At 44.7% G+C, this 71,133-nt stretch overlaps 1 protein-coding gene and 2 long non-coding RNA genes across 3 annotated transcripts in view; 1 reads left to right on the plus strand and 2 right to left on the minus strand.

The window, feature by feature from the left end:
• Positions 1-16,282: 16,282 nt before the first annotated feature.
• On the plus strand, positions 16,283-43,254 carry ELOVL6 (ELOVL fatty acid elongase 6). Its single transcript, XM_014955584.1, has 4 exons — positions 16,283-16,338; positions 17,872-18,003; positions 35,170-35,321; positions 37,296-43,254. The coding sequence occupies exons 1-4, from the start codon at positions 16,283-16,285 to the stop codon at positions 37,718-37,720; spliced, it is 765 nt and encodes a 254-aa protein (XP_014811070.1). The 3' UTR covers positions 37,721-43,254.
• Positions 25,072-32,668, minus strand: LOC106895924. The gene is made up of 4 exons (XR_001413548.1): positions 32,181-32,668; positions 29,956-30,080; positions 29,254-29,374; positions 25,072-26,573 (listed from the first exon to the last, which is right to left on the minus strand). It is a non-coding gene; the product is annotated as an uncharacterized LOC106895924 (long non-coding RNA).
• Positions 43,255-65,375: 22,121 nt separating the features above from the next.
• LOC106895914 overlaps positions 65,376-71,133 on the minus strand; it is a 7,041-nt gene continuing 1,283 nt past the window's right edge. The window contains exons 2-3 of the long non-coding RNA XR_001413544.1: positions 68,724-68,845; positions 65,376-65,509 (exon numbers count right to left, since the gene is read on the minus strand). This is a non-coding gene — a long non-coding RNA (uncharacterized LOC106895914). The remainder of the gene's footprint in view (positions 65,510-68,723; positions 68,846-71,133) is intronic.

A 71,133-nucleotide genomic window follows, 5' to 3' on the forward strand; every position in this document is an offset into this window, starting at 1 on the left:
AATTTTCCATTAATGCCCCTGAGCTCCGGACAGACCTAAGCACTTCTCTGGCAGTGGGAGAGAGGTGCAATCTCTCCCAGCTTCTGTGCAGTTTCACCACGCATTTTGGCAGTATTTGGCTGCCTCACACTGTTATTTCCCAGTGGGCCCGTGCAGATAAAGAGGAAAGGATACAAATATGTTTGGTTTCTGACAGGCAGTAGAGCAGCTTCGCCTGCAGCATTTATGTTTGGCTTGGAGATGCTGAACTGTATTTCCCAACTGTAGAAATAGATGTCTTCTCGCTGGTTTATGCCCTGAGCAAGGCTTGTTCCCTCCCCTCCCTGCCCAATGAGTTGCAGTAACCTACGCTACTGCTGTTTTTTTCTTGATAAGTCTGTGGCCACAGATAGAAAATTACGTGGAAAAGCACAGACCGTGCTGCTTCTGTGTGTGAATTTACAACGGGGAGCAAACACCAGGTTGGCAGCCCCCTTGGCTTCCCTTGCACGCCCGGGTTGGTCAGCGCAGGTCTCTCTGCACCACCTCAGCCATGACCTGGGCTGACCTGACCTGGAGTGAGAGGGTGACTCAGTTAATTCCCCTTCAGCCCTTGTGACGGCCACTGCAGCCATGGCCGAGGCTGCCAAGTGCCATCAGCCCAGTGCTGTCCTCTAGGAGGTCCCTTGGGAAGGGGGTTGAGACTACCAAAGGCTTGTCAGCATCACCTGGTAAAAAATTCTAGTTACCAAGACTTCCAGCTCAGATAAATACTGTTGTCTCTAAGAGCCAGGCTCCCTTTTTCTCTCTGTTCTCCATGCACAGTGTAGGACCAAACCCTGAAATCTGTACTTTCTTTTGTGGCGATGCATAACGAATGCCACTGATCCAAACCAAGCCAAACAAAAATGTGCTCTTATTACAAGTGACATATTTACTAGAAATGGGCTAGCAAATAGTTTAGTGTTTAGTTCCCAGAAATATGCTGTTGTCAGCCAAATCAACGCACTGATGCAGCGAAGCATTTCAGCAAAATAAATTAAAAGAAAGAAGGGGAATCTGTGGATGGGCGCAGCTCAGTGAGGTTTTCCAAGTAAGGTGTTTTGAAATTTTGCTGTGAGTTGCCTTCTGAAGCAGAGCCCTTCCAACCATTTGTGTACAGGGCTGGATGGGGAGCGCTGAGCAAAGCTGGGCTTGGCGTGGGGTGGTGGTGCAGGAGCCTGGTCTTGGGTAACTGCAGCGCTTCATCCTCCTGCGGGCGAGGGAGACAAGCACATGGAGGGGAGGGAAGCACAGGCCAGTAAAAAGACTACACTTCTGCTATGAGTCAGCCCCAAAGGAATGTTAATTTTAATTTATTTGTTTTGGGTTGAGCTACTAGCGTTAATTGGCACAGCCAAAACCCCTGGGTCTGCAGAGCGCTGTGCCAGATGCTGGCTTGGTGCCTGGCCAGGGACCACTTTGGGATCCCTGCTGCCGGGGCAGCTGCAGCCACTCTGGCCCATCTCAGGGTCCCGAGTAACGATACATGTCCCAGGCCTCCTCCCAGCTCCTAGGCACCGTGTCAGAGTGGTTTAGACACCCCTGGTCTTCAGGGGCCCTGGGGCAGAGACCAGCCTTGGGATGCAGAAGGGATGCAGAAGAGGGTATAGCGGCTGGGTTGGCGGTCACTATATGGCTGTGCAGGGACAGACTTAAATCTCTCTGTGCCTTAATGCTTGCAAACTAACTTTTCCTTTCCTCCTTTCCTTCTCTGAATTGTCTTTTCCTCGCTGGTAACCCTGCAGCCCTCCTCAGCGTGCGGTTTGTAGGAAGGTGCCTGGGCAGGGGGGGACATCTTGTGCTTTGTGGTTTGTGTGCTGCCGTGCTGCGCAGGACTCTCCGGCAGAGTTTCGCTGCCTAAATCTTGCTCTACGAGTCCCAGCTCCTGGCCTGGAGGGGGTTTGTGTTGGCGCTGCATGTGCCAGAAAGCAAGGGAGAAGTTTAAGGTGCCAGGTTTGCAGGGTAGAGGTGAGACTTCTCTGCTGCCTCCCGTAGATCACACCCAACCGTACCAAGCACCATCGAGCTTTTCATCTCCTGGGTGCGTTGTGTTCCCCGTGACCACTTTCAGCACAGTCACCCTGAAGTGATGTGGTACCAAGCCCAGTTTTGTTTCGTAAGGGACCTGCAGGGTCATGCAGCCTCTCACCCCGTCTTTAATTTTTATTTATTTTTTTTTTTCCCTCTAAACTTGCCGAGCCCCATCTTTGAAGCCGGCGAAACTTTTTTGCACATAGAAAGCAGTCTCCCAGAGTCTGGATGTCCTAATGGTTGCGAGTCATCTTCCTGCCTACGCATAGTGATGGTGGCTGGCGTCTGTGGGTTTGTCCTGGTGCCAGAAAAAAAAGTGGGGAGATTATATACCTTCTTCACCTTCCCCCTTGCGTGAGAGCGAACTCAACCTGCCAGGTTTTTTTAATAGACGTGCAGCAGGGAAGAGTTGCGCAAGCCTATCTAAGGCATCAGGAGATTTTATTTTTTTTTTTAAATTTAAAGCATATGTGGTTAACACACGCTGAGGATTGAGATAGTCTTTCAGACCTTGTGAGATCAGCCACCCGCTGTGTTTGTTGTGATAGATTTGCCCCAGCCTGCGTGCTAGAGACTGTTTCTCACTGTTACTTTGTTAGTGGTTATCATTTAATATGAATGCAGAAATCCTCAATCACTTAAGATGCTCTCTTGTGCCCCCTCTCCCTCCCAAATTGAACAAGGCTGAAAAGTAAGACTGTATTTAGGCAGAGGCAGCAAAGCCTTTTCCCGGTCTTAAAAATGGAAATGGCTTGTGTAAGGCAGCTGCAGAACGTTCCTTTATTGCTGTATCGGATAACTGCAGCCACTGAACTCAGAGGCACCCATCGTTGGCAGCTTTTTTTATTTTATTAATAAAGTAGAAATTTCTTGGTCCCGAGGAGCTCCCAGACTCTTGCTTATCGACACCTTAAGTCATCCATAGGTTTCAGGAGGTCTGATAGAACCGGTTCCTTGTTTTTGAGCCTTCTAAGAAAGGTGTCAGCCTAGCACAGGCTGTGAGCGCCAGATTTAGCCAAATCATTTGAATACAGTTTTATTCAAAGTTTACAGTCTTTCCGTGAATGCAAATGTAGCAGTGCTGTTGGGTGAAGTTCCAGTTACTGGGGCCACATTCTTGCACACTTTCCTGTTTGGTGAGTGATACACGTTTTCTTTCATTATTATTTAAAAGGAGCATTTAGCGTGTTACCGGTAGCAGTATTATCAATATTACTTGGGTTTTATCGGCACTGTTGGTGCTATTTAGCAGGAGTGAGTGGGAAGTAGAAGTGGGATTTATTCTTCTTCCCATCCAAGCAAATAAGAGCATTTCTGAGACGTGAATAAAATGTGTTAGAGCGCTGTGGGAAGTTTGGTGCGTATCAGCAGAGTATTTAAATACACAGAAGAAAGAAACATAAGCTGATTTAAGTAATAAGGACTGGTACTGTTGTGACCGAAGCCTAGTTCCGTCCGTCATCTGCTCTGTAGCCACGTACCACCCTTGTTTTATTTGGGGCAAAAGCTGCCAGAGGTGGGGCAGGGTGAGTAGGGTGGAGGCCGTAGCACAGATCCAGCATGTTTCAGAAATGTGGGTGAGAAAACTCAAAGCTGTATTTACAAGAATTCAACTCCCAAAAGAACAAAATCCTGTAGCTGTAGGTTTGATACATCCTTCGAACAAGTTACCAGTGTTCTGTGGGATTGCTAAATATCTAAGGCGGGGAGATGTTGACTCTTTTTTGCTGTTACGCTTGGTAGCTGGAGGGACAAAAACATGAACCGTAGGCTGAAAGCAAATAATTTGCAATGAATCACAAAACGGAATGTGTTTTTTCTTGCTAGCCTCTGCTTGGGTGAGGGACACCGGAGCTCTGCTGGGATTGCTGGCTGGGGCAGCCAACAGGAACTCTGTGCTGGTCGGCTGCTGGGCTTCCAAGGGGGCTGAAACTGCTGAACAGAAAGGCACTTTGACCATGGACTTTGTGCCTTCTCAGTCAAAGAGAGAGGATTTGAATATTTTTTTTCATCAGAGACCTTTCTCTGCCACTCCTCCCTCTGCACGTGCAGCCACCTCAGTGAAGCGGGCTAGCGAGAAGGAGGAAGATGAAGGGCCACGTTGAAGATTAACGTGTGAGCCGGTGCACCCCCTGCACCGTCCTGGCCGTGTGGAGAGGGAAGCTCAGACCCCCAAAGCCAGCACACCAGAGGTTGTGCCCGAGACCAGTGCTCCCAGCAGGGGTACATGTTGGCCCCACCACGGCAGCACTGCCACCAGGATGCCAGCAAACACAGGGGCACAGGTCTGTGTTTGTAAGTCGTCGTTGGTACAGGTCGAGATCTCCAAAGTATTCTTGTTTTCAGTGGGCCAGCGTCCTGGTGAGACAGAGAAATTAAAATAAAGTAGGAAAACCTTGGAACAGGAAGGAGGGGGAATCACTGGCGTAGGTCCCTAAAATATGAGTAAACTTTTTCCCCTCGGCGTTTTGAGTTCAAGACTGTGGCTGCCTTTGGTAAAACATGCTGGAGCAAAATCTTGGTCCAGACACAGAATAATTGTGAAACTCTCTGATCTGCATTTATAGTGTGCTTGCACTCATGAATCTCAAAGCAGGAAAAAAAAAAAACCCAAACCAAAACCAAAGCAATAAGCATTAGCAAACTGCCGTTTGCTCCAGGGTATTGTGAAAGTGGAAAAACTTGTTGAATACACAGTGTTACAACTTCTTCTCTGGGCACTTAGGTTAGCTGGGTGGCAAATATGCAGTTGTGTTGGTCATTACGGACCTCAAAGAGATAGCATTTACCTTTCCCAAGGAGAGGGGCTTGTAAAAGCGAGCTATTGTTCTCCTGTACTGAATTGCAGGGGAACTGGAGTTCCCAGCCGGTGGAGACTGCAGCAGGTGCTGGGATCGTGCTGATTTGAGCAAGAAGGCATTGAGATGCCTGCTCTCAGGATGTGTGACAGGGTGGCCGGGTGCAGGGGCAGCTCTTTGGTTCAGCTGCTGGCATGGACTGGGTGCGTTGGAAAGCACTGCAGGGCATCCTCTGGAACAACAGTACCTTCCCCAAAGTGCAGGGAAGTGTTTCTCTGTTGCCCACCAGATCCTGCACACAGGTGCCACGGGACTCTTATGTCCCCTTTGGAAATGAAAGAAGAAACAGAGCATCCTCGGAGGAGATACCTGATGTAAACGGGTCCGTGTCATCACGACATCTGGTCTTAACGTGACAGCAGGCAGATGCAGAAGGCAGATTTATTGGTGCTCCTCCGACAGCTGCATGGAAGGAAGTGGTAAGAATAGGTGATATGAACAGAGGGTATTCTACCGTACTAGCTGTGCGATATGGAAATTAATTTAGGAGTAGCCTGGCTTTTTGCTAGAACAGACTTTTTGCCTCTTCACAGGCCAGCCATGAGTTAGCAAACCTTCCACGCAGAGAAGTTTGAGCTAAATCCACAAGTTACAGAGGTAATCAGTGGTGGAAAATCCAATTAAGAAAAAGAATAGCAAAAGGGTTATGTTTTGAGATGTAAAACAAATTTTGGTTCTGTGACCTTTAGGAAAAAAACAAAGGTCAGAACTTTATTTAATTTCTCTACCTTCATGGATGGTAAATGGTACCACTGCATGGCAGTAAGCTGGTTCTCCCTTTTGCCCCTTAACCACCATGGTCATCAAATTCTGACTTGTATTTGAATTACTTTAAAAAGTATTTATTTTTTTCCTTTGCTCCGTTTGTCTGCCTGTTCAGAAGAGCTCAATGTCAGTCGCTGGTCGCTCCTGGTAATGCTCCTTTTCTTTCTTGCTGTGTCATGTGTGCGTGTAGTCCAGATCCTTTCCTTTTGACATCTCCTGTCTTTTAACAGGCCCCTTGTGGCCGAGATTTAGCAGAGACTAGGACAGGCGATTCTCGGCGTGTATGTAACACTTTAATGTTACACTTGCTAATCCGTTAGTAACCTGGGCTCTTTATGCTGCGATGGAAAGTGAAATACTGCTAAGCAGTTTAGTATCCCATCTAATGAGGTGAGGGGGTGGCTGAGGCCAGGATGCAGTCGGCTGAGCCCTCGTGGCTAGAAGAAAAAAAGAAAGACCCAGATTCTTTAGTTGGGGGAGAGAGGGTCCTGCCAGCTCTCTCTCTCTCTCTCGGGGGATGAGGGTGCCCGTGCCAGGCGTGAAGCTGTCAGCAGAGGTGGGGAAGCCAGAACCAGCTGTCACAACCGTATTGCTGATGGGATAGAGATAAGGAACGTTAATGCCGTGTACTTTGTACTGCCTTGTGCCACTCCTGCCAGTTTATTCCTATTGTTTCAGGCTGGTTCAGGACTGCGAGCGGGATCTCTGCAGGAAATGCCTGAAAAACAGCCAGGCTGTGATATTTACTTGAGGAGTGGGTGCTGGTGGTTGTACAGGGCTTGCTACGTTCCTCCGTCCCATCTTCATTTCCACTACAGGTTTAGGAATGTCATCCTGCCTCTTAAAGTTTGTTCTCATCGGATCCTGAGAACTCTGAGAGTAATTAGAAAATTACTTCTACCGGTTTATCGCTCGCAGTATTTCTCATGATGTTTTATGTTCTCTTCCTGAGATAATTTTAGCTGGATTCAGGCCAGTTTGCCTCTTCCTTTGTCTCTGAAAGGGTTTGCTTGATAGGTGCTGCCTCGACTGATTTCAAGCAGAGCAACTCCGGATTTAACCAAGAAGCCATAGGTCATTGTCAATGACATGAGAATTGTGAGGGATTGAAAGTACTGGGAAATTTATTAGCGGATTACTCTGGGGACTGAAGCTCCCGCCGGGAATGAAAAGCATAAAACTCTTACGCGAGCAGCGGCGAGGTTTAGCTGATGAAAATGCCATTTGAGAACGGTAAGGTAGCCAGCACGGGGCTACCTGGTGGCCACATGGGGCAAGCTGCAGAGCACTGTGCTGCTAAGGAAGCAGCGACACCTCAACCCGCCTCCGAGCTGCTCCCAGCTGCTCCCCGTCACAAGTTTCCACCCCTGCTGAAACACCTTTCCATTTGCCCTGACCTGCTTCCCAGTTGATTAAGAAGGAAAACGGCTGTTGGGCAGGGCTCTTTCTTTTAGAGAGGTGGTTGAAAAGATTATGGCGAGATTGCCCCATTTTGGTTTTTTTTTCTGGACTTCACTAGTTTCCTACCAAGTCAGGAGTTCGGTCCAGATTCACTGCAGCATTTCCATTAACATCCCTCCTCACTTGATCTCTCAGCACTAGACAAAGGTCAGATGTCCTTGAAGATTTTATTAGATACATCAAGCAGTCCTTGACGTCATATATCAGAAAGTACTGTGGGACCAGTCAGAGCAGGCAGTTGTTCTCCAGATGACCTGATTTTTCTTCACTGAGGGATGCTGGAAAATATTCCTTCATTTGCTTCTCTACCAAAATGTCCTTTTTCATGAGTTCCCTTCTCTTTCACTGGGCATGTGAGCATTTACAGGGTTTGAAAGCAAGGCATTTTATTCTGCTACTCCCATTACTGCAGTGTCACTGGTACCAGTATCCTCTTCTAATCAGACCTAGGCCACAGAGTGGCATTGCTGGCTTGCTGTGATCTCTCTACGTGGTTTTAGGTTCTTTAGACGGGGAGGAGAAGGATGGTAAGTGCATAGTGTAATTTATTATGCTCCTCAGGCATCCCCTTGGTTTGATTTCTTCCAGGATAATTTACTTTTTTCCGGCACTGAAAGAGTTATGAAGTGATCCTTTTCCGTAAGGTGGTCACCCAGCCCTAGCTGTGAGGACTTACTCGTAGGTGACTTTTGGCTGCCCTGTTTCTAAGGCTGCGCTCCGCTCCGGGGGAGAATCGTGCGTGTCTTTTTTGGCTGGGGAACGTTCTCAGGAAAATCAGATCGGCTTTTGTTTGTTTGTGTTTTGCAATCCACTGGCAGTTGTAGCAACATCATTTTCTGAGGTCGTGTTGCAGAAGACTGGAAGGGAGCAATGTCTGCTGGAATATCTTTCAGGGCGTATAGGTAGAAAAACAACTCACTGCTTGCTTGCAGTCCCTGCGTTTTCCATGTTTCATTTTGAATGGCTGCTTTTTTTTTCCTCCTTAAATATTTTTTGAGATCCACGGAATCACGGAATTGTTGGAGTTGGAAAGGACCTTCTTGAGACCATCCAGTCCAACTCCCCTGCCAAAGCAGGGTTGCCCAGAGCACATCCCTCAGGATCATCCAGGTGGGTCTTGAAGATCTCCAGAGAAGGGGACTCCACACCCTCCCTGGGCAGCCTGTTCCAGGGCTCTGCCACCCTCACCCCAAAGAAGTTCTTCCTCAGATTGGAGTGGAACTTCCCATGGTCCAGCTTGTGCCCGTTGCCCCTCGTCCTGTCACTGGGAACCACTGAAAAGAGTCTGGCTCCATCCTCCCTCAACCCACCCTTCAGATCCTTGTCAGCATTGATAAGGTCTCCCCTCAGCCTTCTCTTCTCCAGGCTAAAGAGCCCCAGCTCTCTCAGCCTTTCCTCATCAGGGAGATGCTCTAAGCCCTCCATCATCTCTGTTGCCCTACGCTGGACTCTCTCCAGCAGTTCCCCGTCTCTCTGGAACTGGGGAGCCCAGAACTGGACGCAGGATTCCAGTTATGGCCTCACCGGAGCAGAGTAGGGCAGAAGAATGACCTCCCTGACATTAATGTCCAAAGACATTATTTCCAAGACTGTTTATAAAAGTGGTAGAGAGACCTGACCATGCCACTGTGGTGTGTAGGCTTTCTTTCCAGCAGAGGTAGCCTTAGTCAGGTATTCTTATTGGCGTGTTACTTGTACTGTTGTGTTGTGTCCTGTTAAATAAATAAATATCCTCAAAGCAGTGAAAGAAAGCAGCGCTTGTCTGTATAAATAACATTTGTGAGTTGCTTCAGGGATCTTCCTGGATCTGAAGGCCTTAACGTTGGTGCACTTCTTTAAGCGTAAGCTTATTAAATGTCATAACCATTGATTGATTTGATCAGATAACGCAGATGAAGTGAGTAAGGCGGTGTGGAGATGTGGTTATTTTCGTGCTGTGCCTCTATGACATATGTCTACTAGCATCTTCATTAACCGCTTTCAGGTGAGATGTGGGCACAAAGAGAATGACTTCAGCAGGGAGAGATGTAGGTTAGTAGTCCCCAAGTTCAGTTGCAGTTGTGTTTACTAGCTCCAGGTTTTGACTGTGGAGGCCGGAGGTTTAAATTTAAGTTGATGAAATTGAAAGTGAAAGTACTGTAGCTTCTCATCAGAACCGTGGTGCCCGTGACCTACATTAGCTTCCCTGCTCTCTGCTGTCTCGCCAACCGACTCCCCGAAAACCCCAGCAAAGCCTGGAGAAACCCATGGTGGGTCCATGGGTTAAAACCCCAGGTCTTTGTAGTGAGAAATAGGCATGTTGTCAGAGCCATAGGTGGATTTCGCAGAGGCTCCCAGTAGAGAAGCAGTTTCTGTGGCTACCCTGGCCTGCTGTGAAGACCATTAACAGGGAGGGGGGTGGTCATCACTTTGCCAGTAGGCTCCTGTGAGTCTTTATGGGATTTGATTAGATTCTTAGCTCTGGTGATGTAGATCTTGCGGGGGTTGCACAGAAGCGGTTGTTACTTACGATCAGTGTCAGTAACAGTGATGGGGTGATGGAGGTGTTGGCACAGTGTCACCTGGGGGGGTACCACCTGGGTACAATAGGGCTCCCCCCGGGCAATCCAGCCCCCTGGGTTGCACCTTCCACGGCTCTCTGTGCGAGGTGGAAACTCAGGGATGAATGTGGTCACTGCGAGCGCTCTGCCATCGCCTGCCATCTCTACGGGCTGGGTCCTCATTCAAAGCGTAATTTAAAAGTAGAGTAAATCTGGGGCAGAGCCAGAGATGAAGCTGTTCTGCCTTCAGTGATAACAAAATTTTGGTAAGCTGGTTTCAAAACCCAAAATTTTGGAGGTTGGGGTTTTTTTGGTTTGGTTTGGGATTTTTTTGTTGGGTTTTTTTTGTGGTTTTTTTTTTTTTTTTAAATGCATTCTGTTTGACTAGTAATTTCATGGCATTGCTTATATTTGGGATTGTAGCTTATGGGTTTTTAAGGGTTTATAGTTTCTTCCATTAAACCTCTATGAGGCTTATAAAGACCAAGGGACTTCATATACTTCAGAGCCGAGTTTGCTATCTGGAAAAGAAAAAAAAATTGTCCTTGAATTTTAATTTCATGTTCTCACCCTTACGCTGCTCTTACATTTTCTTACTAGCAAGGGGAAGCAAGAAAAATTTGCTGTTGCAGTTTTTGTCCGTAGCTGCACTCCTTTCAGTTTATGGCTGATGCTCATGTATATTCTACAAGCATGAATGTGGCAAACACATTTCAACAGAACAAATGCAACCATCAGGGAGGTGCAGGACATGAGCCACCTTCCCCCCAGCCTCCACACTGCCGTGCCCTCGTTTCTCCTCTCTGTAATTTTCGGGCTGTTGCCTGCCCTGCCACCAGCATGACCTGGGAGTGCCTTCCTGCTCCTGGATCTGATCGAATGTGATGTGGGGGGAGGCTCGGGTGGGCAACGGCCCCTTCTTCCCCGGGGAGGATGCCCATGTAGGTTGGCTGGTGGGGAGTTGGGGCTATCTCCAACCAGGCCACAGTGGGCTGTGACCTGCTGGTGCACCACAAGAAGTAGTTGCTGTACACTTCAGAGGTAGATGGCCCAGCAGCAGTCACCCTTCCCAGCCCAACCTGGGCAAAGGGGGACACAGCCTCCAGGCTGTGCCTTGGGTCAGCAGTTAGCACTCGTGGAGCAAGGAGGACATACACAAGTCCTTCTTGTCCTCCATCCTTTTTGGCCAAGTCAAGCTTGGGACGATTCCCACTGCAGTCCCTCTGGCAGCCTCCCAGGGCTGTGTTTCCTTCCTTTCCATGGGTTAAGGAGTTGGACCTATGATACAGGAGTGACATGAACTGGGTGATGGGAACAGGACCCCAGAGGAAAGGCAGCTGTGGGGAAATGGCTGGGAAGGGTCCCTGGCTGGGATTTTGTTGCCAAGGCGCTGGCTGTTCATTCTTCCCTTGCTCCCAGCAGGGAGAGGGGTGCCTGGAGAACTGCCCTGGCGCTGGGGGGGGAGCAGAGACCTGTGTATCTGGCAGTACCTGTCGTGAGGCTGAAGTGGTATTTTGAGAGGCAAGCTTTAGAAATCAAGGGATCAGATGATTGTTATGAGATAAATCCCTGTTTACGCTCCGATAGCCTGTTACGTCAAAAGACCATCATCGGTGAGTCACCTACCCGTGTGTGTGACTCCTCGCCGCTGCTCTAAATATAAATGTGAAAGGTTGGTGAGCTGTAGCAATAAATCAGACTGCATTAGCGTGTGTTATCAGACAGGTCTTCCTCTTCTGCCTGTCCTTCTCTCTCCGTTATTAAGGCTGGTACGGTCAATGGCAAACAGCTGCAGGAACCCAAACCAAAGCCAGGAGTGCAGGTTATCTTTTCATATGCAGATCTGGCATACCCACACGTTAGATCTCTTCTTGCTGTTTCTGTCAAAATTATATCTAGGAAGAGAGAGGGAGAGAAAGGTTTGCTTTGACAGTGTTACTGAGGTAGAAACACTGAGAGACTGAGAAGCGTTTTCACACCCTTTTTTTTTTATCCATACATACAGTATGTGTGATTTTTAAATAAGCACCAGAGAGAAAGTAACTTTGCCAAGGCTACCAGCCACTGCTTTAGAGCCGTGGACATGTGTGTGCTGTGTGATTTACACTGATTCAGGTTAAAGCACTTTAATTAAACTCTCAAGTGAGGTGTTTCAATTATAAACACAAGTGGTCGTTGTTTTCTATTGAAAGATGGGAGAAATGACTGAGAAAAGTCTTTCATCTTACCGAGCATCCTGGTTTTCTTTTCTTTTTCTTTTTTTTTCCAGTAAAATTTATTATTTTTAAAGTCAATAAAATGGGGATGAAGGCAGCCAGAAGAAAAACATCAGGAGCCTGAAATTGCCTGTTTGCTTGCCAGAAGCACTCTGCTCTGGCAGCTGCAGTGGTGGGTTTATTTTACCTGTTGTGCTCCCTTTACAATATATGCAGAAGTAGTAATGAATTTAAGAATGAGCTCTGCCTGTGCAAAGTAAATGCATCTTGATAAAAAAAAAAAAGTTTTAAAAAATCTATAGAATGTAAATAGGAGGGGATAATGCTGCTTCACTTTACTGGTCCTCTACAGAGTGCCCTTATGGGGCTTACTTTCTATTAGATAATAGAGGATAGTTAAAAGATGTATGATAAGGTTGTTCTTTGTGCATTTCTGTAGGAAATGGACGTTATTATTATTTCTATGGAAATATTAAATTTTACTCTATCTGTATCTGTTTCAGTTTACTCATTGGCATCAGAGAGCTCTACAATAATGACTCAGGCTGCTATTTTCAGGTGCATCTGGACTGAAACCACCTCCTTCAGAGGCACTGCAATATTCAGGGCTGTTTCACTTTGCATCAGAGACACGGGGATGTCTCGCGCTGCTCTCAACGTGAGGAGCAGGCCCAGGCTTTGCCCCCTTATTTTAGGGGGCCAAATTTTTATACTTTCAGTATTTTATAAATAATGTATATTGGGGGGAGTTGGGAGTTCTTGATCCTTAGCCATTCTGTTTACTGTTGCTTTCCTCTTTGGTTCATTTGTTGCCCCTTTCTGTGTTGGGTTTTTGTACCCGGGGATGGCTGGCTGATCTCTCCCCGTGGTCCCTTGGTGCCTGAGGGCTTTCCTGGGTGGGACTCCCTGGCGGTGAACTTCCTGGTGGGGCAGATTTCCCCTCTCTTCCTTTATCAGCCCAAATTTCTGGCTCCCTCTTCTCAGTTATACTTCTTTTCCTTTTTTTTTCCCCGCTTCCATTCCTTTGCTGTAGAAGAGGTCTAATGGATTTTAGCTCTTAAAAAGCACATCGGTGCACAAACCTTCATCCATCCTCAGCAGAACCCATCACCTCTCTTTGATTTACGTTGTGCAGAGGGACAAGCAGAATGCATGGACTGTGGTCCAGGGAATCACAGAATGATATGGAGTTGGAAGGGACCTCTGGAGATCATCTAGTCCAACCCCCTGCCAAAGCAGGTCCACCCAGAGCAGATTGTAGAGGAACTTGTCCAGGCAGGTTTGGAATGTCTCCAAAGAAGGATACTCCACCACCTCCCTGGGCAGCCTCTTCCAGGGCTCTGCCACCCTCAAAGTGAATAAGTTCCTCCTCATGTTTAGGTGGAACTTCTTCTATTCAAGTTTGTGCCCATTTCCTCTTGTCCTGTCCCTGGGCACCACTGAAAAAACACCAGCCCCATCCTCTTGACACCCTCCCTTTAAGTATTTATAAGCATCGATCAGATCCCCCCCTCAGTCTTCTCTTCTCCAGACTAAAAAGACCCAAGTCCCTCAGCAAGAGAGATGCTCAAGGCCCCTAATCTTCTTTGTAGCCCTAATAATGATAATATCGCCTGTCCCTGCTGTAGGATTTTTGCAGGAGTGTGACCAAAGCTCTATGTTCAGCATGTGTAGCCTGAGCCCATTGGTGTGCCCATGGGTGCAAGAAACATCCTTGATATGGCCACCTCTGTGCTAGCAACCTGTAAGAGATCTGCCTCATGTCTTCAGACTGTAGCCCCAAACTCTTTTCTCATAGTTTCTCATAGTAACCCCCAGCCTGAGCACAGCATCCTGTAGGTTCTCCAGAAAATTCCCCTGCCTCCCTTTTGGTGTAGAGAGCTGGCAACTTCCGACAGGGAAACATGGAGTTGTATTCAGTAGAGATAGTACTTAGTCCCTGAAGTCTGAAAATGTAGGAAGGTGGGAGACAACTGTGAGAAACAGAAATGCCAGAAAAATGTGGAGGATTTGGCAGCTCTGTCTTTAATGTCTACTGTGTTACCCTGCAGAACAGAATTGGAGACAAACATATGAATGCGCTAACGCTGAAGTTGTTGGATGCCTGTCTGCTACTGAATTGCTTTGGAGGATTTTTAATTTTTTGTGGTTTTAAGGTTAATTTTTTTTGTGTGTCATCATTCTGCTCTATTTAGTTTCTCTTCAGATAATAGCGATGAAAAGTTACAGCGCTCCAGAACAGCTCCAAAACTCTGTCTTTAAAAATGCTCATTTGATGTGAGCCTCCTTTGGCTAAAACTGTATCAGGTATCATTGAATGCTGTCAGCTTGCCATTGCTTTGTGCCACCAGCCCGGGAGCTGGGCTGTAGTCATCAACCTTTAGGAAAGTCCATCATAAAAACACTGGTAGGAGGCTGGTTAATACCAGTCTAATGCAGTTAAACAGATTATCTTAAGAGTACATACCTCTGCAACCCCTTTACAACTATATAACCTGGACCACCCAGTCCTTTTAACCGTTTTGATGCAAAGAGGTGAAAAGTCAAAGTCCTTTGGGTACAAAAAAAAGATATCAAAAGTTGTCAGCAGGTGTCAAAACAGAGAAGTTATTTCAAAATCAGCCTGATCATTATTCATTATTGTGCTTACCTCTGATAGGAGATAATACTGCTGCATCCCTCCTTGTCTGAAACTGCTTCCAGATGCTCTGCAGCTCACGTCGTGCGTGCAGTCAGATTTTCTCATGTCTACCACCGCCGAATACACGGTGGGAATACCATTTACCGTCACTGCGAATAATGCTGAACTCATTACAAAGCTGTTAAAATTGACCTAAAATTTATCTGGTTCTAATTAGACCTCAATAGACTGACTGAACTGACAAAAAATAGGTTCAGTAATAAGAAGCAAAACGATATATTGCTTGGTGTAGATATAACAGAGTGTCTTGTCTGGGAAGAAGGGAAGTCAGAGCACAGACCTGAGCTGCTAAGTCATTCGGGACTGGTCTTTTTTTCTTGGATTGGTCTTTATTCTTGGATTTGATCCAGAACTGAACTGCTTCCTGTCTGCCTGCCTTCCCACAAAGTCTCTCTAGCTACTGCCCTTAAATCCTGACCTCCTCCTGTGCCAGCCCTGGAGGCTTGTGGCCTGGCTGGCGTGGCTATAGGTGTGTGTACATCGCTCCATACCCTGCTCTGTGCATTGCTATCTGAGCACTGTAAGCCCAGACTCTTTTCTGGGATTGAAGGGGCAGAAGAATGCAGAGCATTCTCACACCCAGAGTCTACTCCTGTCCCTCAACCCATAAATCTTGTCTCGACAGTTAGGCGATTCGGTACGAGCAAGTTTGAGGTGGTTCGTCGCTACCCAAACTGGTTAACAAATCTTGACTGGCCTCCAGCCAAGCTGAACTGCAATCGTACCGTCAAATGTGGTCATTCTGCCCCTTCCCTGACTAGTCAAGACCATCAAAGTGAAAATGAATGCTTTTTTTTTCTTTATTGTGAGATGTATAAAGGCCTAGGCTTTGTGATTTGTGATAGGCTTTGTGATTTGTGATAGGCTGGGTGAGAAGGTGCTGGCTCTGTGGTCATCTTGGTGTTCCTGGGGCCAGTGCTGATGCTAAAACTCACTCGGGGACCCACAGGTCCTCCCTTCTCAGTTTAGAGCACCAGTCAGATGTTCATGCAGTTGCCCGTGGTTGGTAACACGGAGCTATAAACACGTCAGTAGGAACAGAGGAGCTTCTAAGTGGGCAGAAGATAGTGTGCTGCTGCATGCATACTGATACGCCTCTGTCCCTTTGGACTTCACTTTTACTTGGCTTTCAGACTCATATAAAACTCATTTATCTCCAGCGAAGGCTGCATGTGCTTTCTCCAGACGTGCTGCTGCAGCAGCTTTTCTTAGTTAGTTTTTGCGGATCTCACAAAAGGAAGACCCTTGTCCATGGAGGAGCTCGTGATCCATGTACCTGTTGCCTTGAGCAGGTGCATACATGAGCTGTGCTTGCTCTCCTGGGCTGCACGTATTGCTTGGCCTTCAGAACCAAGCTTTTGTGGATCTTACAAAAGGAAGACCCTTGTCCATGGAGGAGCTCGTGATCCATGTACCTGTTGCCTTGAGCAGGTGCAGACATGAGCTGTGCTTGCTCTCCTGGGCTGCACGTATTGCTTGGCCTTCAGAACCAAGCTGTTCTGCCCATATCCCTTGCCATGGGCTACCCTCAGCTGGCTAATTGTAACAGAAGAGCCTGGAGGTGGCACCTACTTGGCACCAGTAGTGACACCACGAGCGCATCCTTGATTTTATCTTGAGGTGAAGCAACAGGCTTTCATATAAACATCCCATTGAAAATCCTGTAAAAACTCTATATAAAAGACCACAATGTGGGTGAACCTCACCTCTGACAGTCTGGGCAGTGTACCGTGCCCTGGTCGCAGGTCTGTCTGATGCTGTGTCATCCCAGGGACCAGCATCAGAAGGAACATTAGATTTAAGGCCAGGCTGGATGGGCCTTTGAGCAACCTGGTCTAGTGAGCAACAAGAAGTCTGGGCAGTGTACCGTGCCCTGGTCGCAGGTCTGTCTGACTCTGTGTCATCTCAGGGACCAGCGTCAGAAGGAACATTAGATTTAAGGCCAGGCTGGATGGGCCTTTGAGCAACCTGGTCTAGTGGGAGGTGTCCCTGCCCATGGCAGGGGGGTTGGAACTAGATCATAGAATCATATGGGGGGTTGGAAGGGACCTCTGGAGATCATCTAATCCAACCTCCTGCCAAAGCAGGGCCACCCAGAGCAGGTTGCACAGGAAGTTTCCCTGGGCACCACTCAAAAAGACCAGCCCCGTCCTCCTGACACCCTCCCTTTAAGGTGATCTTTAAGGCCCCCCCTTAGATGATCTTTAAGGTCCCTTCCAACTCGAACATCTTTAAGGTCCCCCCTTGGATGATCTTTAAGGTCCCTTCCAACTCGAACCATTCTATGATCTTTTAGCTGTCTCCCACCTTTTCTGGGATATTAATGAAGTAGATACCTTTCTTGAGAGTGTTTGCCTTTCTTTTCTGGGTCCAAAAAGAACCAGCACCTTCTGGTGCAAAGCCACTGATATTTGTGAATATAATTATAGATTTTTTAGAGAAAAGTCTGTTCCTAAATATACGCCCATCCAGTGAGGCCACCATTAATGCTGTATGTCATTAAGCCTTAGTCAGTGTAATATTGTGCTGTGTGGGAAGGAATCCCAGGCTGAATCTATTTTTGCCCCGCACCGGTTGATTTACAATGAGTGATAGTAGCAGAGTTCAGGCCTTTGCCGATTATTGCTGAGCTGGACCGCTATCGGACAGTTTTAAAAATAAAACTTGCCATTCTAAGAGTATCATTGAAATTCCGTAACGGATCCCCCTGCGTGACCTTTCAGCAAATTCCCTGGCTTTCCTGAGCTCGTGCGGCAGGGCCATGCCACCCCTCCTCGTGGCTGCTTAGTGGGGGCTGTTGATCTCTCCTTGCTGGTTCTCTGCTTTTCTGGAGGCTCTTCGTGCTGTCTGGCAGCGCTCGAGATCTTTTTGAGGGTCTTCTTGGAGAAGACAATGGGAAACTAAAATTGCCAGGTAGCAGGGGAAAAGATAAATGAGCTCCAAAACGTGACAGGCTGGTTCAAGCGTCAGCCGTGTTGTGCTTGCAGAAGGGTGTTCTTTTCCTCACGCGAGTTCAGCCTTCAGAAACTGGGGGAGAACGGGACCCAAATTTGGCTGTCCTGTTTCAGAAGTTCCTCAGGGTTGGTTTTGCCAGGACCTGCAGGTTCACACACTAAGGATAACCTGAGCTGGGCTGCAGGAGCGTCTTCAAAAGAGTTTCCTTTCAAGGAAACGCACAAGCTTTTGGCAGTTATATCCAGATATATGACCCTGCTGTGTATCTCGTACCAATTTAATATTTGACAGGGTTTTTTTTTTTTTTTGGTTTTGTTTTGCAGGAAGAAATCATTCCTGTTTTCAGCTCTGTATGCTGCCTTTATATTTGGCGGTCGGCACCTAATGAACAAGCGAGCAAAATTTGAACTGAGGAAACCACTAGTGCTCTGGTCCCTGAGCCTTGCCGTCTTCAGGTAGGCATTTCTTCACACCAACTGCCTTTGACAGTAGTCCATGAAGAGGGTTTGGGGTTCTTCACATACAACAGCCTCACCCAGGAACAGCATTTCTTTGCTTCCTGATGTTGACGGTTATGTCCTGATCCACTCCCCACCATTGAAAATGGTCCCCCTTGACTTGCCAGATCATACAGCATTTGAAGAGGAGAGAAATCAATAACCCTCTTGAAGAACAGAGGGTGAAAATAAAGTGAGAACACGAGAAAAAGCACTTATCATTGCAATAAATTTAGCATGCAAGCTACAAATGGAAGTAAACACATTAAGATTTTAGCCTTGTTCTGGCTTACTAACTAGTGTTATGTTTGTATGGATGCATATATGGAATATTTTTGTCAAGACTGATCTCCATTACAATGAGGTAAACCTAAAGTCACTAAATTTAAGGCCACTGTAATTGATATCAGGATCTGGTTTCTGGTTATTCCATGGCAAAGAGCTGGTGAAGGTTGCAAAAGGGTGGCTCCACAGGAAAAGGCTATTTTTTAGTGGTGCACATCTCTCTAGCTGTGTGTTGACTCTGTGTCACTGAGTATGGGGAGAGTCAGGTTCAGATTCTTGATAGCTGCTGAAGTCAGAAGTAAAACTGACTAAACCTGAATTCCACTTTATCTGCTAATATGGCAGTTTTTAATGAGGCTGAAAATAAACAAATGAATGAACAAGTGCTTCTAAAAATAGCCCTTACAAACACACAAACTTTGGTTACAATTTACTATTAACCGTATTTAGAAGGCCTGAGGATTATCCTTCATTTCAGTGCCTGCTGGAAGTGTAAGTTACAGTTCACTCAACAGCATAGAAAACATTTGCAAACCATTATCAAACACTGGCAGCTGTATCTTTTTTCTAATATCAATATAATAATTACTGATTCTATTAGCTTACGAGTACACAAAACAAGTTTGCTTACAGAGCAGCTGTGAATGGTGTATGATTTTTCACAGGGTGGGAGTAGTTTGAGCTGAGAGTTTCTACAGAGTAAAACAAACAGGAATGGAGAAGTTTGCTTTCTTTTGTGCCTTTTCTCCTCCAAAATTGTTCTATCACATTGACAGTTTCTAAAACTCTGGCAGAAGAAAATAAATCTTATTTCTAAGTTGTTTCATCCAGCTAGGACACGCTAGCAGAAGAACTTCATGTTGGCTTGATTTTGATAGTTCATTGATGCTTTAAAAAAATATCCTAGTGCAGACAAGACTTTGAGCAGTGTGGATAACTTTGAGAGCAAGTTCTAACACTGTGGAAATCCATAATTCTCATCTGGTTGTGTTTGGCGCGGTACTTCTGGCCGTGTGTCTGACGCAGTTTTGCTCTTAGGGTCCTGTAAGCAGTTGGCATCCTTTGTTCTAGAAACGGCTGAATTTCAGCCGCTGTTGAATTGGTTCCTGGATGGTTCCTGGATGTCATTTGTGGATCAGTTTGTCAAGTGATTTGTAGCCAGAAGGATCCCAAAATGCATATTCCAATTACACTTTCTTATTGAGTGCAGCCCCTGGAAACTACCTGGCTTACATTTGTAGTTTAATTCCCAATCTGAGCGGGAGAAAGTGGGATTTCAGAACTGTCCTTTGCAGAAAGTATCTAGGATGAATTTTAAAATGACTTAGAGTCTGTGGCTGATATTCACAGTGTGGGACTTTGAAGCAATTTCACTAGTTAATTTCCTTCCAAAATCATAAGCCATGCACAGGTCAACAAATAGCAAGAATATATGCTAAGCTGTGAAAATGCTCTCCAGATGGACTTTGACATCAACAGGTTTGTTACTTGCTGATTGGAATTGCCCATCATAATCATGTGAAACAGCTAACGCATGGCCAGCATGAGCTGCTGGGTGGAATCTAAAATGTGGACTTCATGTTTTTGAAGCCTCAAGTGGCCAGGATGAACTTGCCACGGTGACCACCTCGTGCCGTGCCCCACCGTGCAGGCGCTTGAGGTGAACCTCTGCTTCTACCGAGGAAGCAGCAGCCAGAAGGGTGCAGTTGGAGAGGGGTTCATCGCTGTGGGGTTTGCCTCCTCCATCAGCTCAAAGAGGGACAAGTGTTCCCCAAGCACTGTAGAGCTCACCCTTTCCCCTGTTCATCAGGAAACGAGGTAGTGGGGTGGAGAAGAGGAGGGTGAGAAGTTTGGACAATGCATAAGCACATCAGCTGCTGGGTTTTCTAGTGAAGGCCAGTTGATTATGAAAATTGTATGGTTATGCTTAGAAAGCTTTGCTCTTCTGAGGCGCTGAGTAGTATGCAAAAGAGGGAAGAAGGGAAGGGGAAAAAAAGACCCAAAATATTTGCATTAAGAGAGAGCATGAAAGCTCTGTAGCTCCCATAGTAACACGCAAGCCCGTACAAAACCAACCCAAACACAAAACCACTTGACTTCTTGCCTGGAAAACAGAGGAAATGCAGAATATTCATTATAATTTAAGATGAAGACTTCTTACAAAAACTGCTAATTGGAACATCTATTTCCTGCTGTTTCACCACCACTGTCCCTTCTAGGGCCGTTGGTCACTCCCAGCCTTACTGACTCTCTTAGCAAACCTCACTAGACTTCCCAAGTAACTTGGATCCCTTTTTTCCTGGCTCCTTGCATAACTAGGTGATGCATTTACTTATGCTTGGCCTGAAAGAAATTTCTGCTTCCTCTGAAGGTCAGTTCAGATAGATTTAGATGCCAGTGTTCTGCCTGTAGACTTACTGTGGATCCAGGAAAAGTTTAGAACTTTAAACTTTTTTAACTTTAAAAAGGACTTCCTCTTTGGCTTGCTGGCATGCTAAAATGCTATGACTTTTACCATACCTTGTAGAAATCCCAAGTAACGTATTCATCTGCTGTGAGTGGTTGTACTGAGGAAGAAAAAAACCCTGCTTGAAGAGCCCTCAGCATTCTGCTTCAAGGTCACTGTGAAGCTTTTTTCCAGAGTCCTTGTTTATCTCCCTTCTAGCACGCCTACCATTTTACCTGCTTCAAATATCCTCAGAAATAGTAACACTTAGCAGAGGCTGGAAAGATGTGTTTTGGGCTTAAAAACAAACAAACAAACAAAAAAAAACATAAAGGAAATTGCCTGCCAGGCAATGACATGGTCCTTCTTCAGAATGTATCCCGTACGCCTCGCTCTTGCCAAGATCATTGAAATGTGGTAGCAGCTACAGTAGGAGACTTGCCACTCTTATAAATAAACAAAATGACTACACCACCCCATGGAGCTCGCTGAGCACTCAGGAGCTTGGTCAAGAATGAGGTTTGTGTCAACAGTGGCAGCCAGCAGGGTTTCTGAGGTAGAAAAGCAGCTTTATTTCCCTTTGGAAGCAGCGAACATTTTGTCTCTGGAATAAGGTTACCACATCTCAGTGAAATCTTGTGTTGGAGCAACGACAGTGAATCGTGCTTCTCACTTGGAAACCACTGTGAAAACATCATCTTCTGAAATCTTTTGACGAGAAATTAGTTTGGGATATTTTTCTTGTGTTGTTGGGTTGGTTTTGTTGTTTGTTTTTTTCCTCCCTAGCAGGTTTGTTGACTTGTTTCAAGCATTGAAGAGTTATTGTTGTCTGAAATGGTTTGGGTCTTTTGTTTTGTTTTGTGTTGTTTTGTTTTCTACACTTAGAATTAAGTGGTTTTGCCCAGCCTACTGAGGTCCTGGGGGAGCAGCTCTCTGCTGCTCTGTGTCAGTGGGAACCTGCTGTTCGGCATCTGACACAAAAGTTCATTTTTCAGTCTTGTAAGACCCCAAGGAAACTGTTGCTGAGTCACCTACACACCAACGTGACATCAGCCCTGTATTTCTGAATATTTCCTGGGGTTAAAAATCTGCAAAAACACATCAAACCTGAGTCGCCAGTTATATATTCATGCCACTTGGAACGTAAAGTTAGGGTCATTCATTGAACTTTTTACTTGGAGTATATCAAAAGTATCATGCCGGCATCTCTAGGAACCAGCAAAGCTGAGCCCAGGACTCTCACAGAAGGATACAAAGTCATTAATTCGTGTTTTCATTACATCTCAGCTTGGTTTCTGTAATTGCTTTTGTAGGCTGTGGAGTCTGTGTACGGGTAGCATCGCTATCAAGGAGCTTAAACATGTATTTGATCACCTCATCTTCACACAAGACAGCAGCATGGCACCATTTTCTCTTGCTCTCCATCCATAAGGGGCTGCCAACAGAACTCCCAGCATCAAAGCTTATAGAATAATAACAATAATAATAATAGCAGCAAAAGTTTGTCTTCCCTAGGGAAGACACGGGGAATACTGTCACACCAATACGGGGGATGAAGAAGCTAAAACATCCAACGTGATGCAGTCGTTTGTAGGCAGAGGGTAGACCTGACCACAGCTGGTGAGTGAGGGGAGGGATTTCTCTTTGTCTAGCCAGACCACGCAACCATAATGCAATTACCATGGCCTGGGGTCACTTAAATTCTAATCCAAATTCAGCTAAATTTTGTAGCGGTGGTGGAAATCAGTTGATATCAGTACAGGATTTCCCAATGTCTTTTATCCTGGGAAACAGTATGGGACTTAGCTGAAAGGTCTCTAGCTACTTGCCACAAGGCTAAATGGAGCCTCAAAAGCAAAGTATCCCAACAGGCCTTACATTTGAAAGACAAACCCGAAAAGGCTCACTGGAAGAAGGTGACTCACTTGGCTTTTATGAGACTGGCGTTAATTGATTTGTTAGTGCCAGCACAGCAGCATTTTATAGAAGGGTTTGCGCTTGTTCTGCAGAGGGCTCCTGACGAGGCAGGTGGGAATACATCTTTATGTGAGGAACTCAGTCCTGAGCTGAACTGAATGGAAAAGACTCAACACAAGTTTAAAGAGAGGATTTCAATTGCTTGGGTATGTGGCTGTGAGATATATTCTAGTTACCGTGCTTATAAGTAGGAAAATTGATCCAAAATGATTCAAATTTACGTCCCATCTCAAGACCTGCCATACACAGATACTTGCCATGGAGATAAAAACACAACTTAATTTCATATGTTGCTGAGCAACCCATCAAAATCTTAAAATACTCCGAGATTTTATAAAGGTCCTGAGAGTACATTGAAAGAGAAAATGAATTACTGAGAAGAGCAATATTTGCCAAATAACATTAAAATTGATGAGCAGCATTTAAGGTGAATTACTAGTTTTCTCTTTTATAAACTTAAAAGCAAGCGAATTCCATGTGGTACATTCCCTATATTTGTAATGCATATTCTCAGTAGGGCATTTCTTAGAATCCAAATCAGTGAAATGCTTAATCTATACCTACTTAGCAATTTATTTCTATAGGACCATGTTCATCTTTATGTACGTAGCTGATTTTCTTATATAACAGATATTGGAAACATCTTTTCAATTGCCATTATGGAGCAATAGTTGAAGGTTGGGTTAACAGTAGGAATTCAAAATGATTGGAGAGAAGACAAAAATCCCTTTGATGGGATTAGAAAAATTTCTTTCCTGTAACCTGAACTGTAATCCCAGTGGGGAAATACAGACGGTGCTGTGTAGGGTGAATTTATACACTGCAAAACAAATGCTAGCTGGCATTAAAAAGAGTGTAGAGGTGACAAAAATATATAGACTAAGAGCAAAAAAGTACCGTCGAGAAGATGTATCTTCAATATATGCCTTATATAAATAAGTAAGAGCACCCAATGACAAATATCTTTATTCCCAGAATTGTAGTTGATACCATGTGACAAAATGCTGTGTTTATCTTCTGACATGTCACCTCTTCCGGCACTTTACAGTTCTTGCTGCAGACTCTGTTGTGTCCATACAAAGAATGTAAACTCGTTTTATTGTTTTTACTTAATCAGGCCTAATTAAAAGTCAACCAGGGACTCAATGTGAGACCTGGCTGATGCTGCCTTACAGGAGGTGTGGGTAGGTTGGTAAGTTTCTATGAAGGTGGTAAGTTTCTATGAAAAAACTATTTTTCAGTGCTAAGGTGGGCCTCCCTTCTTTTAAAAACTTCATTTTTTTTTCCTCTGACTGTTTTTTGCTTGTCTTTTTTGCTGGAAAACCAAACGTCTTAGCAGAGTGAATTGAATGCAATATTTGAAAAGCAGCTATTGCGCTGGTTTTGCCCCTGTTCCCTCCCCACTCTGGGAGTCAGTGAGAGTGTTGACACGCAGTTTGTCCCCTTGAATGATACCTTTCTCCTGAGGTCACCCTGTCCCAGCCCCGGGGAGCCCTGCTCGGCATCAATGTCCTACTCAAAGCACAGCCCCCGGGAGCCAGGCTTTTCCTCTCCTTTCTGAATGGGAAACAGACTGAAAAGTGTATTTGGGGAATAAAGAACATCTGTCTGCTGGCTTAAGAAGGGAACTGTAGCAGAGAAAAAGAAGATAATTCATTCAAAAGAAATCAAACCCTCCCATCTGTCCCCCTGTGGCAGCACTTCTGCATTTTACTCCGTTCACGCGCCCAGCAAAGGGTCCTCCCCCCATTTGCAGAAAATCCTCCAGGGAACAGAAATTTCTGTGTTTTCTTCCCAGTTAAGTCCCCAACAGCTTGTGCTTGTGGCAGGAACACACTCGAGAGGTGTTAACTTGTGTGACCCGTGGAACCCCAGGGTGCCCGCGTGCAGGAGCGTGTCCACACGGGGGGCAGTGAGACGGGGTGCAGGGAAGTCCCAGGGGGGTGGGATGAGGTATGGGGGGCCACTGCGACTCTTCCTAAACAAAGGGGCACCTACGCCCTTCAGCACCTTCCCCCAGCTTGCTGAATACAGGAAAAAATAAGATTTTATTGTTTACCAACTGTGGGCGCATCCCTGAGATGTGAAGCTCTGCCCCGGGGAGGCCGGGGTGAAGAAGGGAGATGGGTGCAGGCCTGTGATTGCCATTCAATTTATGGATCTGAGCAGCTCATTACAGCTGTATTATAACTTTTATCTTCTTTAAGCCCTCTTTATTCTGTCAAATGCTAGTCTTTTCCTGGAACTTAGAATTTGCTTACTTTGTTATCTGCCTGTTTTACAGCTTTAGTGATGTCTAGTTCCATCAGCCAGCTTGATTCTCTGCTAAATCTTTTACTTTATTACTTTTTGGCTTTATTTGCTTAGGATAATTTCAAGCTCCTGATACATACATTTCAATGCTATACGTGACAGTTACTCCATGAACTTGATACATTTGATCCTGTAAGTATCATTAACTTATCCTGCAGAAATAGATACGGCATTTTTGGGGGATTATCATTTAAATCACTGCAAAATTACAGTTATTCTAAAATTTTCTTGAGATAATGTTGGATGCTGAGAATAATTTCATTAATGACACAGGAACAGGTGCAAATGCCCCTGAAGCAGTCATTAAGGATTGCTTAAGAGTTACACTGTGCTTATGAATCCTCATGGGTTACTTTAGGAATCCTTAGATGGATTCCTTAATTCTTACGAGATTTTGCACCAAACACAGGGCTTAAGTTGAAAATTGTTGGTTTGGTTTGTTTTTTTTTCTTTTTAGTAATTTAGCTCAGTCCAAACTTGCTGGGGTAAAGATCTAAAAACTAGTAAGTGTTTCTTGACAGAAAAAATATCTCACTGAGTAGACAGTCTTCACAGGGTGCCAGGGATCTTCAGCTGCAGCGGAAAGTCCAATTACTCTTTAGTGATGGAAGAGTGAGTTATTGCTCAAGAAATAACAGCTTTCATCAATAAATATTGTTCCTGAAAGTTCCTACCCTCCATGTGCCAGATAATCAGGGAGCAGCGTCAGGTAAGAGCACACTGAGGAGGACAAGCCCGGATGATAGGTAATTACTATTGATTAGCTTGTGACTGACTCTTTGGAAGCCAGGTGAGATGCAGGGATGCGTGGGTAGAGCTGAAAAACTATTTTTCATTTGTTGAAAAAAAACCAACAAACCCAGTTAAATGTTTTTCAGCAGTGCAGGGCTACAGGGGTGTCCCCGTGGGCAACTTAATGCTGTTCTCTCGTGTTCCACGGGTGATGATTGAGAGCAGCTGCCCTTCAGCCTGACCATTGCTCCTTGTTTGTCTCCACCAGAACCCAGCAGCCTCGTACGGCCGCTGAGTGCTCTGTGTGAGTGTAACCCTTCTCACCTCCACCAGTTACCAGCTCCTCTGCTGCAGAGACCCCTTGCAGAGATCCGGCGTTGATTGTTCTGCTCCTCTTCCCCGGGTGGTGCCGGTCCTTCCACGGAGCTGCGTTTTATTGATTATTTTTGTCCCCTGCTCCCCGGGATTGTCTGAATATGGCTAATCGCAGTCATCAGGAGGGCAGCTCCGGGGGATCACACTGCATTTCCTGGAGAGGGAATTCAGGCTCTCGTGAGGAGGGATGGGAGGACGGTGGCTGTGGTAGATTGATTTTTACCCACACGTATAAATAAGCCTTCCAAGGAGTAGTTGCAGCAATTGGCAGAAGTGTAGGGAGAATCAGGTGGGTTTTATTCTGCTGCGGTGTTAATGTGATTAGAATCTTCAGATGGCAGCGTCCATTGATCCGGAGCCCTGCGGAGATGTCACTGCTCAGGTAGGCTTAATGAGGTCCCTGGGGAGGGAAGGAAATAAGGTAAGCCTGGTTTTCTTTCCCCTTTTGTCAATACAAAGGACAAACCAAATGGTTTTGGGGGCCAGGTGAGTTGTGACTAGGAAATCTGCCCAGGAGAGGGAAGGGCTGAAGGGAGTGGCCCCACAATCGAGGGATTTATTGCCAGGGAGGAAAAAAAAGCCTGATGCAAGGAGCACAGTATCTGCCCTCACTTGAAAACCACAGAGCAAGCTGTCACTTTAACATACCTCATTTCCCTCCCCAAAATTTATCACATGGGAAAGTAATAACCACCCAGGCATGTATGCATATGCTTATGGGTGTATAAACCCAGACAAATGATATATTATTTCTTAGAGCCATGTATAATATTTGCACAATTTTTAAATCACTCTGAGCTGGCCTGGGTTCAGGTTTCTGGTCCCAACTGAAAACTCAAATGATTTGCATTGAAAAGTTTGCTGGAGAGACATCTGGATCAGATACGGTAGGAAGGTCTGAAAAGCAGGGCTTGTGTGTTTGGTTCAGTGGTAGGAGGGTTTTTTAGAGATGGAAGGGGAATTCTCTCAAATTTTGCTTTGGGATTTTGATAGGACTGAACCCAAACCTCCCAAATATGCATGAACTTAGGCAAAGAAAAGTCTTCTGCCAAAAAGAAAAATAAAAGCTGCAAAGATCAGCACAACTTTTGCTCACACACATGGTACTGAGACCTAGATCACCCCATTATAAAACACTTGCAGTACTGCTGGTTTTGCAGGTTTTAGCATAAGGAGCCACACTGAGAAGAACATATGTTATTCCTTATCTACCCCTTTTCTTGCCTTTTTCTTTACAATACTGTGGCTTGGACTCCACCCTGAATGGAACTCCATCACCTTCAAGGGGGGCAAGGGAGGTCTCTGTGGGTCTCCCTCAGGAGATGGGCAGGGGGAGAGGCTGAGGAGCAGCTGGGCAGCAAGATGTTAGAAGGAAGGTTTTGCTGTCAGGGCTTGTTAAATTCTTGGTGTTCTCCTGCCCTTGCAGAGATTGGTAACTTATTCAATAAGTAAGTTTTGGAGGCCTCTAATTCTATTATGCAGAGCAGTAGATTAGATAGAGAGAATATGTTACAAGCATATATAACGGGAATGGTACTTAATACAGCATGAGTAAGGCTCCTGCCCCATTCCCAACTGTATCCTAACTGTATTTCCAAGCTTTGAATCACTCCTGGAATTTTCCATCTCCCTCTAAAGTAACTATATTTGAAACATCCAGCAGACAGATGCAAACCGAGGTCTTAAATGACTGTAGATACTTTACAGACTTTCAGGCACACGAGCTGAAGAGGAGGAGTTCTGTGTTCTTTTTAAAGAATGAGACTAAGTGCCCTTAAAATACTGTTTTGTTAAGTTTTGAAAACATTCTTTGAAAGGTGTTCAGTTGCCATAGGAAAAAGGTACATCATGGGATCAAGGTGCTTCTTCTGTAGTTTTATTCTTGTTCCTACTGATTGTGAGAGAATAAATAACGGTCCCAAATAATTTTATCAATACGCTAGGCCTTGGAGGACACGGGCACACGGGGTAGTTACGGCGCTTTCGATTACTTGCTGGATTGTGATAACTGAGTACGTGGTTGTCTAAAGGCAGTTACAAAGGGGGAAAATAGGGCACCACTAGCCTCCTTCTCTGCTACTTTTACACTAAAATTGCCATAGGCAGAATAAGCACATAAAGTTACCATAGTTCATCAGCTCGAGGAAAGATTGGGTACCATGTTTTCCTATCCGTGCCCTAAGTTAGTCTTGTTAAAGGAAGATATGAGAAAATGATAGCCAGTGTGTGATTGACTTTTTAAATTTTCTTTTCCCCAGTGAAACGCAAAGAATACAGAGCAGAAAGGAGTTCAGTTTAAGTGCACAGTGATGCCGTGATACATCCCAAACATACAAAACCCAAGCATTGCAGTCCTCTGCAGGACTGGCTTTGAAATAATGAGGTTTTTTTTCTTTTTACAGTGAGAGTTTAGGTTTCTGGTTTTGTCCATGGGTGACTCACCGGTTATGTCTTCAGGCTTTTTCTTCATAACCTTGGGTTGATAGAAGAAGCCTTTTAAAATGAACTTCCTACAGAATCAGTTGCTGCTGAATGGGATAAAAGACCTGCATTTTTGTAGTTTTATCAACTGAGGGCACTAGTAGAGGAAAACAGGAGCTTTTCTAAGAATATTGGCATTGAATTTTCCACCTCACTACTGTGTTTTTTTGCACTTGCCCACGTCACAAGGAGTTAGGCGTTTAAAGCCACCCCTCACCATGGATTCTGATCTGTACCTAATTTTCTTCTGGACTTCACTGGTGCCAGTAAAGGGATCAGCAGGGAGTGTTAGTACAGTCCAGCCAGGATAGTTAGAAGAACTGCAAAAACTCCACAAGGGAGGAGAACCCAAATATTTTCTCCTATGGCAGGGTGGGCTGCTGGGGTCTGGTTCTACACAAATGGAGGGAGTGGGACAGTGGGAGGGAGACAGAAGCAGGGATGCTCTTAAAACTCACGCCGTAAGTTCGTGTTCTCTGTGGCTTGTGTCCATCTGTGTCAGGTCAAACCCACACTGGTATTTGCCTAACACATCAAGGAAAAACAGAGGGAAAGCAGGAGCCTGACTGAGTCTGTGGAAAGGCACGTATTGCTCTTACCTGGTCTTCTGGGTAGGTCAGGAAATTTTCAGCTGTTTGTGTTTCTAGGACAGCAGAACTTGGTAAACTTGCACTGTTTGTCTCTGCGCATCACTCTCTATTTTTAGGTCTTGAAAGCACGCTGCCAAAATATCAGATGTGCAGACAATGAAAATGGGATGTTAAGAGGTGCAGCAACAGCCTTCATGTCTATTAACTTTGTCTTTAAAGATATAGGTGTACCTTGGGTAATTAAGACGGAGGGTTTGGGACTTGAAGGTTTAGAGAGTAACTTTAAAAAGTGGAAGGAAAATCTATAGTAGGTCAAAGGACTCTCTGGGGAAAATTCCTCCTACTGGCAGGGGTTTACTGTTCATTCAATAATACTGTTTTCACTGATACAGGGTGAGGTCAGACCTGTTTCTGCTTACATCAAACAGAACTTGTGGGTAGGGTGTTGAACCACAGCCTGTGGTGTTGTACATCATTTCCCATCCTGGCTCAGACACAGGTTTTTTGACAGGTCACTTAAATTTCAGTTTGCCTGACCTCTCTGTCTTGGAAATGGGGCTTATGCTTAGATACTTTACAAGGCTGTCACAAGAGTAACGGCCATTAAGGACTGTGAAATATTCACCAATACAACGCTAAGGGCCGTGGAGATGCCAACAGGGCAGAAGTCTGAAGGAAGGTAGGTTTGAACCTGAAGGGACCCCAACTTACAAGCAGCTTTGTGCTTAGCAGTTCTTCACACAGGGATGTATCACCTAAAACAGTTGCTGTCCTGAATGTTGTTAAGGCATTGGTAATTCTGGGACAGCCCAGGCTGGAGGTGGTCGGTCGCTTGGCTGTTGGAAAGCAGACAAGACCAAAATTTGGTATGGCAATGGGAAGGTCTGCTCTGTGGAGAGAATGGAGATGTCCCAAAGGGATTCGACGAGGAGACAGGGTCTGCTGGGGAGGTACCTAGATCAGTTCTGGGAGGTAAAAAACAGGGAAATGATTTACAAGTGTTCTATAAGAACATTCTTTCTGAAGGATGGGGTCTTCCTCTCTCCATCACTAACCTTGGAATTGCTTGAAAACACTTCAGAAATGTTGAAGGATGGTGAAACAACAGCATATTCTTATAAAAATAACAGGCTAAGTTCATCAGCTGTGATTTGAACAGGTGACTCTCTCTAGGATTTCAAGGTAACTTGCTATTAAGAAGTCCTCTCTTATAAATGCTTGTAAAATGGCTTATAAATATTACATTTAAAGTTAAGAGAGAGCAAATATGGAGTCAGTACTATTCTTTTTCAAACTTTTTGATCACTTAGATGAATACCATGTTGCTGTGTATCCTTCACTGACCAAGAGACCATTTAATTTCGAAAATGTAACCCTCAGTTCTACAAACCTAGCAAAATATTTTTAATAAGGAGGTGCAGACTTATAAAGCTGGTTCTTCTAGTCAGTTCTTAATATATATGAATATTTCATATAGGCTGTGCTTGTGTCACATTGGCCATTTAGCATGTTGGGTGCCAGATGCTTTTCTAAGCTGCTTTTCTGCAAAATTAGAGGACATGTCATGGTGCACTGACTTTTTCACAGCTCTCATTAACTCCTTGAGATGAAAATAAGAGCTATTCATTCCATGTAGGTCACTGAACAACAGCCAAATGACATCTTTCAGTCATTGCCCACGTTTCGTTTGTACTTCATGGTCGGTTTCTGAGTGTATGGTTTCTCACTGTACAGTAAAAATACGATTTTGCAGTCAAAGATAAGCCTAAAACAACCTTATAGTTTCTCCATCTGTTTAAATACAAGATCCAGGGTTTTACAATCAAGGCAAACTAAGACAGGAGTCACATCTGACAGAAGATTTGGGTAGTCTGACAACCTTTTAGTGAAACTATATATTAAAATTGTCATAGGCTTAATTAATTCCTCCTCTCTTTTGGAGAATTTATTCCATCTGGAAAATCTAACTTTTTTTTTTTTTTTTTTTTTTGTAATATTGCCCCATCAGATGTTGCACATTGCCCAGTGAAGGTAGTACCGCTCCTCCCTTCCCCCTGCACAGCTGGCCAGATGTGGATGGATGGGACTCCTGTGAGTCACCATGCAAGCAGGTCAGGGCAGAATTAAGATTTCTTTCTTCCTCCAGCCAGGCTCCAGGCTGGGAGCTGGAGCCCAACCCATGGGAGCTCCAACTGGTTGCCCGGCCGGCTCGCTGCTGGGCTGGCCCAGTCCACCCAGGGCTGGCCAACACCTCAGAGACTGGTCTGACCATCTGGGCGCCAGTGGTTTTGGCCAGCGTTGAACAGCCTGCCATCCTGAGTCAGAGGGCTCTGCTTGAAGTCCCCACCAGCCCTGAATTTTGCACAGCACAGCTGGGTTCTTCCGCCTGCAGGTGTGATGCACGCAGGCTGGCACCCTTCTGAAAGTGAGGATACTCCATTTTTGACATGTAGCTTGTAGGTAACGTATTTTACATTCATAGAATCATAGAACAGTTAGAATTGGAAGGGACCTTAAAGATCATCGGGTTCCAACCCCCCTGCCCTGGGCAGGGACAATAAAATATCAATTGGGCATTTGCTCATCTCCCAGAAAAGTCACTGCTCACTGGAGGAGAACGTAGGACATTTTGAGGCTGAATAGATGAGAAAGCTGCATTAGCCAGTGCAGTTTGTTTCTGATCAGTCTCTTTTCTAGTTGCAAAAGGCTGTAATTGTGCAGTAATTCAGTGCTACCTTATTTGTAAAATCCCTGCAGATGATTCCCACCAGACAGACTGCTTTGGTAAGCAGTTCATTTCAATACCTCACAAAAAGCCACAGCAGCGAGCTGGGCGAGGACAAAACGGAGCAGCAGTGATTTACTGAGCAAGCAGTGTCATCGCTCTGCCGTGCGTCGTGTCTTTGCGGGGTAGAAATTGGTTTGGTTGATCTTACCTCTTAAAGAACAAACAAGATGAAGTGGCAGCGGCGCAAAAAAAGCCGTCCTGGCTCTCTGGATCCAGAGCAGGTTTGCAGATGTGCGTTGGGTCTCTCTCTGTCTCCAGCCATGCGTATGCTTGTTGGCACAGGAGTGTTTTGGCAGCACATCTCATGAACAGCTACCTGCTCCCCACGCTGAGTTTAGGTCATTGCATCAGTTACTTCCAGTTCGCCATCCTCCTTATTTATAAAGCTTTCTGTTGGGAATTATGAGAAAATGTAACTTGTATTTTTTACTGGTAAAAAAATGCAGATGATTCTGAGGCACACCATGTAGAGCAGTAGCTGGAGTCACTTGTTCTAGAGTCGAGAAACTAGAGGAAGCCACCGTGCTGAGAAATCACAGAAAACTAAGAGTGTGTGTGTGTGCATGTGTGCACTCCAAGGAGAGCTCTGCAGTAGTTGCTAAACAGAAATAAAGGAATAATTACATCATTATAATCTCAAGGACAGCAAAGTGAAACTCTGTAATCCCCACAGATTCTTTCCCTCTCTTATCAGTCCAGATTAAATCCCTGAGGGTCCGTACTCAATCACTTACAGTTAAGTCAACGCTCGTCTGCTGCACTCTTCTCATCTGAGTTTGTGTTCATGGCACAGAATTCTCTTTGGTTTTAAAACTTTAATAATAAATGATATTTTAGAAAAGCAATACAGCCTCTGCACAAGGAAAGACGTATTGCTTGCAGCTATTTGATTTCATAATTTAAAATTTCCTTTTTTTTTTTTTACCCCCATTTTAATGTCAGCACAGAGGTATTCGCTGATGGGAGAACCAGCATAACATTAGCTATTCTGCCCCATCTTCCTCCACCCTGTTTTCTCACCACCCAAAATGTAGGAGCAAGCAGCAGCCTGCCCTGGCTGGCTTGGGGAGCAGGCTGCCTCAGGAGGGGATTGGATCACATCGCTGTCAGGATGTCCTGTCGTCTTGGGAATGAGAAATGCAACTCCTGAGAAAAAAAAAAAGGGAAAAGGGCATGTGTTAAACACCAGAGAGAAGACACCAAACGAGTTGCACCTAAGGGGGAAAGGGCATGTGTTAAACGCCAGAGAGAAGACACCAAACGAGTTGCACCTTGTTTCAAAACTCCTCCAACAGGCTTTGGCACTCTCTGCTGAGCAGAGGACAGGCTTTGGCTCTCTCTGCCAAGGAGAGGACCAATCCCCGAAAGAGACAGGAGAAAAGCGTCAGAAGAGGACTCACCTGGCAGCAGAGCCGAGGAGCAAACACCACCATACATACATTTAGTGGATAGTAACAGGAGCTTCTCAAGGGCTCGCTGTTGTCCCAATTTCCTGATGGCATGGTCAAACCTCAGGCACCCAAATGGGATGGTGCGGGAGCCAGGATGTGACACCTCTCCCCGGGAGTGACATCAGTGCAAAGCCCCATCCGAGATGCCACGGCCAGAGCCCAAAGAGCACCAGGCAGGTCTCCACCCAGGGCTCCACTTGGTTACAGAGTGCATGCAGGAGGCAGGGGAGAGCAAGGTGCATTGCTCCTTAGCAGTAAGGGTATATCGATGCTGCCAGATTTGGAAATCTAACTACTTTGTGCAAAAAATATGAAAACTTAAGTCACCAGTTTTTATGCTCAGCAGGCTTACTTGAACCATCTAGGCTGACCGAGTAAGAACTGCCATAGACCTCAACTTTTGAGGCTGCCTCGACAATTATAAAATACATTTTTTAAATGTAAATACATACTTCACAAGACAAGAACTAGTAACTTCAGATTAACTGCTCCTCATTTCACACACTTTGCATAAATAGTAAGTAGCTTGCATTGCCCACGTGTCTACATACCAATTTTAGGTGGCTTGGTTTGCTTGCTGCAACGTGATAATCGTGAAAGGCAGAGCAGGAACCAGAGGATTCATGAGTAGGACAAGGTTGCAAAGAAGTTATGCAGGAGGAGGTAAGTTGTGAGGGGAGGTAAGATGGAGCTGGGTAGAGGCACAGGGACACATGATGTAGGCATGAAGTAAGACATACTCAAGCCCAAAGGAGACTGGGTCTTTCTTTGCTCCTCTTTTCTGAAAGCTGCTTGTTTCACCCAGTGTTCACCACAACTTTTGAAGGGTTGTGGAACAAGCTACAATAGTAGACAACGGGCAAGCATGTTCTTGCCATAAAACAGTGAAGCAATTCCTTCTGCAGAGCTCCTCAATGTTGAGACAAAAGCCTTTGTTCCTTACATCAGCTTTTGTTATCTGAACCTACCCCCTCTGTAATTGCATTAATTAATACCATTGCAAATCTCTTGATGTTTCTCATTTGCAGAGCACCTCGCACCTCACTTTGATGAGGTGGGGGTGAATCTGCTGTTTACGACTCGACTCAACTAGTCAGTTCCTCTGGTAGCAGTGGCCTGTTAGAAGATGGAGTTGGCATGTGCAACACACCACCAGCCCCGACTGAGACCCCCCCCCCTCAAAATCTGTGTGTCCTACCTGGGTTTGTCTGTGCTCAGAGCTCCTGCGTGGGTAAAACACACAGGGAGAGCCAGGAGAAAACTCTGAGGAAATGATGAGAGGGAATTGGTCCTGGTGATGCTGATGACAGGTCTTTATCAAGTCATTTCTTGTAGTCTCCCAGCTGTGATAATCAAAACTCTGCGTGTTGTTTTCAGCTGAAGTAGGTGGCTTCCACCGCTCCTGAAACCTGAGGGATTGTTCCTGTAGTAATGAAATAAAAAACATTGGTGTTAGAGTGTTAGAGTTCCAGACTTTAAACAGGAGATACAGCTGCAGTCCAGCTTACGAATACGAGTTTAGACTAAGTTCCTACAAGCCAGCAGAGTTGCTCCAGCTTTAAGACAGTCTCTAACTTAGTATTTCAGCACATCTATGGCTGCCTTCTCAGAATGATTTGAAGCGATGGCGCATGGATTTCAAGTGTCCACTCAACTTTCTTCATTTTTCTCTTTTTTGTTTTAAAGTATATTTGGTGCTGTTCGAACTGGTGCTTACATGCTGTACATTTTGATGACCAAAGGCCTGAAGCAGTCAGTGTGTGACCAGAGTTTTTACATTGGACCTGTCAGCAAATTCTGGGCATACGCTTTTGTGCTAAGCAAAGCACCCGAACTAGGTGAGTACCCTCCCTCCCTTCCTCTCCCTGTGCGTATTTACAAGCAGAAATGCCTGTGCAGGAAGCATGAGAAGGGGTCTCAGTGCTGGGGAGACCTCGTTTTAGTCGTAGAAAAGTGATTTAAGTCTAAGTTAGAGCAATGTGGAGCTGAATAAGACCGTTCCCAGCTCAGGAATGAACTACAGTGGTTAAACACGGGCAGGGCAGGTAAGAGCAGTCTGGTTCCTTCCCTCTTCCTTAGCTCCTGGTAGGCAAACAGGAGTAGTGAGTGTCACTCGCCCTGTGGGGACAGAAGTGCAGGGTGGGCTAGAGCAGCTGCGTCAGCAAGAAGCTTTGAGTCAGGTTCTGCCTCAATTCTGCAGCATTCGTCCTTAAATGCACACGTAGGCGTACAATTATGAATAGTAATGTGCTTCCTCTGTAAACATTGAAAGCTGTGGCTGGCTGCTTCCTCCAAATAGAAACCAGTTTCCCATAATATCCGTAGCTTTTCCAGCCCTGATTCTTATAAACTCCTGTCTCTCCAGCAATTTTTTTGGGGTAATGATACTTATGATACGCATGCCAAAGCCAAGTTAATAGCCAGCCTGCATGTGTTCTCATCCCGTGGCTTATTAGTTTAATGGGAAGGAGGAGGCAGTGATTTAGCAGCCCTCCAGCTTTCATTTCAGAAGATGCCCTCACTAAACCTCCAAGGGCTGCAGCACTCCCTGCCTTCAGATGTGCAGCAAAAATAAGCCTTTACTTTTCAGCAAAGAATGTGACTCAGCAAATTACAGGACAGCAATTCATCAGCATAAAAACTGTAAAGAGACAGACACTGGTTGCCTTGCTGTGTCAGAACCCCTTGGTTTCCCGCTGCTTAAATTGCTGCAAAACCATAGAAATTTAGTTGTTAAAACTGGAAAACGTCAGCTAGAGCTGCACAGCCACAACAAATCGAACGTATGATTACTTATTAAAATGTGAGTGCACATCTTGCTGCTAATGAAGTAAACAGCAGCATTATGGCTTATTACAGACCTTGTGCAGACAGTGCAGTTTTGGTTCCACCCATCACTAATATTAATTATTTGGATTTCCTGGGATACACGTAGCTACAAGTAAGTCCCCAGGTGCAGATCTCTGGGATCTTTTCAGAAACACCGTGTTTATAACAATGGAAAGCAAATAGCATATGTATATATCTCTCTCTAATGAAGATGCTCAGTGCAATCATGAGAAGCTGAAGGAAGAAAAAAAACAGGAAAGAGGAATAAAATTTGCTTTTCTACATTAGTAACATGAATTTGCAGAAAAGGATGTGTGTTTCAATATAAACCAAATTTCTTTCTAGAAGCATTTTTTTCTGGCAATTGCCTACCTTTCAGTGTTGTAGGTTGTGTACGCAATAGCTTTTTGCATAGTAGCTCTAAAGGCTCTGCTGAGTTTAACTAGATCCAGTTTGCAGGAAGGCATTTGAATCGGAGGAGATGGTGCTACCTCCTCTGCAGGTTTTCTGCTCCCTGTCGAGCTACGTTTCTCTTCTAGTCACACAGTCTCACAGCCAGAGATGACACACGTACATCCACTCACCTCACCTCAGACTTCCATGGGTTACCTTTGCAGCAAAGCTCTACCCAGTAAACCTGTGGAGTTTTCAGACAGGGGTTATCCCCACGGGAGAACGTGCCTACGTTGGGTTTCCAAAGATTGCACAGAGATTAGGAGCCAAGCTGGCGCTCGGATCAGACGGGCTCTCAGATCTAGAGCCAGGGTGGCTTTTCCTGCTCCAAAATAGCATACACACCAGCAGCAACAGTCGAGGGAAGACAGCACTGCAGTAATTATGGAATTGTTCAATATGTTTCTCATTTTGTATACACCAGCAGCAACAGCCGAGGGAAGAGTGATTATGGAATTGTTCAATATGTTTCTCATTTCCTCCCCTCCTTTTTTTTTCTCTTTTCTTTCCTTTTGTGTGTTTTGTTACAGGTGATACAATATTCATTATTCTTAGGAAACAGAAGCTCATCTTCTTACACTGGTACCATCACATTACTGTGTTACTGTATTCTTGGTATTCCTACAAGGACATGGTGGCTGGCGGTGGCTGGTTCATGACCATGAACTATGGGGTACACGCCGTTATGTACTCGTACTATGCCTTGCGGGCTGCTGGCTTCAGGGTCTCACGCAAGTTTGCCATGTTCATCACCTTGTCCCAGATCACTCAGATGTTGATCGGTTGCGTCATCAATTACCTGGTCTTCTCCTGGATGCACCACGGCCAGTGCCATTCCCACGTGCAGAACATCATCTGGTCCTCTCTCATGTACCTCAGCTACTTTGTGCTCTTCTGCCATTTTTTCTTTGAGGCCTATATCGGCAAAAGCAGAAAAGAAAGGAAGGATGACTAGCGGTAGGGACGAGAAGCCATAGCTCAGGGTCATCAAGAAAAACAAAATTATAAGAAAAGAAAATGGCACAAGGAAACACATATATGTATGGTGCAGCTAAAACTTGGCAGCTTAGGGAAAGTTAGCTTGGTTTAACCCAGTAAGTTTATGATCCTATCATGGTGAGGACTCACTGAATTCTACTCTATCTCAAAGGACTGCTGATGAAAGACAACTTCCTTCTTGTACCTGTCTGCTCTAGAAAAGAAAGGAGGAAAGAAAGACGAGGAAAAAGAAAATACAGAAGGGAAGAAAAGAGAGAAGAAACGAGAAAAGGAATAATGTTGAGGGAAAAAAAGTACATTAAAAAAGCAGTGCGTTTCCCCAGGGTGGAGGAGAGACTTTTATTTCCAAAAAAAAAAAAAAAGTTTCTAAATCCTTTCTAATAATTTTTCAGCATTAAAGTTGAACAAAACAAAGCAGAGAGGTGACAAAAAAAAATATCTGTCTATGATAACAGCAGGATTGAAAAATTAAAATCCTTTCCATACAAGGTTGATAACCTTTAGCCAAAATGAAACCCAAAAGGATGATTCCTGAATGGAAAGTGGCTGAACTCCACACTGCGGTCACGAGTGGAAAAGAGAAGACATTGATTTCTCTGCTGTTGTGTGCTCTGCTGGGGGAGCAGATCTGGAAGGCAGAGTCACCTCCCTCAGAAGGCAGAAAGGAGCAGTACTTTTACAAGAGTTTAATGTGAAAAGATGCACTGTTGCAATACATATCTCAGAGAGTGCATTTTCCAAGTGCTTTTTTCAGTTAAAGGCAAGGAATTTCTGCAGCAGGATAAGTCATAGAGGGTTAAATCAATCAATATTTGCTAAATTACCAGGGGCTAATAGCAGAGGGATGGTCAGGAAGGAGACAGAGATAGCTCCCCTCAAGTGATTTTTAGGAATTATCCATTAATCTCAATTTAACCCGCAGCAACGCCGAATTAAACGGGGGAAATGGGAAGGAATCCTAGTTAGCAAGAAGAGAGAGTGATGTATCTGCCCACTGTTTTCAGAACAGAGCCCTGTGGTACAGGAGGGATCCTGTGTTTCTGTGGAACACAAGGGCACCTGCCTGGGTGGGGAGAGGTGGCGGGACGGTGCGGAATTGGGTAACACTGTGCTTCTGCATCTGCCTCCGGGGCAGTGCAAAGATGTTCAAAGTGCCCTCCTCTGGTCATGTGGAGATACTACTACAAAACATACTTGGAATAGGTTTTTCTTGAGATTTGTATAGGAAAAAAATTAAATAAATAAATTAGTCTAAACAGAGTAATTTTGCTGCAACAGCATAGCTCTAAAGTCCAGAGAGAATTTTCTTTCATTAAATGTGTGTCTCTCTGCAGAATCTGTACTGTAACATCAGACTGACCACTTAAGAAGACACTCTTTCTTCTCTGAAGTCAGCTACAGATAGAAGGAGAAACGTATTTCACTCTGAACCTTAGGGAGTTAGTTGAGAACAGCCATATTCTTTCAAAGACAAGTAGATTGCATTATCTGTGATATTCCAGTCCTTACAAAGCCAAATAAAATGTGTAAAAGTTCCTAGTATTTCAAAGACGCAAGTATGTAAACTTGATGTTAAATGTGTTAATGTAGTATTCTAAATTGTATCAGTTAGGTAGTTTAACTAAACAATTAGAAGAACTAGATCAACAAAATAAGGACTGCTGTTCTGCGTAGGATATACACACACCTATAACTACACCCATATACACATTCTGTGAATTGTCAACAAGAAAAAAAAAAAAGCCCAGTGGCAGAGAATCACGTTTCCTGGCTAATGCAAAAGATTGTCATTTTCTTTCTTGCTTTAATTTGAGATTGTACAGTACAAAGGGTATTTTTTTTTTAATTATGATTTTTAGCTTTAATTGTGCTGTCATTCATGAAACAGAGCTGCTTTAGTATCCTGTTAAGAGATGACAAGGGCTTTCGGTGTCTCATTATATACAAAAGAAAAACAAATAAAGTTACATTCCATGTTATGTCAATGGTCTTACAAATGAAAAAGCCTCTTCAGGCTAAAATCATAATTATAACAAGCAGAAAATGAGTTTACATTTGTGTTATTTAAGTTATTAATGTGCTGACGTTATTTTATGGTACACAACAAATAGCAAAATGTGATATGCAGTAATGAAGCTATGATATTCATTAATAGGACTATTGTATACGTGGAAATTTTAGACAAAACCAATTAAATGTGTAAACCATTTTGTTATACAGCTTGGGAGTAGATAATTATAACGCTTGAATAAGCCTTTTTCCTCATGCTTAATTTTGCCCTGGCTAAGAAGCAGGTTAAGAAGATCAGTTAAGAGTGGAAAAGGCAAAATTAGAGTTGACTGCAATTAGATGAGAAGGGTTGGTAGAAACCCACCATCGTGCCATTCAGCCCCTCAGTCCTGTGTGTCTTAGGTCTCTCAAATAAAGCAAGAGGAGGGGGAAGAGGTCCAGTGTCTGTCCCAGTGTCCAGGAGCAGAAATCTTGGACGCTGCCAAGTCAGTGGAGGCTTTGCTCTGCTTTGAACAGAGCCAGGGTGTGCGACTACCTTTGGTCTGGGCAGAGGAGGAGGAACCGCACACGTCTCCTCCTTTGAGGCTTGCAGCTAACGACTTAAAAGCCCTATAAACTTTATCAACAAGAAGTGACACCACACCACAGCCTGAGTTCAAGGCAGGCAGAAAACAGGGGGGACTGCAAACAACCTACCGTGTTTTTCACACTGTTTTCCTTAATTGCTTAAGACCCCCCTGGTCTGTGCGTGCTGGATGGCAATGCAGGCAATGCCCACACTGACTTTGGTGCAGCAAGAATTTCACCTCCACGCTCTTACCCCCCCCTCCCAAACCTCTGCACCGTTCCCAGTGCCCATGAGGTGAGGGGCCACCTTCCTTACTGCCTGGGAAGTGGCTCCAGCGGAGAAACCTCCTCACTGAATTCTGTGGGCATCCCAGCGGGCGACGGGGCTGCAGGCAGGCATTCCTGTAGGGAAGGGGCAGCAAGATCAGGCACATAAGGGACAGTAACAAATTTAGGGTACATTCATCATCACGCTGGAAATCGGCGGCCACACTGCCGTTTGCTTCAGGAGATGACACATCACACATGCATTTACACAGGTCCTACGACCCTACCATACCGTTGAGCTTTTCCTCTGAGGTCTGACACTGTTGGTTTTTTTTCTTACATCTTATTTTCTTCCTAAAACACGCACACATGATATTTAGACATCACGTCTAACCCGCTCACACGTACTTAAACACTGAGCCAGTCAACCCTAACGTAATGACACCTCGACAATACTCCAGCTGTTTCAGCCTACAAGCCACAAGATAGAAACACAGCTAATTGGGTCCTATTTATTTCCCTTGTTTTGAGCCTTGGGGTCACTCTTTCAAATTTTTCTGCCCACTAGCAGAACCCTTTTTTTCCTAATATTTTAAATAAAGCTACAATTCTGTTGCATTCACACACATCGCGGGGAACTCAAACTTTATAAAAATTCCCAAGCGTTATGGGACCTGTGACAACCACCACAGATGCTTGAAATCCTGTTACGGGATTCACTGTTAGAGTCAGGAAAGTTACACTGGGGATAAGGTCAGTCTGCAAGGGTCAAAGTCTGTGGTTTATGTTTTGTTGCATTAATTCAATGTACTGAAATAAAACCAGAAAGGTGGTTGGTGTGGATTACGCTCAGGCAGCTGCGAGCAGAATTTGGATCTTCCTGAACACTTTAAGAAAAAAAAATATTTTCAAGTAGTTAGTGGAAGAAGTAGTAAAACTTGGGTAATTTTGGAGCCTCTTTAAATTGTGCCTGTGACGAGAAGGAAACCCCTCCTGCTTAGAGACCTTCTGTAACTCAGAGTCACAAATGATTTATGTCTGGGCTCACTGATAACACCCAACTAAGAGCGGCTGGCTCCAACACAGACCTCTCACCAGAATCTCACAGGAAACCAATACAGGCTTTTACTTGCAAGATAAAGGCCAAAGCACGCAAAAGGAATCACTCAAAAGAGCTAAGCTGGGTAGAAGGAATAAAGTGTTGAGCACAAGTTGCGGGAGAGAGACAAGGAGGGAGAAGATCTATCCCAGCTCGAGGAGGAAAATATTTCCAGGCTGAATACTCACTCCTTCCAAAGATGAGGCGAGGCAGAGCGGGAGGAGGCTGGGCTGTGTAGTGCCAGGTGCCCAGGATGGGGTGGCTGGTGGAACTGGGCTTCATGCACAAGTTTATTGTCCCCGAGTGCAAGCCCGAGTCTGTGGGTTTGTTTGGAGGACCATCCGTGGTCTAACTTCAAGGCCTGGGCAGATTTCATTTTTCTTTCCTGGAAGTAAAAACCTGGGACAACATTTTAGTTGCGAGCAATGGTACCTCAGGGATCAATATTCAGGTGGTTTTCAGTTAACAAAGAGCATAAAACACCAATTATCGTGACTGTGAAACGGCAGCCTTTGCGAGCAGTGCCAGATGTAACACATTAGTGCAGTAATATCTCTAGTAGTTGTAGTCTGTCCTGTACTTCAGAACCAGTTACACAAGTAGAACACGTCTATATACGAGTCATAAATAACAGACGTACTTAAAGTAATAAAAACTGCTTTGATCAAGGAAGAACTCAAAGCGAATTGCAGACCATGCTGCCTAAGCTCAGGACTCGGTCCAAGCGCCTGCTGAAAGTGAGATTGTTGGTGAGATGTCCCGTGGCTTCACCGAGCTTTGCTCCAGCCCAGTTGCAAGACCTAAATCCCCTCCTTGTTCACTTAGAGGTGACACGAACCACGCGGGGCATCGCTCGGGCCCTGACACGGCTCTTCGGTCACATTTTCCAGCTTGGTGTCGATGAGCCCTCTAAAAGGGGAGAATTGTTAGTGGGTTTCTACTGTTTTATTTCAATACGTTTTTCCATCCATTCCGGTTCTCTTATCAAAAGCAAACTGAAGGACAAGTCCCTGATCCTGCTGTCCCAAACGCCCCGTTGCAGGCTCTGCAGCCCCACACGGGCACAGAAACCTTCTGCTTACCGGGGTGAAGGCAGGATCAGCGCCTTGTGACAGACTTGATTTCCAGCAAAGCCAACACCACAGGGTAGGATTTGATTTCTTAAATTAAACCAACTGTACCAACACACAAATAAGATAGGATCTGCACAAGAACTCGACGGCTAAGGGGCAACCAGGGCCCTCCCCAGCACATTGTAAATGCTCAATCAAATGCTGCATGAAGTGGGGTTAGAGTGTATTTCCCAATGGGTATAAAATAATACTCCCCAGAAACAGTGACCTTCCTGAGAAGTCTCACTTCTGTCCAGTCCTGGACAGCTTCAAACAGGCCTGTCTGCTGAAAAAACACAGCTCTGATTGACTTATCTGCTTTCTCAAAAGAGCCACTACACGCTTTAGGCTTTTTGGAGCCTTAAAGCTCAAGCTAGATTTATATTCAGAAAGAAAAAAAAAAAAACAACCTTAAATATGTGTACAGTAACTAGGAGAGAATAGTATGAGAAATATCTTTATTTTACCATTTTCAAATGGCTATTTCACTACATAAAAGGAAGTTTTTATTTTTATTTTTTTGGGGTATATTGATATTCCAAATAAAATTTTAACTTTTGGTTCAAAATAAAGTCCGTCTCTGTGTTTTATTGATCTCTGACATCCATTTCCTTCTGTGTACTGCCACCGAGTCCAGCTACAAGACTCCAGTGTGGTTGCTCTGTCTTTCACTTCCCAGCAGGACTCTAGTGTATTTTTGTGCACCACATAGAAGAAACACCACATACGGTGTTTTCTTTTGTGTGTATGTGGGCACATGCATCTGTGTGATAAGACTGCATATCACACAGCTAATCGGTGCTTGAATGTCCTGTTTCTACACGCCTGTGATTTGGAAATCCTAATCTCTGCATCTCTGGTAAGAAACAAAATCCCTGTCCATCGTGATGCCTTCTCAGCGGGGGGACTGTGCGAGCGCAGCAGCGCTCACCAGCCTGTCTCACAGCTCCCGAGGGCACTGCCTGCTCCATACCACTTCTGCCCCAGCCTTTTTCTGAACCATCATCTGTCCTTCTTTCCCCAAAACATCACTTTCACCCATCCCTCTGGCTGCAGACAAGCACCCGTGCTAAGTGATGGGCAGAGCCAGCCCCAGCTCTGCGCAGCAAGAGCATTTCACAGCTTGCTCTGCTCTTAATATTTTAAACCAAAGCAGTCCATAAAGGAAAATCAAAGCTTTGTTGTCCCAAAATCGATAAGGTGACTTGCATCTGTCACAGGACTAACCAAAGACTGAGGCAGCGTAAATGTTTGGGGTGCAGCACGTCCCTGCTGAAAGCCCACCACTCTTCCCCTGGAAAGATTTCCAGCCCCACAACAGATTTCTGAGCTGGAGGCGGAGGGAGGAGGGTAAAGCAGAGCAGGAAGGCCACGATGGGCACGTGTGGGGCTGAGAGACACCCTGGTGACCTTCCTGAGCACTGGTTTGAGAACCAGCCCAAGGAACAGCCTGGAAGTGGAGGAGCAAGAAGAGGGAATCGGATATATGGACCAGGACGTGCTGCCTAACAACTTCAATATTATCACAGGGGAAGTGGAAGAGCAAATGTGGCAAAGCAGATTGAGATTTCCAGGGCAGGTGCAGCTCTGCTGTTGGGAAGAACTCTAAGAGCAACTGGGAGGGGAAGAAAAGAGGGTGCAGGCAGTATAGGATTGTTTCAGGCTTATGGCAGAAATTGCATTTCCTTGGCTCCACTACCCACCTTGTTACACTTCTGACAACCTGTGACCCGGGCTGGATTCCAGCTGCATTTGGGGTGGGAGTGGAGATGAAGCATGTAAATCCTCCTTTTGTTAAGATTCTGTGGAAAGCAAAGGGTTACAGCTTTTGAGGATGCACCACACACTCTGCCAGTCCCTTTGGCGAGGCTATGGGTAGGGAGGGTCACCCTTTATACCCCAGCAGAAATGAGGTCCCTTTTCTAGCTTTCTAATTTCCTCTGTCAAGCTGCCATGACCTGCAACGACCTTCTGCTGGAAGTCTCCAGCAGAATTGGACACCCTGACATCCCACTAAACGTGGGCTGACTTGCAACGAGCTTCTGCTGGAAGTCTCCAGCAGAATCACCCTGACATCCCACTAAACGTGGGCTGACCCTTACTCAGAAAGATGGTGTTGGGAACAAAAGAAATTGTGTCATGCTCATCCTCTGGCACTGCATGGCCAGGCAGGTATCTGTCACCATGTGGCTCTAGCAGTGCTCTGCTTGTTGCCATCCTGACACAGAATCACAGACTCACATGGGGTTGGAAGGGACCTCCAGAGATCATCTAGTCCAACCCCCCTGCTAGAGCAGGTCCATCCAGAGCAGGTTGCACAGGAACGTGTCCAGGTGGGTTTGAATGTCTCCAGAGAAGGAGACTCCACCACCTCACTGGGCAGCCTCTGCCAGGGCTCTGCCACCCTCAAAGGAAAGAAGTTCCTCCTCATGTTTAGGTGGAACTTCTTCTATTCAAGTTTGTGCCCACTTTCTCTTGTCCTGTCCCCAGGCACCACTGAAAAAAGACCGGCCCCATCCTCCCGACACCCTCCCTTTAAGTATTTCTAAGCATTGATCAGATCCCCCCTCAATCTTCTCTTCTCTAGTCTAAAATGACCCAAGTCCCTCAGTAAGAGAGATGCTCCAGGCCCCTCATCATTTTTGTAGCCCTCTGCTGTACCTTCTCTGGCAAGATGCAATGTTTTCTGGCCTGGAGCAGATGCCAGGCACAAATGCCCAAAGCCAACCCCGTGCAGGAGCCCAGCCACAGCGGACGGGAGCCACAGGGCCAGAGATGCTGGTCCCTTGCCTGCCAGTGTCCAGGAACAAGGGACAGCCTTACCTTCAGCTACGCTCCGTCCCTCCTGCCCAGCCATCACCTCAAAGACAAAGCTGAAGCCTTTCAAGAAGCTGACGGTAAGTCCATGGAAGCAAACACAGATTTCACAGTGTTGCTGGGCTTGGCCAAAAAGTTTCTTGAGGCTTTGCCACATTGCTTAATGGGAAAATGCTGAATAAACATTCTTTGGCCGTTCTCCAAGCAAACTGGTGTCCTCTGTGCTCCCTCAGAGTGATGTGCCTACAAAATCCCTTCTGGAAAAACACACAAAAATGCCCTCAGCTGCACCTGCTCTGCCACCTTCCAGCCCTTCAGAGGCATGAGGGCTTGGCAGGGATTAAACCCTTGCTGCTGCTCCATGACTAGCCCACCCCTGAAAGCTTAAAAGGAGTTTTGCACCTCCAATTGGAATGAAATTGCAGAGCATGGTGTCATCTGTTCAGATCATGCTGATTTAGGGATGTTAATGCAATTCACCATTAATAGAAATACTGCATTTCCATGCAAAATGATTAATAAAGTACCAACACTTAACAGTGTCAGCTGTAGTGTCAAATGATGCAGAAATTGTTTTACCTGCTAAAAATGAGCCATGTGGCTTCTTGTGTATTTTATATCTAACTCACCTAACCATAGAAATGGCAGTAGAGGAAGTTATAATAATGGAAACAGTAATGGAAAATATCGATTTTGGAATGTCTTAAATTGAATAATTTGTTTTTGCTTAAAGAACCTTAAAGGTCACACATAAAGGGTTTTTTGGATCCATATTTTTTCCTTCTGAATTTCACTAGAAATGCCAGGGATCCCAGGTTTGGTCAGTAAAATGCTGGCACTTACACCCAAACGGCAGCACTGGAACGGCTGAGGGCATTTAAATCCTTTTTCCCAGGTCTCCATTAAACAGATGGCTAAATACAGTTAACAAAGACTCTGCTGTTCACCTCTTCTGCTTTCTCACTGAAGCTTTTCTTTCAACATGGCTTTATCTGTATAAGATAAACTGAGCACACGTAGGCTGATGGCCATCCCGGGTGTCTGTCTGTAAGATAGGCAAGGTCACAGCTCTTTGGGGGAGTGCTGTTTGCTTGGGAACACTTCTTCTGTTGTGTAACAGAGGCTGGGCCCAGGGACATAACAGCAGTTCATGCCTGTTATCACTTTAGAGGGGTATGGATTTCATGAATGCAACCCTGTGCCGTTTCAGAGTTTAATTTGTGATTACTGATGCCTGTGGACTTTTAGGCTTGAAGGACGTTACATCGCTTCAAGCATAGCTCATATCACCATTGCTATCCATGAGCCAGCAATGTGCCCTTGTCACCAAGAGGGACAATCGAATCCTGGGCTGCACAGGGAAGAGTGTGCCAGTAGGTGGAGGGAGGTTATCCTCCCCCTCTGCTCTGCACTGGTGAGGCCACAGCTGGAATCCTGCGTCCAGTTCTGGGCTCCCCAGTTCAAGAGAGACAGGGAACTGCTGGACAGAGTCCAGCGTAGGGCAACAGAGATGATGGAGGGATTGGAGCACCTCCCTGATGAGGAAAGGCTGAGAGAGCTGGGACTCTTCAGCCTGGAGAAGAGAAGGCTGAGGGGAGACCTTATTAATGCTGACAAGGATCTAAAGGGTGGGTTGAGGGAGGATGGAGCCGGACTCTTTTCAGTGGTTCCCAGTGACAGGACGAGGGGCAACGGGCACAAACTGGAACATGGGAAGTTCCACTGAAATATGAGGAAGAACTTCTTTGGGGTGAGGGTGGCAGAGCCCTGGAAGAGGCTGCCCAGGGAGGGTGTGGAGTCCCCTTCTCTGGAGATCTTCAAGCCCCACCTGGATGCTCCCAAGTGATGTGCTCTGGGCAACCCTGCTTTGGCAGGGGAGTTGGACTGGATGGTCTCTAGAATGTCCCTTCCAACTCCAACAATTCTGTGATTCCGGTAGAACTTTCCCAAGCCTCAAGTAAACACCACTTCATTTGCCCCACATCTGGCAACCAGCAAGCTGCTAGCAAGGGCAAAAGCAGGAGATGTGCTGGGCCTAGCATCCCACCGTTGTGAGAAACACCCATCCCAGGGAGTCCCTGGCTCTGTGGGTGGGCAGCGACTTCCCCACAGAGGGGGAGGCAGGTCCTCCCAGGGAACCTGGAGAAGACATAGCCAGCTTTGGCCAGGGGGCTAACCTCAAGGTATGGTCTGGGGGCTGCTCGTGGTGGGACTTCTGCCCCTTGGCTTGCCCCATGCAGCTGGTGCTTTGGGTTGGCAAAAGAGGACCTCGACCCACCCATGCAGAGTGACTGAAGCTATAAGACACAATTAAAGAGTGTGGCTGCTAATAGTGGTACTAGGTTGAAGATAGTCTAGATGATCGTATTCTTCACATGACTTATTTAAAACAGAAAAGGAGGGTACATACAGGCAACTTGGCTTCTCAGAATCATCTGTTGGGAAAAGGACTCCAGCTTAAGGTCTTGGCTCCAGCTGAGTTACTCGGTTAACTTCCACCATACTTTCCATCACAGCAGCACTGCAGCCAGCCTTGTCATTATAAAGCCATCCAGTGTGGTACATCTTGTAGGGCAGGAGAAAAATTTGTGTGAGTTAAACACGGTTAAGTATGACTACATCCAGGGAACAAACTTCCAGAATATCTGCTCCTATGCAATACATGTCTCTTCAAGAGGCCACCTTTGAGCTCTGCTTGATCCTAGGCTTGTTTGAATTAAATCAGGCAAAACCTGTTCTTTCAAGCAAAAGAAGAATACAGAAAATGAGATGTGGCAGTTGGCCAGGGTCATTGCATACAGAGCGCAGTGTCGGTGGCTTGTATGGATTTGCCTACAGAGGCTGGGAACATCTGACGTACTCAGTGTGAGCAGATCAGATAGAACTCCCTGACAGACAACTAGCAAGGACCCACACAGCCCTGGCACCAGGTTGCTTTCTTCCCTGCGGCTGTGAGCAGCGTCAGCCTTCCTTTGCTAAATTGCCCATCGCTGCTGTCATTAAGAGGTGGGCAACACGGAGTAGCACTCAAACAACCTGGGGCTGCTCACTTCTTGCACTGCCTTGACAAAATATTGCTGGCTCCCTGCTCTGCAATCTCAAGATGTGGCCTCTGTGCATCAGTGAGCGAGGCAAAAGGCTTTGCTCCAAGCAGAAGTAGCAGTGAAGGAGGTACCTGCTGTGCTACAGCTGTGAAATGTCCTGGAGAGCAGCAGGAGTGCTGGTGGCAGGTCCTGTGCACTGTCTGTGGGACTGCTAGGGGCTCCAGGACATGTGCATGTAATGGCACACCTCAGAGAAAGAAAGCTTGGCAAAGAAATACTGCACAGGAGCCTCAGAGACAAAGACAGCTTTGTCTCTTAGTGACATACAACACCATAGGGAGGATCTAGTGAAGGAGTCACCAAGAACTGGGCATCCTTTCCTTTCCACCCCCCTCAGCAGAGCAATGCTAATGAGCCTGAGGGTCTCACTCTGGGACAAAAAAGCACCAAATCACTAAAAAAATTAAACAACTTCAGGTGTAAAAAAAAAATAAAGAACTGAGTAACATGCTCTAGCTCTAGGCAATCATAAAGAAGTTTCTGGTATTTGGGATAGGACAAACAAGTTGTGTCATTACCCAGGCAGTCTTTCCTAAGCCTGCCTTTTGATAACTGTAGATGTATGTGTGCACTTGTAGCCTGTCAGTTATGAGCCTGCTGTTAGCCACAATATATTTGTTAATAGATTATTTTTCCTTTTTTTCCTCCTGATAACACTGCGCTCAAGTGCAGTTACTGATGAGCTCTCAACACTGATGGCCACGTTTATATCTCTTTTTTTTCCTCCTGATAACACTGTGCTCAAGTGCAGTTACGGATGAGCTCTCAACACTGATGGCCACGTTTATATCAGTGTACCAAACCTAGTTATCTTCAGCCCCATAATCAGTGTACCCCCATAATTAGACAGGTTAAACGTCTCAGACTTTCTAGTTTTTACTAGAATTCCCTAGATAGGACAGACATCATCTGGGTAATTCTATGGGTCTCCAGAGGTTAAGATTTGAGAGGCAAAGGCACTGGATATATTGCAACCTCTACTGACTACTTCTCTCTCTTACTTCCAGTCCTTCCAAAAAAGGGATTTGAGAGGCAAAGGCACTGGATATATTGCAACCTGTTCATGTGCTGAGCAAAAGGGAGAGTGGGCTCTGCAATGGCCTGCAATCCTGCAGCTGGATTGCACCTGACTGACCAGTGACTGCTGCTCTTCACAAGTTCCTCCTCTCCAGAGATGGTAATTTTGGGGAACCAGGGAGTATTTGACTTCCTTCTGCCACATGGACCTGGAAACTGCAAAAGCATTTTTTTTCCCCCTTAAAACTGCTATTACAGAAAAAATACTTCACAGCTTTCACTGTGGATCCTTGGATCCTAAGCTACTAGGTGTTCAACTTTTTGGGACTGGACTTTAGGAGAAGCTTAGTTTTGCTCTTGTGCTAACTCCTCTTCCCACTCCTCTGGAACCAGGACTTAAAGGCAACATTTGACCTACTCTCTAAGCATGAACCTAGAAGATGTGCAGAAGAAATGCCTTGAAGAACCTCTCCTGGTTTATGAGACCATACTGGTATTACCAGTCTCTGCCCTGTGGTGCAAATTACCACAGATGCACGGCCCATGTGCAGGCTTCCTACTGATCTACTTCTCTTACTTCCAGTCCTTCCAAAAAAGGGATTTGAGAGGCAAAGGCACTGGATATATTGCAATCTGCATGTTCATGTGCTGAGCAAAAGGGAGAGTGGGCTCTGCAATGGCCTGCAATCCTACAGCTGGATTGCACCTGACTGACCAGTGACTGCTGCTCTTCACAAGTTCCTCCTCTCCAGAGATGGTAGTTTTGGGGAGCCAGGGAGTATTTTACTTCCTTCTGCCACATGGACCTGGAAACTGCAAAAGCTTTTTTTTTTCCCCTTAAAACTTTCTGGAATCTGCTATTACAGAAAAAATACTTCACAGCTTTCACAGCAAGCTTGGATCCTAAGCTACTAGGTGTTCAACTTTTTGGGACTGGACTTTAGGAGAAGCTTAGTTTTGCTCTTGTGCTAACTCCTCTTCCCACTCCTCTGGAACCAGGACTTAAAGGCAACATTGAAAAAAAATTATCTTTGTTTAAGACTGAAGGGAAAACAATCTCTAGTCCTGCTTGGGACAAGCTTTATACCCACGGAGGAAGCCATCAGGTAGCTGCTAGGATTTCCTTGCTGAAAGAGAGCATGACTGGGTGAGAAGTTGCAAGTGGCGTGACAGGCCTATTAAGAAAAGCCTTTACTTCAGACATTAGGTGTGTGGAAGAAGTTGGCCTCCCAGGTTCTTTTGTTTGAGATGCTTTCCAACTGAGAAATGCCATGCCCTTGCCAGCATGTTGCTGGGTCCCTGAGGAGCAAAGAGGAGCAGCAGCCGGCGGAGCAGGTCACAGTGAGGGCTGGGAAAGCAGCCCTCAGTTTCAGCAGCCAGTGCTGCTTCTTCCTAAGAAATACATTTCCTTGCTAAAAATCTTGGCTTAAAGCAGAGGGCACCGATCCTAAAATCACAGTGTGCCTGGGGTTTTGGTATCGCAGCTGGGGAGGAAAGGAAGCAGGGGCTCCAGCCAAACTCCTGAGGCAGCTATTTTGGAGGAGCTGGGAGGCCCAGCATCGCTACCACGGGGGGAAATTAATAGCTTGGGCAGGTCAGCCTGCAAGGGGAGGCCAAGCAAACCTCCTCTGCGCACAAACCTCTGGAGCAGGTAGCAAAAGGGCTTTAATTTGCCTGCTCTGATGTCATTTCATACTCACTCTCATGATACTCAGTTACAGGACAGAGGAAGCAATACTTCCTCAGGCTCTGGAAAAGGGATTGTTGTGTGTTTGCCTTTGTAGGATCTTCCAAGCCTGTAAAGGGATATTCCTGTAGAAAGTTAGCACTGATGGAAGAAAACATGCAGACACTCAGCAAAGACATGGCAAGGAAGGAGTGTTTTCTCTTACGTATTCCTTCTCTTCCTTCACACATCAGCCTATTTGAGGTTTCCTGGACAGAAGAAACAGTTTTCTGGAAAGAAAAAGAAGGAAGCACTGTGTTATAATGAACCTGTACAGTGGAGGATGTGGATGAGCTGTAACTCTGAGCAGGCTCCCACCGTGCAGCACAGAGCTCTGTGTGACCCACGAGCAAAGCCTACAGTCAGGTAACGTGCAAACACCGGGAGAGAAAATCACTGGGAGAGTCTCTGACAGCAAAAAGCTGCATAACTTCCAGAGGAAAAAATAACTATTCAACAACCCTTTCAGGCAGTCTAATAAAGGGGGAAATCTCTCCATTGGGCACGTAAATGGTGGAATGGAAGCCAATATTTTCCTTTAAAAAAAAGATATCTCACCAGCAAGACTTATTTATGAATCCTAAACTTTGGAGTAACTATTGCATCAGCACTTCTTAAACTTGTTTTCAAAGACACAAAATGAAAATCTTGATGTCATAATTAGAGGAGAGTACATAATTATAGCATTTGTGCAACCTACTCTCTAAGCATGAACCCTGTTCTAAAAAAGACATGCCACTCATTACTTACCTCGTGTTTCACTTGAAGATGGCTGTCCTCACTTAGCCTGACATCTCTGCGTTTGGAGCTCACCTAGAAGATGTGCAGAAGATGTGCAGAAGAAGAACCTCTCCTGGTTTATGAGAGACCGTACTGGTATTACCAGTCTCTGCCCTGTGGTGCAAAATTACCACAGATGCACGGCCCATGTGCAGGCTTTCTACTGACTACTTCTCTCTCTTACTTCCAGTCCTTCCAAAAAAGGGATTTGAGAGGCAAAGGCACTGGATATATTGCAACCTGTTCATGTGCTGAGCAAAAGGGAGAGTGGGCTCTGCAATGGCCTGCAATCCTGCAGCTGGATTGCACCTGACTGACCAGTGACTGCTGCTCTTCACAAGTTCCTCCTCTCCAGAGATGGTAATTTTGGGGAACCAGGGAGTATTTGACTTCCTTCTGCCACATGGACCTGGAAACTGCAAAAGCATTTTTTTTCCCCCTTAAAACTGCTATTACAGAAAAAATACTTCACAGCTTTCACTGTGGATCCTTGGATTTTTTTTTTCCCCTTAAAACTTTCTGGAATCTGCTATTACAGAAAAAATACTTCACAGCTTTCACAGCAAGCTTGGATCCTAAGCTACTAGGTGTTCAACTTTTTGGGACTGGACTTTAGGAGAAGCTTAGTTTTGCTCTTGTGCTAACTCCTCTTCCCACTTGTGGATCCTTGGATCCTAAGCTACTAGGTGTTCAACTTTTTGGGACTGGACTTTAGGAGAAGCTTAGTTTTGCTCTTGTGCTAACTCCTCTTCCCACTCCTCTGGAACCAGGACTTAAAGGCAACATTGAAAAAAAATTATCTTTGTTTAAGACTGAAGGGAAAACAAAGCAAGCTTGGATCCTAAGCTACTAGGTGTTCAACTTTTTGGGACTGGACTTTAGGAGAAGCTTAGTTTTGCTCTTGTGCTAACTCCTCTTCCCACTCCTCTGGAACCAGGACTTAAAGGCAACATTGAAAAAAAATTATCTTTGTTTAAGACTGAAGGGAAAACAATCTCTAGTCCTGCTTGGGACAAGCTTTATACCCACGGAGGAAGCCATCAGGTAGCTGCTAGGATTTCCTTGCTGAAAGAGAGCATGACTGGGTGAGAAGTTGCAAGTGGCGTGACAGGCCTATTAAGAAAAGCCTTTACTTCAGACATTAGGTGTGTGGAAGAAGTTGGCCTCCCAGGTTCTTTTGTTTGAGATGCTTTCCAACTGAGAAATGCCATGCCCTTGCCAGCATGTTGCTGGGTCCCTGAGGAGCAAAGAGGAGCAGCAGCCGGCGGAGCAGGTCACAGTGAGGGCTGGGAAAGCAGCCCTCAGTTTCAGCAGCCAGTGCTGCTTCTTCCTAAGAAATACATTTCCTTGCTAAAAATCTTGGCTTAAAGCAGAGGGCACCGATCCTAAAATCACAGTGTGCCTGGGGTTTTGGTATCGCAGCTGGGGAGGAAAGGAAGCAGGGGCTCCAGCCAAACTCCCGAGGCAGCTATTTTGGAGGAGCTGGGAGGCCCAGCATCGCTACCACGGGGGGAAATTAATAGCTTGGGCAGGTCAGCCTGCAAGGGGAGGCCAAGCAAACCTCCTCTGCGCACAAACCTCTGGAGCAGGTAGCAAAAGGGCTTTAATTTGCCTGCTCTGATGTCATTTCATACTCACTCTCATGATACTCAGTTACAGGACAGAGGAAGCAATACTTCCTCAGGCTCTGGAAAAGGGATTGTTGTGTGTTTGCCTTTGTAGGATCTTCCAAGCCTGTAAAGGGATATTCCTGTAGAAAGTTAGCACTGATGGAAGAAAACATGCAGACACTCAGCAAAGACATGGCAAGGAAGGAGTGTTTTCTCTTACGTATTCCTTCTCTTCCTTCACACATCAGCCTATTTGAGGTTTCCTGGACAGAAGAAACAGTTTTCTGGAAAGAAAAAGAAGGAAGCACTGTGTTATAATGAACCTGTACAGTGGAGGATGTGGATGAGCTGTAACTCTGAGCAGGCTCCCACCGTGCAGCACAGAGCTCTGTGTGACCCACGAGCAAAGCCTACAGTCAGGTAACGTGCAAACACCGGGAGAGAAAATCACTGGGAGAGTCTCTGACAGCAAAAAGCTGCATAACTTCCAGAGGAAAAAATAACTATTCAACAACCCTTTCAGGCAGTCTAATAAAGGGGGAAAAAAAAGACCTTCCCACTCCCCAAAATTCCTGCTTTCTAGACAAGGGAGATGAAATTGGGTGGGAGCTAGTAAGTGACTGCAAATGAGCGCGTAAAAAATACATGTGATAACAAGTGTCATGGGAAGAAAGTGAATGTCTCTGTGGCCTTCTTTAATCTTCCAGATATGTAACTCTTAAAAGGAGGACATCAGACATTTTGAGAGGGAAGGAATCTCTATTTTACCTTGCTCTGGAAAGCCAATGGATGCTGTGTGCTACAATTCTGCACTCTTCCCTTCCGTTGTCTGCTAGGCAGTGCAGAGCAGGCAGCCACGGGCTGTGAAGCACTGGGAGTGGGCAGGGCATACAGTGTATCACAGAATCATAGAATGGTTAGAGTTGGAAGGGACCTTAAAAATCATCCAGTTCCAACCCCCCTGCCCTGGGCAGGGACACCTCCCACCAGACCAGGTTGCTCCAAGCCCCATCCAGCCTGGCCTTGAACCCCTCAAGGGATGGGGCAGCCACAGCTTCTCTGGGCAACCTGTTCCAGTGTCTCACCACTCTCAGAGTAATGAATTTCCTCCTAATATCTAATCTAAATCTTCCCTCTTTCAGTTTAAAGCCATTACCCCTTGTCCTGTCACTACACTCCCTGTATACTTGTGTGTGTAAAAGCCCACAGGCTTCCTTGTTTTACTACTATCCCTTAAAATAAGGGTTAGGCAAGCAGTGATGGAGGGAATGGCTTTGAGGACCTGAAGGCTTGCCCCTTCACAAGGCAGGCAGGAGGTTGCAGGGCACAGCACCCACCTCCGTACCCAAACAGGAGCCCACAGCTAAATGCAAAAGAGATCTGAACAGTAATTTGGATGCTGCACAGGACACCAGCCTGAGCGTAGAGACCCTGCTAAAAGCAACGTGGGCCTGGAAAGTGACAGCTGCCCCTGTTTCGCTTTTGCATGAGTGAAAGCAAAATTCCTGAGTTTGCTAATCAGCCTAGCTACTTCACTGGCTAGTAAAACAGTCTCCTGAATTAAAATTTACAGCCTGCAAATTGGGAAAAAAAAAAAAAAAGTAGTGTTTCTCCTCCTGCCTTCAGACTTTTCTCAATAGAGTTCTCAGAAATTCTCCTGGAAGAAAGGTTAACTAAACTGATTTTCCTCTCTAAATCCTCGTGCAGCAGGACAAGGTGACAGGCACTAAACATGACAAATCCAGAGAAAGGGAATGGAGTAAGTGCTGGCTCGGTGCCACTTGCCCCACCGCTTCCCTAAGCACTTCTCAGCTCCAATTTTTTACCGGTATTAAATAGCTACTTCCTGCTGGATAAAAGTTAAAATTTGTTACTTCGTAGAGCAGAGCGAGTTCGCAATGGGGCAGGTGGCTTGATGGCCTGGTGGATCTGCTTTTCCTGTATAAATGACCATACTTCACATTCCTGCTGCCAGAAACATATTTTGTATATTAAAGGGAAGGACTGTGCGTGCAGAAGCTGGGAAGAAATGCTGCTCTGCTCACTCTCTCTTCAACCAGCAGCCTGGAGGTTTGGCTGGTTGGTGATTAAAGCCTTTTTTGACCAACTATGCCACCACTCAAGCAGAGTGGGGTCTGGCAGCAGCATTTCCCACACCTCTGGGAAAGCCCTGCCTGACAGCCCTGCTGTCTCACTCCTGCTTGTTCACACCTAGCAGCCCCTCGTTGCCTTCAGCTGGCAGAGCAGACAGGCTGGAGGACTGTGTATTTCTCCCAGCTGATGCCTCTCAGAGGCTGGATCACCCAGCAGGGCTCTGGTGGAAGGAAGTGTCCTTAGTGCTCCCTGCCAGCATCCTTCCATTAAAGAAAAGGGCAGTAGGACGTGGCCGTGAGTGTTGGCTGATTGTGCATAAAGGGATGGACAAAACCACTCTCCAGAGATGATCATGGTTCTGTGATTGTGTTTGGGTCAGGTCCCTCTATGACTCTTACTAAGCCTGTGCATTTCAGGGGCACATCCTTGCTCCTACCCGTTGTCCCTTTTATCGTAACTCCCTGCTCACTCCTCCTGTCACTGCCCCTGGCAAGCAGGCCAGGAGGTTGCACATACCTGGTAGATGAGTCAACCCAGTGGTTTCTCTTCTCTTCTCTTCTCATACATGAAACAACATTTCGGGTCTCAGTCATCACTTCTGCTTTTGGGTTAGTCCTCAACACCTATGAAATACAAACAAGTATGAGCCAGACCCAGGGGTTTCTCTACATTAAATGTGATGTATATGCCATTTGAGGGAGTATATAACAGAGTAAACTTGTAGTTTAGCAAGTCAGTGCAACCCAATAATAGCATTCCTGTAGCTAGGGCCAGATGCTAAGCCAAAAGAGAGAAGGCAAGGCTGGCAATTTTTTTTTGCTTTTGCTGCATAAATAATACAGGCCAGCCAGTGAGTCAGTGGGGAACCACTCACCCAATGCAAACTGGCAAAAATGACAGCATCCCCCCCGGAGAAGACTCAGATTATATTGGGGCAAAAAGGTTCCTAAACCACAGTTTCTTCCCATTCATTAGGGAATAAATGGTCCAGCCTCACTTCTCTTCTTAAAAGATTTTGCCCTTCTTGATATTCCATAGATTAGTATTACATCCTGCTGTTAATAATGTTTTGTGAAAATTTGTCCTTGAAGGAGCTACCCAGAGAGCCAGCAGCTCAATGGACCAGCCTTTAGGAAATGGTAAAGACAGAAGTGGGGCTAATCCTCTAGAAGTGTAACCCTGCTCACCCAGAGACAAGACAGATGCACCTTGACTGGAGTAAACGTGGAGAAGGGCAGCGTGAAGAGCAAACAGAAGGTCTACCTAGAACTGGGCCTTAGAGTTGAGCACGAGTTAATCTCACAGCATGGGACCAGCTACCATGAATTGCTAGCCAGTGCTCCACACCCCTTCCACATTGCACCTCTCCTGTCTTCTTCCTTTTTCCTCCTGAAGCACTGGGAAATTGCTAAGAGGGCTTCCTCGTGAAGGAGGGAGAGGGATTCCTTTTTTATTTTTTCCCTTTTTTCAAAAATAGTGAAAATAAACCAAACAACAATCATCCGTGTGTTTGAGAATGATGAGAAGGAGAAGCTCTTTGGAGAAATTACTCTGCAGAGGTGTTATGCGAACTTGACTCAAATGCTGTAAAATTGCACTATTTGCCAATCCTTTTGTTCAGCACTTGTCTATTCTAGGCTAATGGGTTTGTAAAGTTTTTCATCCTGCCTAAGACAGAAAGGAAGCAGGTTGCTCTAATACTTGTGCTGTCTGTGGATGATATTTTTTTTCCTTTCCATTTGAGTTATAGCGTAGGAGGACAAACTTCGATCACAAGACTAGCAGTTGGAGTTTGATTCAGGAGTTGAAGTCACTAAGAAAATAAATTACTACGCTAATGTAAAGTTTGGTGAGGAAGAGCAAGAAGTAACACATGACTGTAAGTGATTAATACAAAAAAAAAAAAAAAAAAAAAAAAAAAAAAAAGGAAGGAAGGAAGGAAGGAAAAGAGGTATTTGTTTCTGTCAGTTTAGGAAGAGCCCAGACATTGTGCTGTTGCCAGAGGTGAGCAGTTCTGCAATGATGCAAGCAATTTTAGTAGGATCAAGTCATTTTTTCCTGAATTAAGGGAGTAAATCCCTCCCTAGAAAGAACCAGTACGAGCTGGGTGAAGTGTCTGCAGTGCAGCATGAATGGCACACGTTGCTATTAGGACAGCTCGATTGCATATGGCAATACATCAGCCAAGAGACCAACCTCCTGAGACATTAAACACTTGGTTTCTTCAGGTCTATGCTTTGCCACTAGAAGAACTGTCATAATCAAATTTCTTCGCTTCAGCTCACAGTGCCAGGAGACCTTTCAGCATTTTCTTTCCTTCTCATTTTCCTTTTCCTCCTTTCTGAGGAGTCTTTGTTTGTATCGCACAGCTTGCAAAGTTGTTAAGGCCAGAACAAAGTAGAGCAAATCAATCATTTCTCCATCGTTAATGAAGTGATCAAAGAAAGAATGAACATACACACTCAAAGTGAAGTGGGTGCTCAGAGGTTTCAACAAGACAGATTCTTCATTGGGAAATAGAATCGAAACCACTGTTTTACTTTCTTATGATGCAGTTATCCATTTTCCGGAAATCTGACATAAGACATTCTGAAACAAATATATATCTCCTAATAACTTGACTACGCCATGGTATTTCAGCAGCTATATTTTTTTAAAAAGCTATGTTACCAATCAAAAAGATAGCTTAAAATAGCAATGCTAAAAAATGAGGAAAGAATCCTTATTCTAAGACATCACTCAATTAATGTTAAGACTGTAAAGAGCTTGCAAATGACGCAAGATCAAAGAATCACAGAACGATACGGGGTTAGAAGGGACCTCTGGAGATCATCTAGTCCAACCCCCTGCCAACACAGCAGGTTGCACAGGAACATGTCCAGGAGGGTTTGGAATGTCTCCAGAGAAGGAGACTCCACCACCTCCCTGGGCAGCCTCTTCCAGGGCTCTGCCACCCTCAAAGGAAAGAAGTTCCTCCTCATCTTTATGTGGAACTTCTTCTGTTCAAGTTTGTGCCCATTTCCTCTTGTCCTATCCCCGGGCACCACTGAAAAAAGACCAGCCCCATCCTCTTGACACCCTCCCTTTAAGTATTTATAAACATTGATCAGATCCCTCCTCAGTTTTCTCTTCTCCAGACTAAAAAGACCCAAGTCCCTCAGCTTCTCATAAGAGAGATGCTCCAGGCCCCTCATCATCCAAGAGCATCATTAGAATCACGTTCATAGCATTAACTCTCATATCTGTGTGTAAACCACAGCAAATTAGATGGGGTTTCTTTGCCCGTGCCCCAAAACCCTTCTGCAGGAATAAATTCTATACAAATTCAGTTCTGTTCTAATACTTCTATTTTTAATCCAGAGAAAAAGAGCGAGGAAGAGGAGATCTGACTCCTAGGCCTATCTACTAACTTGCTAAATATCCCTAGCACATGGGGTAATTGCAGCACACTGCTGTAGGACCTCCATGAGTCATCTGGGACAGTGGTAACGGGCTTCTCCTTGGTTTTAATGCAGTCAGGCAACTGGATTAAACCATCCACAGCAACACCACACAGCAGGACTGCACCTGTGTGCTCAGAGCTCAGGCAGGATCTGAGCAAGTCTTTGGTAGCTGAAGTTCTTCCTCCTCCAGTTTCTTTGCTCTCGGTGCCACAATGGTGGAGTTTTAGTCAGTGGGGTCTTTCTGACCCTGGGCAAACCCTGCCCAGAGAACCTCGAGGTGCTGTGTAGTAAACCTCTGTGTTGAATTAGCATTTGCAAGCCTCACCTAAGCTGCAGGACTGGTTGGGTTTTGCCAGGAGATGATCAGGCCTTTAGCTGCCCGACGCCCCAAGGTAGGCTATCTGGTTTTGTGTCAAATTTTGATGGCAGGCTAATTCTGATCATCCTACAGCAGGTATGCTTTGAACATATTTTCTCCCCTTGTCAGTGTACCAAGCCATAACACAGGCTGAGCTCTTCTGTCAATTCACTGCGGTATACTTTTTTCCCTTAGAGTATCAAACCACAAAAACAGCTTATAGGGAATCTTGGCAAAGTTACTGCCATTTATCCAAACACCGCAACTATTCAGTGTGATAAAGAACAAACAAGAATCCATGGTTTGCTGCTTTTCCTAAGCTACAGACAGCAACAGCAACTCGATCATTAGCTATTTATGTATCAGCTGAGATTTGTTTATTTTTTTCCTTTACCTTAATTCTTTATAAACATGTCCTGGGGATAGGTGGAAATTTTACAGAGGCGACGATAGTTTTTTAATATATTACAATGGCTTTCAGTCAAAATGATTGAGCATCGATCATCAGCTATTTATGTATCAGCTGAGATTTGTTTATTTTTTTCCTTTACCTTAATTCTTTATAAACACGTCCTGGGGATAGGTGGAAATTTTACAGAGGCGACGATAGTTTTTTAATATATTACAATGGCTTTCAGTCAAAATGATTGAGCACAGTGGGACATCTTGTTCTGTGCTGTTGAGTAATTTCAAAACTGTGAAACGTTGCTTGCGGAACTTCTGAATCACGCAAACCACAGAGTTTCTCTTCTCTGGAGTTTCCTAAACTAATCCTGTTTTCAAACATAAACATGCACATATATGCAAGTTGCAATGATATTTTTCATTTCACAAAGGCTTTTCTTTTGGGGACTTTTCTCACGACTCACAGTTATCTTGTCATTCGCTAAAATGAAATCATGTTGCTTGATCATAGTCCTGATTATTTGTAAAACAGAAAGCCCTAACACTTTCAGTGACGCTGGTTTAGCAAAACTGCTGGTTTGAGAAAGGTCATTCTGAAAGTTTGGTTTTGAAACAGACAGGTTGTTTGACCTTTTCAGGCTCATCTATTATATTTCAAAGCATCCACAGAATAAGTGGAGGATTTATAGGACACACCATTTCAAGGTTAGCTGTAGGGTAGTGGTAAGAAGCAAGAAGTCCTGCAGTTGTACTTGGGGCAAGGCTGTGGTGTGCTTTTTCCATCACTGGAAGTATTGAGGAACGTATTAGAAAGATAGAATATGATATCAGAATATAATATTATTATAAAGGTAATTGTCCTTATCCTGGAGCAGAAAGAACCAGGCAAACTCCTGGATTGCCTTTCAGCCCCGTGTTTCTTCTATGATTTTTATTGCAAACCTCAATGGGTTTCCCTGGCATTTTTTTTCCAAGCTGGAGCTATACAAAGCATTTGCTAAGAAACATAAAACTCATGATTACCAAGTCATATGCTTGGTAATAAAGCTGCAAAAGTTCACTTTCTAAAAATGAACAGATGGGTTTCATTCCAGAGGATCAGATATGACCAAAAAAGTGTACTTAACTTGCAGAAAATGGCCAAAACAAACCCTCAAGCAGCTACTAGGCAAAATGGTATTAAAAATATAATCAATCTATATGTCACATATGAAATCAATAGCAAATTATAGTAGAAAAACAGTAACTCACTAAAAAGCAACTGGTATTTCTCCAATAGTCACCCTGGGCCAGTGATAGTGGCAGAATTTATATGGATTTTCAATAGCAAGTGCTAGTATATTCAGTGTTAGGTATAAGATTAGGTTTCAATTTTTATTCTATTTTTTTTTTAACATATTGGGGGATCTCATGTCTTCCTACTGAAGTTCAGAGCGGAGAAAAAGGATTAAACCACTACCACAGCTTAGATAGTGCAGAACTACACCTGAAGAACAGGTTCTAATATTAAATTACAATGCACGGTCTTTGTCTATCACTGAAAACTTGCTATATTAAAATAACATGTTTAATAAATAAAGCTCATTTACTTAATTACTTGCACAGGAAGTTTCGGAGATTTGCTACTTGCTATTGGACACACCTGAGAAGGAAGAAAAAAATTTGAGCCAAAAGAAGCTGAGAGAAGCACTGTTAGATTTGGATTACTGGAACAAACTATGCTGTGCTAACTTGTTATTCTTTGTGGCTCTGCTATAATTCATACAGATACGGATTCCACTCTGTCACAGGGAGTCAAACACTTGAAAGGGAGAAAGAGGTTGCCAAAAACTTCAAATTTTTCCCAAGCAAGCACATTTCATCTCAGTTGAGGCCTCATATCCTTTCTCCACTGTGGAAGCAGCTCACAAACTTAACCTATTTCACCTGCATTCCCTTGTATAAATCTCTCTGCCTTGCAGAATCCTGGGTCCAAAGTCTCAGATAGTCTCCTGGATTTTTCCATCAATATATGGACTTCCTGATTAAAATTTTTGCCCAACTGATAATAAATACAATGCACATAAATATTTAAGAAAAAATTATCACTCTGGAAGTGAGTTGCAGGGGGAGGTTCTTGCAAAATGCAGATTTCACCTTCCTATCAACTCTTCCATTGCAGCAGCCATGGCTTTCCTACAATGCTCTCCGTAAGGCTTTAAGGATGCCCCACACCTTTCTCCTTTTACCCAAGCTTTGATGCCAAAATACATTTTTCTTCAGAGTTGTCTGTTAAATCGTACCACCTTCTTGTTGCATGTTATTTGACCATACCCTATTTGAGGAGGCACTGCCAAGAAATGCGCAGGTTGCAAACCAGTTCAAATGAAAAGACTGCATTTACAGCAAGAAAACAAACAAACAAACAAACCAGCAAGTAGAAAAAATTAACACAATTAAGATGCTGAGAAGAGTCTGCCCAGAGTGCTTACCACTGTATAGGCAGCAGTATATAGAAATCTTAGAAGATGAATGGCTTGCAGGCAGCTGCCATTTCTCACTCTGAATCTAAAACAGTCTATAACAAACCTTTGATCATGCTGGGAATATCTGGAAACATATAAATTTTTTTGGTCATGCCTCTACATGAAATAAAGTACTCAGATTTTTTTTTATTATTATTTATTTTTAGCAGTGGGTGAATTTCTAAAGGCCAGTCATTCCCAGGGAAGAGCTTGCTGATAGCTCTGCACAGAGACTAGCTGACTAGAGGAGCAGCCAGGAGCTCATGTCTATGGCTGTTTGTAGGTCTGGCACATGATTTGGGGATGTATAAATGAAATCTGAAGGTGGCCACGTGCCCACAGTGGGGCTGGCAGCAAGGGGTGGGGTTTTGTGCACAAAAAACAAAGGCCATAAGCTTCTCTTATCCACCAAGGCCCTGCTTGCACGAACGAACAATTTTCATTTCATGGAGTTTTAATTTTCCATGTGCAGGCAACTAATTTAAAAATCAAACAAAACAGAGCAATAAATAAAGAGAATTCTATGCTATGGAGGGTTAACTCTAGGTGCTGCATAAATTTAATTCTAAAACCTTTTGAGGTTTTTAGATGATTACTTCCTCCAAGATCACAGCACTGCTGCTACGTTTCAGCATGAGCATATTTTACTGCAGTTACTGAAACAGTCTATGATTCAGAAGGTGGAGTGACAACGGGGGAACATTTTTTATTATCAGATATAACAGTATTGTGTCAGTCATCTTGAGATGACTTTTCCAGGCATAAATAAGAATTGCCAAATGTCCCCTGCATCACAAATTTAATCTAATAAACCCCTCACTGTGTTTACAAACTAAAAGCTGTAAGTGAATTCTGGTCATCAGGCTATTTTCCTGCTGCAGGAGCACTTGCACCTGGGTGTTGGGAACTGCACACATAGAACTGTCTCTCCTCTGTGTAAAAGCCCCCTCTGCTGGACCAGCCTGACATGGAAGCAATCCATAAAACTACGGGATCACCTCCCTTCCCCCATAAAATAGAGAAGTAGTAAAGCAATTCTTCATCAGCTGCCCCTTCTTTAGGAAGCCCTTTTCCTGACAAATGCAATATGACTCACAGAAACGGAAGGGTTTTTTAAAATGCAGCAAGCTTTGATGAACACATACCTGATCTATCCCACGCATGAGGTAAGCAGAAGGCCTTTTGTCCAAATTTTGGAAGAGTCCCAAGTTTCAGGCTGGTTTCAGGCTGCTTCCTGATGTCCCGCTGCGTGCCAAGGAGGTTCTGATGTGTCCGAGGGAGATGCCATTCCTCAAGACACATCTTGTATGACCAGTCGTATCATCTATGTGGAGATGATGCTCCAAATACTGAGGAATGTCGAAACTGGGAGAGATATCAGGAAGTTGGAGAACAAAACCAATGTGTCCCTGTGAACCGAGCGTGCTGCTCTGCCACCTTGAAATCACCCAGAGGCAGAGAAGACCTAGAATAAAAGTAAAGATGATTATTTTCCTAAACATAACGTTAACGAATCATTTACTCTGTCGAGAGAGAGAGACACCAAGAAATAAATCTGTAGCACTCCCACCCCCTCACTCGCTGGTTTAGCTCAGTGTTGTGTGTGTCCCCTTCACCCAAGAGCCTCTGAAGTCAACACACCTCCCCCAGTGACATTTGATAGGTTCCCATGGCTTTCTGATTGTTTAGACAAGCTCTATCCTTACAGGTTGCCTTCTTTCAGCTGGATCTTGACTCCAAGGAAAGCTTCCCAATTGCCCCTTCTCGAACACACCTCCCCAGTTACATTTGAGAGGTTCCCATGGCTTTCTGATTGTTTAGACAAGCTCTATCCTTACAGGTTGCCTTCTTTCAGCTGGATCTTGACTCCAAGGAAAGCTTCCCAATTGCCCCTTCTCCTTGCTCAGGCTCCCAGTATCTATGCTGCACCCCGGGACGACTGCCCAGGTGGTCAATAACACGTTAGGACATCAGTTAATTCAGCTGCTGTCTACAGCAGGGGTAGCTTTAAATATGCAAGAAGTGGAAGACGTGTGGGTGCTTGCTGGACAAAACTGGGTGCTGTTACCACCTGGCTTTGTAGTAAACCAAGTTCTGCTAAACTGTCAGTGTGAATTTGCACTTAATGATGGTACAAATCTACGAGTTCAGCATCTAGCCTGGCCATAACAAAGTCATTTATAAAACCTATGCGAGGTTCTTCCTGATGGGTGGTGAGAGGAGTTTCATGTTTCAGATCTAACAAAACGGATTATCTTCACCATGCAAAGTTTTATAACATATACTGAAAAAGACATTCAACACAAGCCTGTAAGTGAGAGCCAGCGATGCAGCTACTCACTCTGACTTGATAGAGACTAAACACGACAGCAACTAAAATAAACACAGGGACTATTGTTAGTTTGCAATGACTGTCTCCTACGTGTGGCTTGCTGGAGCTGTGTGATGGCGTCTCTCAAAGACAAAAGAGGAAGCATTCCCTGTGAGCAAACGGAAGAATTGGAGAGGAGAGGTCCACAAACCATTGAAAGGTGAGAGAAAAAAGCAGCCGAAACATATGATTGAGGTGAAAGGAGCCCCATAATTTTGTGAGGACTTCAGTGAGGAAAGGTACCCGAGGAAAGGCTTACAACTATAGATTTACATATGGAGGAAGAAATCTTACCAACATTTTCAGCGCAGGTAAAAATGGCAGAGGGACATCAAGATGGGTCAGAAGAGAGGGACTGACCAGTGTGTAAGAGGTGGCACAGTTTCACAGAAGAGCATCACAGGGTTGGTGGAGGAGTGGTCCATACAGCTGTCCAAACTGTTCGCTGTGAACCATCACACCTGGAAAGCAATGAAAATAAATAATACTCCTTTACTTTGGCAAACAGGTTGTACATCAGTGTATTAATCTGAGCCCTCAAATGACTTATTTTCCAAGACTATGGGTTCCACGTGGGCAAACTGTGAGATAATGACACTCAGCTTTCTGCCTGCAAGAAGTACTTACTCTTTCTCTTCCTGACTCCACCACCTGTAAAATGAAAATAGTGGTATTATCCTGCTTTATCAGACCTTTGAGAGGACAAGTACTCTGAGATTGTGAGGGCTCAGGTACAGTAGTATCCTGAAAGACATGAATACAGAGCACTCTTACCAGGTCTTTTGCTCCAAAAATGAACATCCTACCGCTCTGAGACAAAAGAAGAGGCGTTGTTTTCCGCTTTGCTGTTGTAGTCACCACCTCTCCCTGCTGGCCAATCTCAGAACCCAGGTGGAAAACAGATCAGTAAAACCCACTTCAAAGTGTACTTTTAAAGCTCACTAACTTTGTGACCAAAATACCCTCGCAAGTATTAGCTTGTTAGCTAACACAACATTTCCCAAGTTCCTTCTTTAAATTCCTTGAAACAGGAGACAAAATCTTCAGGCAGAAGAGGGAATGATCGAAGCTTTCACAACTCAACTCCTTGACCTCCAAAGCATTCACTGAAGTCTGAAACAGGGCAGCTAACTTTACCCTTTTGCCTTCTCCTTCTCCCTATGCATTCTACAAATTTGTCTCTTCCATTCCCTCCAAGCAATTTCTTGCTTGGACCAAAGCTGCCTCAAAGAGATCTGAGTTGTTATTTCAGTTCAGCCATGTGGAAATAGCTCTTTTTCACTTCTGAGCTTTCACCTAGCTGAATTTTAAACCTCTCAGTTACGACTCTGTGTAATTTTTGATTGGTTTAAATTCTGTCTTTCATCCACAACTGGAGCTGGAACAACTCATTCTCAACAGATCCTGTGACATAAGAGTCTCTTTCCATCTGCAGAATATTTGAGACCAATTGTAATTTCCTCAAATCTATTTCTTGTTCTATCACTGCTGAAAGAATTATTTTGTTCTGCAAAGTTTTAGTTGTAAACACCATCCTGCAAACATCTATGCAACTGTTTAATTTACCAATTATTTCAGTAAATACATGTATAATTATCTACCAAGTCAGCTTGTAAACAAATACTTAATGTTCCAGTCTGAGGCTTGCTCAGCTATTATTGGTCACACTTGGGACTGGTTCCAGCCCTTGGATGAGAGAGCAAAAATAATGGTGCAGCTTATATATATATTTCTGAGTCACTGAAGACTTTTGTGCTAGAGTTTGAATTTTAACTTTATCTTCTCAACTACTTCCCTCGATAAAGCTTTTACCAGAGAACAGGCAAAACCAGACATGAAACTAGCTGCCAAAATTCACTCAAATGGTAATTTATGGCAAACATATTTTTGCATTACCCACTTTCAAGGATATGGCTATGCACCCTCAGCCAGCAGCAAGGCCTCTCATTGACGGTGTTAAGGTCAAAATCTTTGTGATTAATTTACAGTGTTTATACCAGCCCCCTTCAGAGACAATCAGAAGGCTTGTTAGCAGGTTCATAAGCCCAGGTGAAAAGATTAACCCTGTCATCCAGGCACATATGTTATTACTGAATATATGTGCTTCTAGAACACAGTCTGTGTTTAGAACATGGATCTGTTTCTACTGTTATGTGCTGAATTCAGATTGGAGGCACTGTTTCCCTATATATTAGCATATATATATATATCTTACATCCCAAATACCTATCAGTATTATCCATCAATATAGCTTTTATCCTACTGGGTCAGGTTGAGCAGCTCCTGGATTCCTGATTGTACCAAGTAGTGAGCAAAACTAACACATGAAGAAACCAGCTCTCCATGTTAGCACGCTACAGAACTTGCCTTTGCACTTATCTGAAGTGACAGCCCCTCTGGGTATACGCTCATTGCTCTCCTTTATTTAAATGCTACAGCTTCTTTTCTTTAAAAGTGCTCACTTTTGAAAGGAAGACTAAACAACGGCTATTAAATCCTAATTTAATCTGTGTAAAAGCTCACATCTAAAGGGTTTACTCCAAAAAAATGAAAGGAGATGTTAGCACTGAGTACAAATGCCCAAAACCAAACCCCAGTACACAGTTATCTTACAAATAAAAATTACATGACATGTCTCCAATAGAGCATAGAGCCCAATTTCCTGGCCTCTCTGCAAGATACTCACACCGAAATCTTGAGACACATGGAACGACTCGGCAAACTGAACAGCTAGTTTTATCAGAGCTACTCTTAACTCCTGGTTGTCCACAGAAAGATCATCCAGGTTGTGGCTCAGTGGGGTCTTGCTCTCCAAAAAAAGCTTTTGGCCGCTACTCGGAGCATGGCATTTGCATCAGTCACCACGCTGCCTCCTGCAGTTTATAGATGCTCTTGATATCTACCAAAATCTCTTTACAAGCTTTTTAAAGGTAAGTGTACGTAACTTGTTGCTAGCCCAATTTTACATGGTATATATTATCTGTTTTCACTTTAGCCGATTTATTTCCTATTGGATTAAGAGCTGGCCGTGGCCAAACACTTTAAATGTTTTAAACATGAATCTTCACATTTTCCTGTAGGAAAAAGAACTTCTTTCCAAACCAAGTTCCCCAAATCCTCTCCCCCCCAGTTACACTTTTCCATATAGAAACTAAGTCAATTCTTTATCTCTTCACCTTCATACCCGCTACATTAAAACAATAGCTCTAGTTTCTATTCCTGTTGTGCACATTTCATCAAATTTCTTCCCAATTCGTAGTCTGGGGAGAATATAACACAAAAAAAATAAAATTGCTCTAGATACCTCCTTTCCCAAAAAAGCAAAAATTCTGCACAAACTCCCAAACATACTGAAGGTTGTTGCTATACATTCTCTCAAAAAAATGTCAAATTTTTTCAACACATCCCCAAAAGTTTTTATATGAGCTTTGGGAGATACATGAATTAGTTGCCATCTCTTTGTTTAATGGCACTGTCTGGCAGCAGTACCGGGTGGTCTTGTAATACTTTATTTCAGAGCTTCAAAGGAAAAGTAAGTTCCCTGATTTTGCAACCTGAATTTGTGCATTTTAACATGCTAGTTTGTTGATATCAGGAAGACTTATAGTTTGGGAAAAAGGAAAGAGAAAACAAGGGAGGAAACAGCATGTAGTGTAAAGACAATGCAAAACTCACCTGAGATGTCACTACCTTTATAGTGATACACCTGGCTGCTGCCTCAGAGCAATGTTTCTCGTGCTCAAGCTGTGTTCCAGATGGAAATGTTACAGCAATAACTCAGGAACCAGAGACAGGATCTAGAAAAGAAATAGAGACCTTCTCAAGAACAGCGGTTTACAAATTGTTTCACTGAGCTCATGAAAAACCACCTGCTGGAGGAGAGCCTATACCATTCCCTTGCTGAACAGCCACCCACAGGATGTGATACTGCCATGCCTCTCTTAGCAGGTCCCCTGAGCTTCCTCAGATACCCTTCAAGGAAATGAAAAAAAGTCAGAGGCCTGGAGGACCACACTCAGACTCAGCAAATTGCTGCTGAACGGCTCTGACTGTGTCCATGCTCTCTGGTACGTGTGAAGCTCCAGCCCCAACCAGAAACCACTAAAAGCAATGAAAATGCACCATGAAATCTACAGAAGCAGCAAGGCCTTTGAAGGTGGTTGGCATTTTTGCTTTAGGTATGAGAGCACCAAGGATGAGGAGAGAACAGAGGAGGGTTAATGCTGATAGGATCCATGAGTGTGCTGTTGAGCCACAGGCATGGTTTAGAAGCCACCCAGCTTTAGTCAACGCAGACACAAAGAAGAGCATATTCCTCTTCGAGTGGTTGTTAGTACCTCTTTGCACTCATGAAAATAACTCAGCCTCTCCCTGCCTCAGGTGTCTGTTCATAAATACAAATAATTTTTCTCTCCAGCCAGGATTCATTAGCATCAGTAAACCACTTAAGAGTTTGGATGGAAGTGTTTTCTCTGCAAATACAGGCGAATAAAATTGTACATGGATGTAACATTCCTTAAAGGAAACATAACTGAAATACATTTAGTGAAGTTGAAAGGTTTCTGGGGAATCTGTATACTTCGAGAAATTTTAAAAAGGCTCAGAGAGCAAAAGCTATGAGCTGGCTCTTCTCCATTAATGTAAGCCCTGCTCCATTAATTTTGGTCTCACTATAATAGGCAAGTTATCAGATATCATTTTTCCCAGACAGCACTTCTGTAACTTCTTTACTTGGAGGATGCCAGAGCCCTGGAACAGGCTGTCCAGGGAGGGTGTGGAGTCCCCTTCTCTGGAGATCTTCAAGCCCCACCTGGATGCTGTCCTGAGTGATGTGCCCTGGGCAACCCTGCTTTGGCAGGGGAGTTGGACTGGATGACCTCTAGAAGGTCCCTTCCAACTCCAACAATTCCGTTGGAGCCCAAACTACAAATTGATCCCATGTACTCAAACAGTGGAGGAGTCCCTGGTTCCCTCCAAGTTGCCCAGGGCATCACTGTTGCCCTACATCACTACAGGATGGGAGACCCTTGAATCTGCAGCAAAGCACAATTCAAAATTCCGACCCTCCGAGACCACACACAGCCTCCCCAAAGCTTTGCCACTCTTACCTACCACCAAACATAAAACTCCTTTTCCTAATGTAAAATACAATTATAAACAGGCTAAGCCAAACAAAGCTCAAGTGTCCCCTCCTCTCCTCTGGGGAGAGGGTAAGAGTGAGGATTTCTCCCTTCTCTCAACAATGAGACACGTTTGGGCAGCTAAATGTGCTAATGTACATGGCTGAACCACAGGTACCATCCACATGGGATAAGTGAAGCTAAAGCTTTTAGCCTAAACCTTGGCAAAGGAGGTTTGTCCAGTCAATAAAAACTTTGATGGATGTTTTTCTGCCTTTCCTCAGTCCCCCATTTCACTGCCCATTTCACCCCTTCTGAAGCAATGCAGAAAATACCAGTACAATCTCTGATTTGGTCTCTGTATTGAATGCACACATAGATAAAGTGTGTATTCAGATAATTTTATTTTTTTTAATAGAAATTATTTAAATAACTGAAATGATAGCCCATCATTTCAAGATCAAGAGCCAATTTGCCTTTGATTTTAACAGGATCAGGCTTTCACAACATGATATGTATTAACCCATGATAAACACACGTTTTAATGATGGAGATTAGCTAAAGTAGAAACAGCTTATCTCAGATCTCTAAAGATTCCTTAAATATGGGTCCCCAGATCCCTGTTTTGTGGGTTCACACATTACAGCACTGGGGTATTTCACCCACCTCTGCTTTAATCTTATGACAGTCTGTGGTAGTGCAGAACTACAGGCTTTCAGGTTTTTTAATGAAATCTAAATAAACTTTAACTGTAGTGCAAACTAGGAATGGCTAGCTAAGTCCTTTAAATGTCCTCACTCATAAACAACCCAAGCTGCACTGAATTCAGATCTTCAAATCAAACCCTGAAAGATTGCAGGGTCAGTTTCAGGTATGACTCTGGCTCCGTGAGCTGCGTGGCAGAGAAGGTCCCAAACTCCAAGGTACATTTCCTGTGCACCACCCTGCACCTCTTGCTAACAGCC

The sequence above is a fragment of the Calidris pugnax genome, unplaced genomic scaffold, assembly GCF_001431845.1.
Source record: "Calidris pugnax isolate Ruff unplaced genomic scaffold, ASM143184v1 scaffold271, whole genome shotgun sequence".
NCBI lineage: Eukaryota > Metazoa > Chordata > Aves > Charadriiformes > Scolopacidae > Calidris > Calidris pugnax.

What these genes read in the sequence shown, in the direction of transcription:
- ELOVL6 (XM_014955584.1), top strand. Translation starts at nt 16,283, where the DNA reads ATGTGGGTGAACCTCACCTCTGACAGTCTGGGCAGTGTACCGTGCCCT. An exon ending in GTACCGTGCCCTGGTCGCAG is followed by an intron (nt 16,339 to 17,871) that starts GTCTGTCTGATG and finishes TTTGTTTTGCAG; the next exon opens with GAAGAAATCATTCCTGTTTT. An exon ending in AAGCAAAGCACCCGAACTAG is followed by an intron (nt 35,322 to 37,295) that starts GTGAGTACCCTC and finishes GTTTTGTTACAG; the next exon opens with GTGATACAATATTCATTATT.